At 38.9% G+C, this 72,089-nt stretch overlaps 1 pseudogene; it reads left to right on the forward strand.

Moving 5' to 3' along the window:
- The first annotated feature begins 35,228 nt into the window (after positions 1-35,228).
- LOC100983633 (small ribosomal subunit protein eS4, X isoform-like) lies at positions 35,229-35,955 on the forward strand (annotated as a pseudogene).
- The last annotated feature ends 36,134 nt before the right edge of the window (positions 35,956-72,089 follow it).

Raw genomic sequence — 72,089 nt, forward strand, 5'->3', positions numbered from 1 at the left:
CCAAGTGAGTGTGATGACCCAGAGGTCAAGTAAAGAAAGGGCTTTAGAGGGAACAGATTGATCAAGTAGAGCAACTGTTCAGAGAATTCAACTAAGATGAGGCCTGAGACTGACCTCTGGATTTATCAATGGAGGACACTGGTGACCCTGACAATCCTAGTGCTCTTGATCACTCAGTATAATATTTCAAGCAAGAAAAGAAAAGTAAGTTGCCTAGAATTCCATTTCTAGAAATTAGGAAATACAGTCATTGTCAAAAGGTTGCCATCTGTTAGGTAAGTCCTCTCAACAGTCATGGTGTGACGTTGGCCCCGTCTCACCTCCTGGCTGAACCACTGCTCATGAATTATAGTTCCAGTTTGTTAGTGAGTTCAGGGAAAGAGTCCATGATGTAACCTTCATCATGTAACCTTGAACCAGTGCCCAAAATGACTTAGATTTCTCACTATGAAAATAAATATAATGGTCACCACTAAACTAAAATATCAAAACTTGATAAATGCTGGCCCGAGAGAACAATGCTGGCACTGGATTTGCTGAAAAGGAAAGCCACATTCCACAACTACCTTTAAGTCTGTGGAAATGGAAATTTTTTAAATACAGAAAAAGAAAAACTACCGACCCACATGCAAAGCGTGGATTAGGTGGTTTCCACATAGTTAGTGAGGTTCTGTTACCTTAGCGAAGTTCTGGTAAGAATGGGCATTCCTCACCAGCATAATCACTTGCCACTCTTTGGAATTCAGGAAGTGTTTCACAGCAAATGGATAAATGAAATGAGTCAGTGAACAGGATTCATTAGTTGCCTTTCCATAGCCTTCCCTGACTAATCTAACCGCATACTAATCATTGCTTCTTGTTTCTCTGACCCTACCAACTCAACTCTAAGTTCCTTGAGAACTATATAATGAGATTTATTTCTTTGTGTTCCTCACCACACTTAGTTTAGTATTATAGTTATTACTTAATATATACTTCTTGACTGAGCAAAAAATTTAAAAAAGAAATTGAACTGTTAAGCTAAGGATATAAATTTAATTTAAATCTTCAAGAAAAAGAGATAAGAGAAACAGTGCAAATAAGCCTTACAATGTGCTCAGATTATAATGGTCTGCAGGATTAAACCAACTGGAGCCAACATTCCTCTGATGTTTTGGTATCCAATGGTCTTATCAGTAGGTTTCCAACCATTAATCGTGAGCCATTATTTACTGTTGCCAGTCACTGCCTTCTGGTGTCCCTAGTGATACAACCTTAACCTTCCAAGGGCCCTGTGTCACTTTTGTGTGATGTTTTCATCACACAAAGGGAAGACAGCTGTTTTCTTGGTTGCACTACTTCGTGGTGTCCCAATGAGATGATGGGACTATATAGCTCTCTACACATGAACTGACTCCATATGCATTCCCACGGGGGATCTTAGCTTGCTTTCTCTCTTTCTTTTTCTTTCAACAAAAAAGGTTAAGTTTTTGTCATTGCTTACATCAGTAACAAAAAACAAATAGACAAACTTTGAAAGGATTGAGGATGGTCAACCCTAGTCAAAGACTGTCTAGCTCATGTTATTTATTCAACATTCATGATATGAGTTTATTATATCCATGTTCTTCAGTAATGGCATTGATAATAGGAAGGTTCATTTGGAAAAGCAAAATGTTAAACACTAACCTGAGAAATAATCTGTGATCTTTTCTTCTCTCCAAATTAGTAAAACAAACACTGTGAGCTTTAAAATAATAGAGGTGTGTACTTGGAAATAGTGGATTGCTCTTTTCCGTTTTCCCAGCTGCCATGCTATGGCTAACATGATACTCGAGGTTGTAGCAGAACTTCCAAAGTAAACTTGATCTTTAGAGTTTTACAACAATGATGGGTGAACTTCAGAAAGTTCAGAGATTTTTTTGTCCAAATGGAGAAATAACATTCTTGTGCCAATTTTCTGTATCTCTGAATTATTTAGTTGAAGTTTTCACAACAATGGCAATTTCTTGACCGTTTCATGCTGGTGACAGGAAATTACACAAGTAGAGTAAGTTTTCTCAACACCCATTCATCAGTTAGCAACAATTCATTGTAGTTTCTACTGTTTAGCCTGAGTCTAGATGCAAATGTTGAAAATGAGGGATATGGTGTTCAGGTTTTCAAAGTGAGATATGGAAGCCCACTCTTTATAGATCTGCCTTGTATCTTGATACAACTTCTTGGTCTCTGTCTTTGAGGGAAGCCATCCTTTAGACACACTCCTAGGTTGTCAGCTATGCCACCAATGAGAAGGGCAGATTATCTCAACCAGGGTTTATCAACAAATGAAGGACAATTTTCTATTCTTATCCTTTACAATTCTAGAAAAAGCAAAAAGCAAGACAAAACAAAAGATGTCACCCAAAGATGTTTTCAGTACAACGGAATCAAACTCTAAAATAAGATGTAAAAGGCCAAGCATAAAGTTGGACAGTGATGGTCTTCCAGATATTCAGTTACACTATCAGGCCCTCAGAGCAATGATCTCAATTTATTTTGTTGGACAATTTATCATTCACAGCACACTGGCCCATTTACACCAAAGGAGGAGAGATCAGGCATTGCACACCCACCACACAACCACCCAAGTTGCAAACTGCAGAGCCAGGGCTTGAATCATGATTTCGACTTCTAAATCCATATCGTTACACTGCCTATGGGGTGAAATCTTCAGTTATATAGATAATTTTTTTTTATTTTTCAAAAAATTTTTCAAGATATTGTTGAATTGTAAAAGCATCACTTGTGCCTAGGTTCAAATCCTGGCATAGCCACTTATATCAGTGGGCAAGTAGTGTGATCTCTTTAAACATCAGTGTCCTCAACTATAAAGAGACAGTAATAATTCTACCTTCTTAAGGTTGTTGTAAGAATTAAATAGAATAATTCATGCAAAGCATGGAACCTAGTAAGTGCTCGACAGAATGTGGCTTTAATTGTTGATAATAAAAATGATCTATGTTCATTGTAGAAAGTGTATCCAAGTATTAAGAAGAAAATATCTCTCATAAATCTACCATCCTGATACAATCCCTTAACCATTACAGCAGATTTTCAATTTTTCTAGGTAATGCTGCATAATGCATTTCTTTGTTATGAAGATTTTCAAACACACAAAAGTTAAAAGGCAAGTGCAATGACTACACATGTATTTTCCTCCTAGAGTCAATAATTATATATACTTTGCCATATTTGCTCTGTGTGTGTGTATGTGTTTAGATTTTGCTGTTTCGTGTCCTTATGCATTACCTGTGTTGGATCTTCCTCAGTACTACTTCCAATTAGAAAATCCAGGGAGTCGGTAAGCAGACATACATATATACATATGTGTTTTTTTGCTGAAATATTTGAAAGTAAACTGCAATTATCATAGCATTTCACTTATAAATATTTCAATATGCATCTCCTAAAAATAAGAACATCCTCCCACATAATCATAATATCATTATCGCAAGAGGATATTCACGATTATTGGCTAACGTCATTTAATATCCAGTTGATATTTAAATTTTTTAAATTGTCCCCCAATGACTTTTTGCTGTTTATTTTCAAACTATTTCATGCATTGTCTTTTGTTATGCCTCTTTTATCCTAGAACAGTCTTCTCACCAGTTTTACATTACTCTAAGTATACTTTTTAATGATGCATACATTCCAGTGTAGGCACAGTCGTGGCCAGTCCCTCAGCTTAGACATACAAATGGTTTCCTTCTTCCCTGTGATGAATCGTGCTAAGATGAATACCTTAGTGCATTGACTTCTTTCACCTTTTCTGGTTACTTCTGAATATTTACATTTTTTAAAAAGATAAGAAAATATTTAAAACCCTTCTTAGATATTAGCAGACTACTTTCCAGAAGGGTTTTATCCACTGCTATCCCCCCAAAGTATTTGAGCATGCCAGGATAGCTGGGGCTTTCAAAGCCTCCTTGTCCTGAGGAGTCCTGGTTTAAATGCCACATTCTCTAGGGGACATTTTCTGGTCTACACTGGGCGAGTTCCCTTGCCATACATTGTTTCTTGTGATTACTTAATTATCAGCTCCTCCCCTCTAAGAACAAGGAATCTTTACTTGAAGAGGCCAGTTTTTCTCTGAAATTGGGAGCTCAATGAAGCTGGTTGATTGCTTTTAGTATTATGCCAATATTAAAAAAAATTTAACATAAAACTTCTGGCTCTTTTAATTTTCACCAAAACAATACTTTATGATTAAATATTATTCTATGTACATTAAATATTGCCATAACTTTAAAACTGATGGGACTCTATTCCTAAGGGAACCTTTGGAAAATTCTTATTTTAAAATAAAATAACCCAAATAACCAATAATATGTGAGTGGTTAAGTAAGTGTTGCAAATCTACATGATAGTACAGTCTGTACACATTAAAATTTATATTCATAAAGGGTTTATCATAACATGAAGAAGTGCTTGTTAAATGATATGGGTGAAATAACTGTTAGAAATTTAGAATGCTAAATATGCCACGAAAAGGCTAACAAGATACAGCAACTGCTGTACTATGGGTGATCAAAATAGCTTTTCTCATGTATTTTTTTTCTTTCTGACCAAAGCACAGTAAGAAAGATGGAGCTTTGAAAAGCATTATTTAAGCATCCACAGCCCCTGTTTACAAAACTATAAAAGAGAAAAAAAATGTTTACTCATGGTAATTTCTTTCTTTTCTATCTGATTTTGTAGCATGAATTTAATGTTAATGCTACTTTAATATATAAAGAATCTGGCAAAAATCAACCAACTAGCCAGAAAACAAACAAATAAATAAATATTTCATAATCTTCCATTTCCTTCTGAAGATTTTCAGGTATATTCTATCACAAGAGCATTTATGATTATTCCATTTTTAAAATTTACAGTCCCCTTGACAAAATTTATCAACACCTCTATTTGATCTGATGATACACATCAGTTGCCAGGTACATAACAAACAGCAAGCTGTTTCACTGTCTTCATCTTGAGCTGTAATTAAAGAGTATTTACTAAGCATTACTTGAACCCAACATTATACCTGGTATTATAGCAGCTGGCACTGTGGACCCGGGCCCTGAGCTATACAGAACCTTACAGCTGATGACCTGTGATCAACATACTCATCTTTCCTCTAACCACATGACAAACCTCCTGGACCCAGAGCCAAAGGAATTTATGGTTTTCCAGGGAAACATGATATTTGCTTTGACAGTTTCACATAGCTTTATCCCAAAGGCAGACAAAGAGCTGAAGTTTCATCTTCACTCGCCTTTCCTGGGATCAAGCCCTTTGATGGAAGGAGATCACTGGGAATCCATCCCTAGGCCTGGAGGTGTCAGAGGCAGAAACCAGACATACATATCCTGCTCTTTGGTCCTCTGGGAAAATACCTAGCCATCACTGCCCTCATCCACCAGTCTCATGTTGCCCGCCTGTCTCCAGTGTTAGCATAAGTGCTGACTCCCCAGCACTGTGTGTGTCTGGGAGGGCAAGAGGAGTGGCAAACAGCCAGCTGGTGACGCCTGCCCAGAGCCCTGGCAGACCTCATTAGGCTCGGACTGGTCTCTGAAATGCTCCACCACTGCTCCTGCCTGGCACCCAAACCCCTACCATTTTAAAGTGAGCTTTTCACACTCCATTCTTCCCCCAAGTCCTGCAACGTAGGGCCTGCTTTTCTCACAGCTCCAACATCAACACTTCTTTTGAGCAAAACTTTTGCATGCAATAGATAGTGCTAGTGCCAATGCATCTTAGCCAGCTTCTACAGTCAAAGTGAAACAAAGAAAGGAAACATTACAAAAATCGGTGTTGTGGAATGGAACCAGACAAAATCAGTAATAGTCAGTGTGCCCCTTTGATGACCTAAATGTTTAGCACCTCAAAGGATTTCTAAAGGTGTCATGCACAGAGTTTTGAGAGGGAGCTGGCATTTTCAGCCAAAAGCTGAGGGATCCTCTGAAACAGATACCGTCAAATATGCAGACAGGTTGCCATGAGGCAAAATGGGAAGACGTATCTGGCTGTGCATACCAAATACCATCTCAGAGTGGGGTTGTGACTTGTAGGATAGACATGAATATGATGCACCCAGCATGGCCATGCGTGGGAGCTCCTCTGTCAGGAAACATGTGGTGTGTTAGATAAACGGGAAGAGATTCAGAGAGGCTGGAAATTGGGGGCAGGAGGGGGATGGTTAAGGAGGTAAAGGCTGTTTTTTAAAAGACAGGAAAAAAGGGTTAAGCAAGGAAACTCCATAAGGACCTCATAGGCCCTGTGGAAGAGTCAAAAGTCATTTAAGTGTTAAGCAGGCTTGTTGCATAATTGGATTCACGCTTTAGAAAAGTTACTCTTGCTGAAGCACGAAGAATGAATTGAAGGGGGGCAAAGCAGAGGTAGAAAGACCAGTTACAACATCTAAGTGAAGGATAACAGTCGACAATGAGACACATCAATGGATTTGGGAGGTGTTTAGGAGTAGAATTTGTAAGACTTAGTGATTGCCTAAGGGGATGTGGTGAGGGGAACAATGAAGGAAGAAGAAGAACCTCCAATGACTGCCAGAGTTTGGCTGAGGCTTTCAAGGGAATGGCAACACCACCCAATGCGGGAACAGGAGAGGCACAAGAGGGATGATACGCATCAATTCAGGTTTTGGTGGATTGGGTTAAAAATATCTTTGCAAGATCTTTACTAGGTAGCTGGAGAGATACCATTGAAGACCTGTTCTATGTATAAAATCTGGAGTGGCCAGCACAGACAGTAATGAAGCTGAAGGCATGTTGTGGGTGAAAGGGGTGTCTAATAAATAGGGACAGAAGGACACTTGAGTGTTTGAATACTCTGTTCATTTTTGGCAGCTTATTGCAAATTCATGTAACAATCCTTCCTAAGAGCAAGTTCTGGAGGAAGGAAGTATGAACCGCTGAGTTTAAGGATGGGGGGTGGGGGTGCAAAAATAATCAAAGTGGAGAAATAATTCTCAGAGTTACCTTCATTATTGAGTACTTACTATGTGCTAGGCCCTGTACCGAGTACTTAATATACATTGTTCTACTGTATTTCATTTAATTCTTACAACAAGCCTACATAAAGTAGATACTATTATCTCCACTTTATGTTAACAAGAGCTGAAGTTTGGAGATTCTATTACCCTCTATCCCTGTTGTTTAATCTGATAGCCGCTAGCTGCAAGTGGCTGTTAGGAATTTAAAATGTGCAACAAAGAAACTTAATTTTTTATTTAACTCCAAATTCTCATTTAATTCAAATTTTATTTTATTTCACATTAGTGTAAATTCACACTTAAGAACTAACACTGGATTCAGTTATTGAAAAATGCTTAAATATTTTTGGAACAACGTGAGTATGTGAATCAATTTTTTCAACTCTAAGTTTTATGAAATGTAACTACAGATCAAGTATTTCCAATGAAAAATTTGTGTCTGAATTGAGATGTGTTGTGAGTGTAATTTTTCGAAGATTTACTGTGAAAAAATATATGAAATATCTCATTTATAATTTTTATATTGATTACATATTGAAATAATGTTTTGAATATATCAGATTAAAAATATATTGTTAAAATTAATTTCACCTGTTTTACCTTTTCACTTTCTTTTATGTGACTACTGGACATTTTTCAATTCCCTAAGGGAATTGAGTTCCCCGGGGCTGACGGGGAGCACGGCCTGGGCAGCCCTTTCCCGGGGATGTCCCAGTGGAGACGGGCTCACACCGAGGTGTGCGCACGTGCGCGTCTGCGCGGTCCGCTGCGGGTGGACCGAATCTCACCCCGTGCCCACGACCGGCGGGCTTTCCTGTTTGCCTTTTTGAACTCTGTTTTCTTTGAGTCTTGGAGAGAGCCAGGGGCTGTGATGTCACTGTATAAACAGAGGGAAGGGTGGGGGCGAAAGTTGCATTGGAGCGAACCCGGCGGTGGAGGAGGGCTGGTGGGAGGATGGGGGTGGGGAGGGAGATTTTTTTTAAAGGTGGTTTGGTCTCGGGGGTGTAGGGGCAGCGGGGGACTCTGCAGAGTCCCGATAAAGAAACAGAATGGGACTGCCAGTCCCTAAGCTAGGGGCGGGGAGGGGGACGTGGCTGGAAGAGACAGGGGTTGGTGGGGGGAGGTTGGAAAAATATGGGACGCCTAGAGCTAATTCCTCTGATTAAAAATGCATTAGTTTGGAGGTGTCAGGGACACGCAGCTGTTTTCAAGGAAAGCCTGGCTCCAAGAGGTCCTCCCCGGCCGGGCCGCCTGGCGGCTCCATCCCGGGTGGGTGTCAGCGAGCGCGCAGCCCCCGACGCTTGTCCTCTCCCTGACAGGGCCCTGGCCAATGTCCTGCTGCTGCGGGTCGTGGTAATTTACATCCTCTCTGTGTACATTAACTTATCTGCAGCCGCGCTGGCTGCGCTCCTTCAGTCAGCCTGTCTCCTGCGCAGCCTGGGAGCCTTCCCCGACCCAGCGACCCACCGGACGGCCGGGGGCGACTGGGGAACCCTGGGAATCACAACAACCGCCCGGTTCCGACCCGGCCCGGACGCCCGCGGGGGCGGGGGACTCTGTGGGGCCAGGCGTGGAGGGCCGGCGAGCCCGGCTCGGGCAGGGCAGAGGCGGGCGGCCGGGGGCTGGCGGCGAACACTTAGTGGCTAATTCATGACTCATGACTCATGCGCAGGCTCCTCTTCAGTGACAGCCGGGACAGTTCCTGGTTATTTGTAGCCCCCCGGCTTTCATTTCGCTGTAATTAAGCAGTCATTTGAGGGTCATTTCACCCCCGTTATAGGTTTCTCTGTTTTAATCATGCTTTGAGTTCCAGTGGGGGCAGCAGGGAGTGGAAGGGGAGGTTGGGAAGGAGGCGTGGAGGGCAAGAGGGTAATCGTCTCTGAGAACGCGTGCACTTTTCATAACTCTTCCCGTGACAGGCCCTGGTGCAGGCTCCGCAGACGCCGACGCCCGGCGCTCCGCTCCGGGGCGCGGGCCAGATCCTCTTCCCTGACACCCGCGGTCTTCCCTGAGAAGAGGTCTGGCCCTTTTTGAGTCAGATGTTGGATTTTCTGCTTTCCCCTCTGGCACCACACTAATCATTCTCTTTAATCGCTGTAGCTTTTTAATGAGGCCAAGTAGGTATTTATGGAGCCGTCTACTCTCTAAACGCTAATGCTTGATAAGTCATTTATAACTTATCGGTGGGCTTTGCATAGGCCAAACCCAGAAGAAAGGAAGTGAGAATAAAATAGAGGCTGGATTTTACGAGGAACCTTCAGCGTATCTTCAGGTCCTAGATGGTACCAAGCCCTTGTGGGAAATGTTCAATCCATCAGACATAAGAATAAGAAACGGCCACAGCCTGTCCGAATTTTGTGAAAATTCTCTGGCTGTCATTCTTGATTTTTTTTTTTAATTCCCTCCACTTTCTCCTTTGGCTGGTTCATGTATTCTTTAGATATCATTTGAAGCTTCCATTCCAAGGCCAAGTCTAAGATGTTCTTTAAAGAAATCTCAAGCTATTGCATTTGGAGGGCACACAGATTGAAACTGAAAGGACTGGAAAGAAATAAAGGACAGAAACCAGATTTTCTGTCATTGCAAAGAGTAGGTGCCACAGGCTCCAAATCTCAGTAGATATTAAAGTTAAAGCAGGAGTCTGCGGTAACAGTAGGAGGGTGGTTGCTTTCAAAAGAGAAGGGAAGAGAGAAAACCTGTCCAAGAAAGGGCAGGAGAAAGAGTGAGAGAGAAACAACACAGACTAGAAAAACAAAATGAATGAATCAATCAACATATGAGTATTTAATGTGCATTAAGGAAACTTCAAAAATGTTTTCAGCCATAAAATGGAATAAAATACTGATACATGCTATAACCATGGATGAGCCTTGAAAACTTTAAACTAGGTGAGAGAAGCCACTTATAAAAGACCACATATTCTATAATTCCATTTAGATGAAATGTCCAGAACAGGCAACTCTATAGAGACGGGAAGTAGATTAGCTGTTACCTTGAACTGGGGGTGGGGGTAGGAGTAAGGGGACTGGGGGGAGCGACTGCTAGAATTAATTGTGATGGTGATTGTACAACTCTGAATATGCTAATAACCACAGACTTACATGCTTTAAGTGGGTGAATTGTATAGTATGTGAATTATATCTCAATAAATCTGTTACTGAAAACAGTTTCCATTAAGTTAAATAGAAGCAGGTCCCAAAACAGCACCACTAAAAAATTCTCTTGCTAAGTGCACTGCTCCTTCCTATATGACAATGTAAACAGCAGATACTGTTCCTAGGACGGGGTCTGGTTTTTCACTTGGTCCCCAGTGCCTAGAACAATGCTGCTTATGGAAGGTACACAACAAATATTTGCTGGAAGAGAACTTGCAAATAACCAGATGGCCAAATTCAGACTTATACCACGCTCACCCTGCCATCTCTTCGCTGCACCCTCTAGCTTTCCAATATTATCATTTTATATATATAAAATATACAAATATATATTATATATACAAATGTATAATATATTATTATATATAGTATCATTATTATTATTAATACAGCTAGTACTAATAACTAACAAACAACATTTTGTTTATATATTTTGTGCCAGGCACTGTACATATATTTGCTTCTAATCCTTATAAAACCCAGCAATGTAAACCCACTGAACCCAGGTCTGTCTGGCTCCCAAAGTTTTAGTCTATTATAAACACCGCCTGCTAAAAACACTAAACACAAAGGCAAGGAGAAACATCAACGAACATGCAAAAGAGAACCAGCCAAAGTCACCGACAGAGGAAACCAAAGAAAATCTGGTTTCTCTGTTTATTTTAGTTTTAATTTTTATTTTTTTGAGACAGAGTCTCGCTGTTACCCAGGCTGGAGTGCAGTGGTGTGATCATGATTTCTATGTTTAAGCTGAAAGAAGTATCAAGAAGCATCACTCAAACACATCACTCAAAGAACGATGGCTTGTCTTATTTAAAATTATATCACTCATAGAACTATGGCTTGTCTTATTTAAAATTAGGATAATTTTATACTAACCATGGATTATATATGCAACAGCTACGGAGGACTTACTATGTACATAGCTCACAGGAGCTTATGTTCGAGCCTGTTATAAAAGCTACTGTCTCTTAAAAAAAAACAAAAATGAGTACTCAGTATATTTGTCTAAGTAGTGAACAAAAGGTTTAACCGTACAGTAATGGAAACATTCTGGTTTCCCAAAACCTCTTCCTAAAGCTGAAACATTTTTGTGGAAAGTTAAGGAAAAGACCCAGAACTCTATGAAGGGCTGCCTAAATGACTACCCACAAAAGTAGCTGGGGAGAAATACAAATTAGAATACATCGAAACTATTCGAAAGCTACTGTGGTGTGTGCTTGGGCTTGAGCCTGCTGCCTAGGTGTTCATTAAGTGTTCATAATATTTCTTATGTCCATAATCCAAGATTCCAGACCCACATCCCAATCAAGACTCAGACCCGCCATCTTATCTCATGCATATTAGTTGGTATATATTGATACTACTTGTAATAATTATCCTAGAAAGACACAAAAACCTTCTAATAAAAGGTTCTATATTCCTCTATCTACTTTGCTATCAGAATTTTGCTCTAAGATTTATAATGAATAGCCCCCATTTTCAAGTTGGAAAAACCAAGTACCCCCTGAAAGTACTTACTGAAACTGTCCCAAAGATCCATAATAGTAATAGGAAAAAATCTCAGCATGTCCTTCTCCCAACTGTTAGAGATACTCACCTCCTATTTAATGTGATAGGAGGTGTTCCTTCTACTTACAAAAAATTCGTATATATATTTAATTTTTTCTTAACTAAGTCTGAAAAGGAGAGACAACCTAGGCCATAAGTATGGAAAAGATGTATAGTTTCTCTCTCTCCTTTTTATGGGCGACTCCAAAGTGAAAGTCCAACCACTTAGGCGGATGAGCTTCAAGAAACTCTTCTCAGGACTGTGGAATGTGCACTGTGTCTACAGTCATCCATCCCTAAGCATATGTGGTTGTCACCCTCTAGTGGATGATCTATGATAATAGTTGGCAGCCTCCTGTGGGGCACAAGCACGATATTATCCAAGACTCACCTATCTTTAAGACGTAAATGACAGATAAGACTGCACCACAACTCTTCAGTCTTGGACACATATTTCCTAGGAAAATGGGTGCGCATGTGCTGTTTATTGTCTGCCATTCCCTGCTTCTTTTGAGTCTGTGTTTGTGTTTCCTACTGGTGTCTGGCATTTTCAAGAACAATACACATTTCCTTGAGGCAGACTTCTCCTACCATTGAGATAGTCCTAGGCAATTGATTCCCAGATATTGTTTGTATCCAGACTGGTCTTGAAAGCTTTCTCTATCTGCAGGTCTACTGGGTGTACCCAACTATTTAGCTGGTAACCAGGCACTTGCCAGTAGAATGGCCAGTTCTGTGTTGAACAATTTGATCTACCTAGGAAAGTTGTGGACAATAAATATTGTTTCCATGTTTGCTGCTGTGTAAGGAGCCTAAACATAGATTCTTAGAGACTCTGATAGAATTTTTAGAGGTGGAAATGATAGGGTTTGCATTACCTTAAATTTTCAAGACTTAACACCAAGCATTAGATTGGAAAATAGAACTTTTTACAAAAGCCCTCTAAAATGAAGTCTGGCTTTGAATTCATTAGTATTACTAGATTCAAAATATAATCACATGATTTTCTTCTCTCCATTTTATTAGGTAACTGAAGATTTACATCTGTAAATCTGGATGGGAACTGAATTCCTACATCATAGACAGTTTCAAGGAGGGAAGGATTATGTGTTCAGGAAATACTCTGCATTCTCAAAACGCTACATTGTTGGTGCTTAGATTTGCTCTGTGAGAACCTCCTGAAATAAACCATTTCTCTGGAAGACAAGTACAGTTTCCCGAAGATCTGTTTATTTGCCAGCAGAGGAGTTGAATATTTGAAGCCAAGCCACCTTGGTTCTAAATCTGTGGTTAAATGGAAATCAGAGCACTGAGATATGCGGTGCCCCTCCCCACTCTTATTCATTTGAAAGATGAAGAAACTGAGGCTTGGCAAGGTTGAGCGGAGTTCACATAGCTAGCTAACCACAGAGCTGGCACCAAACAGGAGCCCAGCTCTCCAACTCCTAGGCCCTTGCCTCTCAGGTGGAATTTTCTTAGTGATTAGGAGAAAATCAGTTCCCTAGCCCTGTTCACAAGAGTTTATATTCTGTTTGGTTAAAAAGCATTTTTCTTGTTGTAAGAAATAAGTAACATAAAATTTACCATTTTAACTTTTTTTTTTTTTTCCCATAGAGTCTCGCTCTGTCACCCAGGCTGGAATGATGCAGTGGCGAGCTCTCAACTCACTGCAACTTCCACCTCCTGGGTTCCAGCAATTCTCCTGCCTCAGCCTCCCAAGTAGCTGGGACTACAGGTACGCGCCACAGCGCCCAACTAATTTTTGCATTTTGTAGTAGAGACGGGGTTTCACCATATTGGCCAGGCTGGTCTCGAACTCCTGACCTCGTGATCCGCCCACTTTTGCCTCCCAAAGTACTGGGATTACAGGCGTGAGCCACTGCGCCTGGCCCATTTTAAGTGTTTTAAGTGTACAATTTTGTGGCATTAAGTACATTCACATAATTGAGCAACTATCCCCAGCATCTATTTCCAGAACTTTAAAAAATCTTCCCAAACAAACTCTGTCTCCACTATCTAATAATTTCTCATTCTCCCCTACCCTCAGCCCCTGGCAACTACTATTCTACTTTTTGCCTTTACGAATTTGACCACTGTAGGTGCCTCATATAAGTGGAATCAAACACTATTTGCCCCTTTGTTACTGGCATGTTTCACTTAGCATATTTTCAAGGTTAATCCATGTTGCAGCATGTCAGAATTTCCTTAATTTTAAACGCTAAATAATATTCCTGTGTTTGTCTGTGTGTGTGTGTGTGTGTGTGTGTGTGTATTACACTTTGTTTTGTTTGTCCATTCATCCGTCAATAGATACTTGGGAAAACTATTTTTTAAATGCGCAATAAAAATAAATATAAATATGTAAGAAGTAAAAGCATCTCTGCAAGAGGCTTGAGGCTATATTTGTTTTAAAAAGACTGCTGGGAATTGCTGGAGTAATTAAAGAGTAATTTAATAATTTTACACAGAACTATTTTAAATTAAAACTATGAGCTTTGGTTTACTTACCTTTATATTCTCTACCACCTCCCATGGCGTCCTAGCATCAGCACAGGGTCACATGTGGTAGGTACTCAATAAATATATGCTAAATTTCCAAGTCATGCACCGGAAAAATCAAAGGCAATCTATATTATCATTGTTTTTCCTTTTTTGTTAATTTTATTTACTACACAGTGAACTGATTACTACAGTCAAGCTAATTAACATATCCATCTCTTCACTTAGTTACTGCGTATATACGTGTGGTCTGGGGGAGGGAGGGAGAGAACATTTGAAGATCTACTCCCTTTGCCAATTGCAAGTATGCAATACAGCATTATCAACCATAGTCACCAGGCTGTACATTAAATCTCTGGCAGTATTCATCCTGCATAACTGAAACTTTGTGTCCTTTGGGCAACATTTCTTCAGTTCCCCTCCACTTCTGCTCCCAGTAACTACCTTTCTGCTCTGCTTCCATGAATTCAACTTTTCTAGATTCCACATAGCAAGTTCATGTCATGATTTTTCTTAATCATTCCAGAGGAAGATGATATGCTTCTGTGATTATTCCAGAGGAAGATGCAAAAGTTCCTGGCAAAAATCTTATATATAGAAAGAACGTTCTCCTGGAAGAACAACGTATTAGCCAAGGTTCTTAATTTCAAATAATGGAACTAATTCTAATTCAAAAGACCAAGCCCAAAAAGAGGTGACTGAAAAAATATTGCATCTCTCATGGAATTGCTAAATGTCTGGAGAACCAGGCTTGAGGATTCCAGAAACAATGTCCAAAACCATGTCCAAAACTGATCCGAGGAGGAAAACACCAAAGGTTATGCCAATGCCAAGCAGTGGGGGCTCCTCTTTGCTCAGCTGCCAGGACATAACTGCACCAAACAACCATCCTGCCACTTCTACCCAGGAGCCCAACTTTCCAACCCTGGTGTCCTGGATGCCTAGAATACCACCTCAACAACCAAACTGATTCCATAGAGCCCCTCCCTCAAACAGTAACACAAGTCACATTTAAGTACAGTGATTGGTGGGGTGTGGGTCACATGCCTGTGTCCAGCTACAAGGTGGCTGGGAAGAAAGTTCCCTATTTTCTCCCTAAGAGATGTGGGGCACGTAAGGAAGATGATTTCTTGCATATAAAAAGGGTGTTCAAAAAGTACTGGGCAGCCACTACTGAAGGTAAAAGGACTATGTTTTCCCTAAGAATTATCAGGCAGAAGAACAGATAAAATCCTAGCTGGAATAATTCGAATAGTGATTATTTTTAAACACTATTAACACCTAAGTGGCAAAAGCAGAATAATATGGCAAGTGTTCCAGTTCAGCCCACATTGCCACTGTAAACTTACAAAGCACCACTGGAGAGCTTCTCCCTCTAGAAACAGATTTAGACTTGATAAGGAAAACCAGAGCTCAATTAGCAATAATTGATAGCAGCTGAAATGTTCAAGGAACGCTCTGTACCTTGTACTTAGATGTTTGAATTACTGTTTTTGCATCAATTCTTGTGCTTTTCTTCTACATTTTGATAGTGCAAGTTAAATACTATATATTGCAATTTTAAAGTATATATATATTGGCAAAGCAAAAGATATAGGTCATGTGTTAGAACCTTTATTTTCTGTTTTCACATTTTATTAATGGACATGTATATACTCAGCTTAACATCACCAGGCAAAACAGATCTATTCCTGGAAAGAAATCTCTACAGGGCTAGAGTTGCTGGCTCTGGCTTATTGGAGATGGCCAGCATGAAGGCAGTCACATGCATCATCTTAGAACAAAGCCTGGAATCAGATATCAGAGTCAGAAGAACCTAGCTTCATCTGAAAATGGTTTTTCTCCCAGAAAGACCTCAGATGGGCCAGTTTCTCAATTTCACAGGTTGTCATGATTACAAAGAAAAGAAAAGGAAAATAACCAAATTTTATGAAAACTCATTTCAGAGGACTATCAGGAAATTCCGTTTGTGATAGTTAAAAGTCAACAGCTTATCCCAGATCAAGCAAGTCTGCCTGTTGAGAGATGTGTGCAATTAACTAACATTTTTCCCCTTGTAGTAGACTTGATTTCTTCAACTACATATGTTTTAAAAAGAGGATTCATTAAAAACACTAAAGTTGATGGAGAAAAAAATTTGGTCTATATAGCAAACATTCCTTGTATAATGTTTCACAAAATTAACAGGTTTGGTTCATTAAAAAATGCTATTTGACACAACTTTTCTTCATTTAAGTGGCTAAAAGCACTATATACATTTTTCTTAAGATCCATAGATCTAATTTATTAGCTCTATAATCTAATAAATGCACTGTGAAGAAAGAAAAGAATGGTAAGTTTTATTGGCTCAATGTAGAAAATAAAAATCATAGGCTGGAATAGAATAATGTTGAGCCTGAAGTTAATCTTCCAGACAATCTAATCTAGGCTTGACAAATACATGGAGTCAGGATAGGCACTTTCCTAGTTACTGTTTAAGGCAGACATAACTAATCAATCTCCAGACATAACTAATCAATCTCAGCAATTTCTAATTGAACCCAGACATATACAGTCTCATAATTCTTCTTAAAACAGAGCTCTGGGTAGCCTCTACCATTCACTGAAGTTGGTGCATGTAAAGAAACTATTTGCTATAGCTGGTATTCTCACTCCTTTAATATATATGCATGTGGAGGATGAAAAGCATGCAGTGACCTACTTGATCATTGTCACCCAGCTAGTAAATGAAAGCATTAGCGTTATAACCCTGATTATCTTTGCATGACCCCAGTCAAACTCGTAAAGTTATGGCATGTGTGACATTCAGCTGATTGCAATTGAGTACCTGCAATTCCAAGTTTAGCAATTATGATGCTCCTGGAAAGAGTTTCTATTACCAACTTTATAATTTCCATTGAGAAAGAAGTGAAATAAGGAAAACATTCTTATGGCTTATGGTTATGTATGAGTTCCTTTATTGTTCATAAAGGAGATTATCTTTATTCATAATTTAAAGGAGAATGTTAAAACATTTACTGCATACAAAATTATTATTAGGCTATGGCTGCTATTTAAATGTAATGCCCTTAGAAACAGGGAATAAAATATACAGAGACTGAGGCAAAAGAGCTCTTTTGCATTAAATCTTCTTTGTTACAACAAAAATTCACAATATACCACAAGTGCAGTTTATAACTATTTACCTTCATATTAAAGTGATGATGACAGTAAGAGTCTTTGGATTTAATAATGTCTTACTCCACCTATTAAGACAGTGTAATTATCTAGTTTTAAGTTTGATATAATATCCATAGATATTATAGCGATGGATATATATCCATCACTCTGTTCAACTCATGAGTAAAAACAAAACACAGAAATTAGGTGCCTGCTAGTAAAAGTCTCCAAAAGAAAAAAAGTAGAAACCACTCTTGGTTGATAGTCATTTATTCACCTTATGTCAATGAAGACTTCTACTAACACATGATGTTTCTAGACTTTCTTCTTTCAAATATAGCTTTACTGCTCTTTCTTTAAAACAATTTTTGTCACTATAATTCACACACATTATTTAAAAATCAGATTGTGCTAAGAAGCTTTTAATAAAAAACAGCAGCTACTCCATTCTCCCTCCCCTTTACACACACTCGCGTGCACACACACACACACACAGAGACACTGTTTCTCTCTCTCTCTCTCTCTCTAAAACCCTGAAGGCAACCACTTTCAACTTTTTTAGCTGTTTATTTTGATATTTACTTCTGTATTTCTAATGAACATACTTATATTTCTTGATTTATCTATTTGGACATTATCTGTTATGGTGAACAACATTTCAGTTCTTCTACATACCCCTTTTCCTTTCCTTTCTACTACCTCAATTTTTTGTTCACTCCCTAATCAAGGTTCATTATTATGACTACGAACATGTTGTTTCCTATATTGCTGGGCTTTCCAGCAAAGTCGTGTTTTATGATTTAATTTTTCTTGCAAAGCTTTTTGTTTTTCTTGGAGTTAATAGTTGTCTCGTATTCTCATTCACTTAGGGGTCTGTTTTTTTTTTCACCCCTGCCAAATCTTTTCACACACCCCAACAGTTTTGTAAAGGGCCTCTCAATACAATTTTCCAGAGTCAAATCTAGAAATTGTTCTGTCAGTTTCATTTTGTTTTTCTGGAGTCATCCCTTATCCACCTGCTTCAGTTTGCCTAGCTGCTCTGTAGGTCTCCTGCACAGCTATTGTCCTGGTATTTCCCCTTGCACCTCCGCGGTATTAGATCCCTTCTTTCCAGGATTCCACATCTTCTCTTTTCTTGGCATACTCTCTTCTCTTTTCTTTGCATACTCCCTTATATTCCCTTGGTGTCGCATCCCTTGAGAGCTTCCTGAGAAAAAAATGCATGGGACATAACTTTTTCTGAGACTTTCCATATCTGAAAATATCTTTATTCAACCCTCAAAGTTGATTGATAGTTTCACTGGGTATCAAATTTAAGTTAAAATATTATTTTTATTGAGAACATGAAGTCATTGCTCATTGTCTTCCAGCTTTCAGTGGTGCAAATGGAAAGGTCACTGCCCTTTTTCCTGATGTTTTGCAGATGATGCTTTACTCTATCTTTGGAAATGTTTAGAATATTATTTTATTCCCTGTATTCCAAGTTTCAAAATGATGTGCCATAGCATGAGTCTTCTCTTAATTCACTGGTTTGACACTTGGAAGGCTCCGGTTGCTCAGTTATTAAAAAAATGTATATAGAGATAATTTGCACCTATTTTGTTTCTTTCCATAATGCTCATTAGTATGGTATTGAATTGATTCTTTAATTTTCTCATCTTTTCCCTTTTGTTTTTCATCTCTGTGTTTTTATTCTACTTTCTGGAAGAGTTCCTTCACTTTGTCTCTGACCTTTTAACGGAATATTTTATTTCTGCTATCATATTTTTAATTGACTACAACTCTTGTTCTTTTTATATCTCCCTCATCTGTTTCATGGATGCCATGTCTCTGAGAGTATTATAGTTTGCTTTTAAGAAGTTTTCTTCTCCTCTTGCAATGTCTGTCTCCTCCAAGCTCCTTTGCTTTCCTGTGTATTTTGGACACTGTCTTTCCTGGTGCAGGCTTCCCTCAATGCCATTTGTTGCTAGCTGTCCAATTCTATTTAAGAATGAGGCACTGAACACCTGACTGAGACCTCTGTGGGAAGCAGTGCCTCGCTGTGGAATGACTGGGCATCACTGCATTGTGGTCAGGTACTCCCATGCAACTGTACCTTCACATCCCTCCTGCAGGTGGTTCAAGGTACCCGAAGAAGGCTATTCCAAGGTCTTAGCTGTGGGTGAAGGCCTGGCCACGTTCTGAGATGGTGGGAAAGAGGACTGGGGTGGTGTGCTCTTCGTTCCTAGCTTTCCTTTCCCTCAGCCCATCTCTACCTGCTTTGTGCCAATTGGCCACAAATTCAGAGCTTTCTGATTCAATCTCTTCAGGGCCTAAACTCCTGTCTCCTGTTGAGGGTGGGGTGCGTGCATTCAGCTGACTGCATCAATTGATGGAAACAATTCTGGGGTCTATAGTTCTATATGAACTTTTAAGGGACCTCCCATTTTTAGCATCCATCCCTGAACTTTTGCCAGAACCTGGTGCCCTATTCCCCAGACCTTCCCTAGGTTCTGTGGAGTGAATTGCCTCATCTACTAAGTGTAGCCCTCTGCAGACAGTTTGTGCTCCTGTCTCTCTCTCTTCTTTGTTCTACGGCTCAGGACTACAGAGGTTCTGGGTACCATTAGAAATGGAGTGTATGCATGTTTCTTGCTGTGGTTGCTGTTGGTCGATAACTTTTGCATAAAGAATGAAAAAGTTGTTATTTGGCCATCTTGAAAGAGGAAGTCTTGAACACTTGTTGGTGTTGGCTAGAGGGATATTCAGTGGCAAGTTGTTGAGCATCCTGAATCAGTTTGCTGGGACTGCCTCAACAAAGTACCACACAACTGTGTGTTCCAAACAGAAATGTAATGGCTCATGGTTCTGGAGGACAGAAGTCTGAAACCAAGATATCCTCAGGTTACTTTCTTCTGAGAGCAGTGAGGGAGGATCTGTTCTCTCCTGGCTTCTAGTGGTTTGCTGGCAGTCTTTGGTGTTTCTTGGCTTCTGCTGCATCACTCTGATCTCTGCCTTCATCTTCACACAGCCTTCTCCCTGTGGGCATGTCTAAGTTTCCCTTTTTAATAAGGACACCAGTCATATTGGATTAGGGGTCCAACATACTTCAGTATTACCTCATCTTGACTGATTACATCTGCAACAACCCTATTTCCAAATCAGTTCACGTTCTGAGGTCCTGGCCATTAGGACTTCAACATATGAATTTTTGGATGACACAATCCAGTGTGTAACATATCCCATATATGACATCTTCTGATTAGGGTGACCCAGAATCCCACTCTGTTCAAAACAGCTTGGGTTTACACATCAATCCTGCTTAATTATTCTTAGTGATTTCCAGTCTCAATAATGTCCAAGTTTAAACAATAAATTATGGAGTCACACTACATATGATCCTTTCCACTTTCATGAAATTATGAAAATAAAGAATTTTACTGATATTCCCAGTAGACTGTAGACATAAATCTGGGAAATAGTATTTTTATGTTTTCCTGTTTTTATTTTATGGAGAAGTATATGTATGTAGATGTACATATACATGATTTTTATAAAATCTTATGAAAAAATACAACTATATTTTTATATGTATGTATGTATGTATGTGTAACAAGCCATACATATGGTTTTAAAACACACCAAACTTATTGTGATAGAATAGTGTGGTATATAAGCAGAACTTTCAGTCTTTAAAAAAATTTTTTTATTAATAAAATGAAAGAAACAAGAAACAAAACAGAGTTTTATATGGTCAACAATAAATAAACTTCCATCAGTTTAAGAAAATTAGAAACTCAGACCTCCCAGGGTTCACAAAGGTTCTGAATTTAGCCAAATCAACAGCTTCAAATCCATATTTGTTATGAGATTGGGGACAGCTCAGTTCTTTCCATGGCAACCAACTGTGCTGTCATAAACACTACAGGATGGTCTCTAAATGATCCAACAGTTGCTAGACTATGAGGGAGATAAGATCTTATTAAAAATACAAAAGTTGGAGCTTACATACAGGAATATGGAGATGTATTGACAAGGGGATTTGCATTACATGTAAACAGTACTTTCTCATTTGGCCTAATAAAGGAAAGGCCCCGTTTGATGAAAACTAATGTGGGTTAATGCTTATCTTCCTTAAATAGCTGTTACACAAATTACCTACCAACAGAAAAAGTCATAAGGACAGGGAAAAGCGAATATAGGCAGCCTTCACTGAAATGTGTTTTGTGACTTTGTCCAAAATTATCACCCCACTACTAAAGCCATTTCTTGGTAAGAACTATTTTTCTCTCAAAAAGACAAAATTTATATTCTTTTCTAAATATAAAATGCATTCTCATTTTATAAACTTTAGAAATACATAAAACATTGAAAATAAAAATCAACTGTAATTCCACCACCTTAAGAATTTTTAGACTGGAATCATGCTGAACATAGAATTTTATATATTCTTTTTTCATATAGCATTACATCATGAGCTTTATCACATGTCATTTAAAAATCCTTCACAAGCATGACATTTAATAAATGCCAATAGTCTCTCATATGGACAAACCATAGTTTATTTAACCATTTCCACATTGTGGTGGATGTTTTTAATGAACCTAATTTTTCAACATTATTAGTATTGTAGTAAAGAGCATCTTACAAATAAACCTTTATTTATGTTTCTTATTGTTTTATTAAAATACATTGCTAGAAATGGAATTATTAGGGAAAAGGTTCTGAACACTTTTAAGATTCTCCCACTTTAAACAGCTTTTTCAGAATTTTTCTCTATTCTTACTTGCTTACAACCCCAGATGCACTTCATTTAAAATTTTATTCTAGAAAACAATTCTTTAGAATTTTCATTGGGATTACATTAAAATCATAAATTTAAATGGAAAGAATTGACATTTTTATAATTTTTAGGAACTTGATATATATATCCATTTGTCCAAGTATTCTTTTATATCTCTCAATAAACTTTTATAGTTTTTTCATATTGTTCCTGCATATTCATTGTATTTTAAAATTTTTGTTGCTATATACAATCATCCTGTCATTGTATTGTTTAATCAGAGATTGCTGGAATATAAGAAAAATGGTTACTAATTTTAGAGATCTTTATCTTCTAATCAGCCAATTTGTTAAACTATCCTATTACTTACAACAAGCTTATAGCTGGTGGGGAGGTTTGAGTGCGTGTGTGTAAGGAGGGTATATAATCATACCAGCTAAAAATATTGTATTTTACCTTTTTCTTTCCAGTGATAAAACCTCCTTTCTTAGGGTTCTTGTCTCTTCTATTGCCCACAGCTTTCAAAAAGTTAACTAACTGGCCAGGTAAGGTGGTTCACGCCTGTAATCCCAGCACTTTGAGATGCAGAGGCAGGAGGATTGCTTGAGCTCAAGAGTTTGAGACCAGCCTGGGCAACATAGCGAGACCTTGTCTCTACTAAAAATTCAAGAAAAACTAGTCAAATGTGGTGGTGCGCCTGTAGTCTTAGCTATTTGGGGGAGCTAAGGCAGGAGGATTGCTTGAGCTCAGGAGGTGGAGACTGCAGTGAGCCCGGAAGTGCCATTGCACTCAGCCTGAACAAGAGTGTGATCCTGTCTCCAAAAACATGATTCTAACAAAAATAACAAAAAGTTACCTTGTAAAGGTCATAGATGGCACTTTTGACTTGTTCTCAAGAGGAATAAGAATAACCTCTTACATATTACACCAATAAACATAATGTTGGTTACTAAGTTTAATATTGGAATAGACATATATAAATACCTATGTCTCAGGGGGTTGCATAGATAACAGGAATAAATGAAGCAGGCCAGCTATAAGATAATAGAGCTTGGTGGAGTCTGACAAACTGGACAATGCTCCTTCTAATGTGAGCTGCACAGCAGATACTCAGCTTAAGCCTATTATATCATATGAAATGTTAGCTTACTGTTAACATCCTAACCCTCATCTTTTTTTTTGCATATAAGAGACAATATCTGATTTTATATGAAATCTCCCAATTATAAAATGTCTATAACAAATCATTTTCCCAATACTGTACAGGCCAAAACAAAAAAATTTAAAACAGTGGTTCTTATTCAGTTCATTTGCAAACACAGGTTTTGAATAAATATTCCTAACCGTGAGGAAGAATCAGTTTAATCCAAGTCTCTGAAGAGTTTTGCTTTTTTAGAAGTACATGTTGGCTGGGTGCGGTGGCTCACGCCTGTAATCCCAGCACTTTGGGAGGCCAAGGCAGGTGGATCACGAGGTCAGGAGATCGAGACCATCCTGGCTAACACGGTGAAACCCCGTCTCTACTAAAAATACAAAAAATTAGCCAGGCGTGGTGGTGGGCGCCTGTAGTCCCTGTTACTCAGGAGGCTGAGGCCGGAGAATGGCGTAAACCCGGGAGGCGGAACTTGCAGTGAGCCGAGATCGCGCCACTGCACTCCAGCCTGGGCGACAGAGCAAGACTCTGTCTCAAAAGAAAAAAAAAGAAGTACATGTTATATGTTATAACATCTTTTAAAATTTTTATTTCACTCATTGAATAAATAGACTTTCTAATATTAAAAATGCATTTCAAGGATATGATGAACAATACTAGAGTTTAATTTTGTTCATTAAAATTTTATTTGAGCTTTTTATTTATAATCAAATGTAATTCTTAAACTTTCAAATTTTTAATATTTGTTCTTGAGATACGTAAGTTTCATAAGATGAATTGAGGATCAGTAATATTCTGAAGTAGAATAGCATAGAAATTATCTGTTTCTTGAAAGTTTGAAGAAAGTTTACCTGGAAAATTATTTGGCATAAGGTCTTTTGAATTATTTTGATTTTTTTCCAAGGTTATTGGTCTATTTATTATTGTGTCAATTTTGGCCCCTTTTACTTTCCTTGAACAATGTATCTTTCCAATTTAACATCAAAGAATTTTCCATAATATTCTCATAATTTTATGACCTCCTCCGTATCTGCTATTACATATTTTTTCTTAATTCTAATGCCTTTTTTATGATGGTTAAATCAATTTGTCAGGTTCCTTTGTTTGTTTTTTCATAGTGCTATTTTCTTCACAGAACCATCTTCTACGTTTATCCTATGAGGTTTTTAAAATTTGTTTTTAAACTTAGTAATTCCTGATTTTGGCATCATTACTACATATTTCTTTCCCAAAGTGTATTTTGTTATTATATATCTAGCTTCTTGACTTCAATGATTAGTTCATTTATTTTCATTAATAATGACAACCCTTAAGGCTATGAGTTTTTTTCTCCAGTAGAGCATTGGCTTAATCCTGAAGATATGATATATAATATTGTTACTTTTTTTCTTTCTTTCTTTTTCTTTTTCTTTTTTTTTTGTTTGAGATGGAGTCTTGCTCTGTCACCCAGGCTGGAGGGCAGCGGCGTGATCTCAGCTCATTGCAACCTCTGACTCCCGGGTTTAAGCAATTCTCTGCGTCAGCCTCCCAAGTAGCTGGGGTTAAAGGCATCTGCCACCATGCCCAGCTAATTTTTGTATTTTTAGTAGAGACGGGGTTTCAACATCTTGGCCAGGCTGGTCTTGAACTCCTGACCTTGTGATCCACCCTCCTCAGCCTCCCAAAGTGCTGGGATTACAGGCATGAGCCACTGCACCTGGACTTGTTATTCTTTTTCTTAATAACAGACTTTTTCTTAAGTCTGTTATTGTGGACTTGACGTTTTCATTGACATATATGTTTAGAAATTTTGAAAAATATTTACAAGGATTAGAAGAATTACTATTTAAACTTTGTTAATTTTTCAATTCATTATATTACAGTCATAGAATATGACCAGTTCAATTTTACATTTTAGAATTTGTTGAGATTCTCTTTGTGATTGAGTATATAATAATTTTACTAAGTGTTTCATGGTAACTTGAAAAAGTACTTTAACTGAACAATATAAAGTTGAATATAAATCTAATCCAACCTCATACTATGATTCAAACTTCTTGTCCTTATGTTTTTCTATATGAGATTATAAAGACAGGAATCCACCATGACAATCGTGTTTCTGTTTCCCTTCTGCCAAGAACTTTTGTATATGTATAGATAAAACTCACCTGAAAGATAATGATTACTATATTTCTTTGTGGAATTTTTATTTATTAATAATTCTTCTTTCATTTAATCCTCTTTGGTTTTTCCTAAAATTAATATTGCCATCCTGTTGTTTTTCTAGAAAATATTGATGTTTTAAGTAAAAATACTAAAAACATCTCTAAAATATTCTGATTTATGAAAAACTCATAAGCAGTATACAGCTGTAACTTTTCTGATTATTTATACTTCATTTAATTTTATATATATATATATACATATATATTTTTTACATGAACCTGATTCAACTCTAGGTTGGATGGAGACTATTTTTAAGCAATTCCTTTAAGAAGGGCAGAGGGCTGGTACAGTTCTTGAATTATTAAATATCAATGTTTTTCTACAGTCATCATATGAGAATAAGAACATAGTAATATGCAATTTTTAGGTCATATCATTTCCATCTTAAACCTCAGTAGACACTTTTCCACTGTCTTTGGGCTGTTGGTTATACAATTAAAATCCGAGGGCTAGTGCTATTCTTAGACCTCAGTGGTAGATCCTTGCCCCAAACTCCGCCCCTCAGAGGGTCCCCACACTTTGCAGCGCCTTCCTTTAAATTTTGCAAGTCTTCATCTGGTGTCAGGGGCCAGCAGGGGCCCCCTAAATCCTGGCTGCAACCCATGTGGACCCTGATCCTTTTTCTTCCTTTTGAGACTCCAGATTATTTTGAATAACTCAAGCAGTTTATGTAGAAAGAGGCCCCATGAACAATATTTGTTCAGATTTCCGAAGGGTAGCTCTGCTGAGGCCAAGCTGATTTTTCTGTAACTTATTTCACAGATATAACAAATAGATACCATTTTATATATACGTTAAAGTGCACAGACCTTAAGCTTGACCAATTTTTTTTTATACTTTAAGTTCTGGGATACATGTGCAGAACGTGCATGTTTGTTAAAAAGGTGTATACTAAGTGCCATAGTGGTTTGCTGCACCCATCAACCTGTCATCTACATCAGGTATTTCTCCTAATGCTATCCCTCCCCTAGCCCCTCACCCCCTGACAGGCCCCAGTGTGTGATGTTCCCCTCCCTCTGTGCGTGTGTTCTCATCGTTCAACTCCCACTTATGAGTGAGAACATGCGGTGTTTGGTTTTCTGTTCCTGTGTTAGTTTGCTGAGAATGATGGTTTCCAGCTTCATCCATGTCCCTGCAAAGGACATGAACTCATTCTTTTTTATGCCTGCATAATATTCCATGGTGTATATGTGCCACATTTTCTTTATCCAGTCTATCATTGATGGGCACTTGGGTTGGTTCCAAGTCTTTGCTATTGTTAATAGTGCTGCAATAAACATACATGTGGATGTGAAGCTTGACCAATTTTTATAAAATGTTTATACCTATGTGACCACCATCCAGATTAGGATACAGATACATAATATTACCAGCATTCTGGAAGTCTCCTTTGTGCCCTCACCCAGTCACACTCCCAACATGCAAGCATTATTCTGACTTCTCTCACCATAGATTACATTTTTTTCCTGTTTTTGAACTTTATATATATGAAATCATACATTGTGTACTCCTTTGTGGCTGGCCATTTCACACAGCGTTATATCTGTGAGTTTATCCATATGATAGCATGTAGTAGTAGTTCATTTTCTTTTCATTGTTTGTAGTCTACCATAGTTATAAATCTTCCACAATGTTTCCATTCCACCACTGATGGACATGTGGGTTGATTCTAGCTTAGGGTTAGTGTTAATACCGTGGCACTGAACATTCTTGGACGTGTATTGCTGTAGCATGTATTCCACTAGGAGTAGAATTGCTGGGTCATTGGGTACACATTAGTAGATGCTGTCAAACAGCTTTCAAAAGAGGCTGTACCAGTGCACATTCCCACTACTAATGCATGAGAGTTTCTATTGCTTGACATCCTCAGCAAGCTTTTATAGTACCAGTGATTTGTTTTCAGTTAGCCCTTCAGGTAGATATATAGTGGTTTCTCACTGCGGTTCTAATTTGCATTTCACTGATGATTAATATTTCCCTGATGACAATACTGACCACTTTTTACATACTTGATTAGTCTAAATATCTTCTCTTGGAAAATGACAATTGGAAAATCTTACTCTTTTGTTATTGGATTGTTGGGTTATCTACTTTTTTCAAATTAATGTATAAAAATTCTCTGTATATTCTAAAACCAAGGTTTTGTTGCAGAAGTCTATAAATCTACTTGCTTTTCTGCACCTTTAATGATATTTTCTGATTAAAACAATCTAAATTTTAATAAAGTCTATTTAATCGATCTTTTTCTTTCTGGTTGGTACTTTTTAAGAAGCTTTGCCTACTCCCAGGTCCTAAATATATCTTCTTGCTTTACCCTTTTTATTTTGGTCTGTAATCCCCGTGGAATCGATTTTCTGTGAATGAAGTGAAGAGGGAGTCCAGTTTCATTTATTTATAGATGTACACACATTTGCTCTAGCAGCATTTGTTGGAAAGACCAATCTTTTCCCCAATGGCATTACTGCAACACATTTTTCCTTTTCTATTCTTTTTAATTTTTAACTTTTTTCACTGATATATAATAATTATACATATTTATAGGGTACATTTTATATTTTGATATATGCATACAGCGTGTAATGATTATATCAGGGTAATTAGGATAACCTGCAACACAACACATTTTTTTTTTTTGTAAATTTGATGACTGCAGTACCACGTTTAGACACAGGCAAGAGAACCCCTGCCCCAGGCCACATGCCTCAGGGAACCCCCACACCACCCTCCATTTGAAGTGCTTTCCTTCCATTTTCCTTAGGCTCCTGTGGCTGACAGTGTTGTCTGGGTGCCCTGAGCCAGGATGGGGACCTGTATGTGCTTTGTTCCCGTTCTCCCTTTTGAGGTATTCTTCGACCCTCTACCGCTATATAAGAATCCAATCACATGCCCTGAGGAGCACCTGGTCCACTGCTGACCTTAAATTGGTCTTAAGCTGCACCTGTGTGGGCCTGTGTCGGCTCACTCATCCATGATCGGACGGTGGTGCTGCTCCTGTGCAGCAGTGGAGGCAGTGGCAGGCATGTTTTACTCTGCTCCAGGCAGTGGTACCAGGGTGGTCATCTCACCCCTTCCCTTCCCTGCCACATGTCAGGTAGTCGCCATGGGGTGGTCTCAACTACCTCCTCCAAGGGCTTCCAGGACTACTGCTCCTCACTGGAAATGGGCACTTCCGATTGATTCATGCTCTTTTTTTTTTTTTTTTTTTTTTGCCTCTGATCAATGTGGTGATGTCATGTTCTCCCAGGTTGGTCTTAAGCCATCCCAGATAATAGACAGACATTCTTTACATGAATGAAGATTTTATTTTTGCTCTACCCATGGAACCCTCCTCCCTGCTGACAGGGTATGGAAGGCAAGGCTGTAATCAACATTGAAAGTGATTCCTAGACTAATCATTTTCAATGTTGATTACTACAGCTTATGGAGTTCAAGAGAAGACATGATTGGAAGATATTTTGTTCTGTATTTAAGCTATAAAATTCTGAATGGTAAATTTAACATGTTTAGACAACAAAATTTCCTCCATATTCTGCATAAGACTTGAATTTGTGGTAATCTTCAATGAAACATAGAAATAACCTTTGAGAGAGACGTTGGAAGTCCATAGTCATGAGCAGCATGATGGATGACTCAGCATCATGAATGATTCAGCATCATGAATGATGATGCAACCAACATTGAATAAACGGTAGTGGAGAACTGAAGAGGCAAGATCTATTGTGTCTCAATGAAGTTTCTGAAGACCCTGGTATTATGAATATTAAGAGTCACTATCAGCCAGACGCGGTGGCTCATGCCTGTAATCCCAGGGATTACAGGGAGGCCGAGGCGGGCGGATCACAAGGTCAAGAGATCGAGACCATCCTGGCTAACACGGTGAAACCCCATCTCTACTAAAAATACAAAAAATTAGCCAGGCGTGGTTGCGGGCGCCTGTAGCCCCAGCTACTCAGGAGGCTGAGGCAGGAGAATGGCGTGAACCCGGGAGGCGGAGCTTGCAGTGAGCCGAGATTGCACCACTGCACTCCAGCCTGGGCAACAGAGAGACTCTGTCCAAAAAAAAAAAAGAGTCACTATCTTTTCTTTGTGGTAGAAAATCTGAAATCAGCCAAGAATAGCACAGTTGAAAATAGTGATCGCAAAGAGATGACAATAATGATCACAAATGGATGGTTTCTGACCCTGAACAGGAAGAGACAGTGTCTGGACCTATGAAGAATCTTCACAGGCACTGATTGGATAATAAACAAACAGGGAAGTAGACCCACTCAACCCATTATTCTAACTCTTCATCAAAAATTCTTAAGTCTCATTTGGGCCCATACATTTTGTAATACATTTTAATCAAATTATTTATATAGTCAGGAGCCCTACAGAACATATTTTCCCAGGGTCCTACATACCCTACCAGTGGCCCTAGCTGACTAAATATGTGTGGATCTGTTTCTGGACTCTAGTCTATTCCACTGGCCCATATGTCTCTCCTCTCACCAACATTACATTGGCTTAATTATTATAGCTTTATAATAAGTCTTGACATCTACTTATGTAAAATCTTCAACTTCATTTCTTCTCTAACACAGTCTTGAATATTCTTGGATGTTTGCACTTCTGTATAAATTTTACACCAATTGTCCTCTCTCCTTCCACATACACAAACATGCACACACAAACATGCTGGGAAATTGATTGGGATTTTATTGAATCTAAAAATCAATTTGGGGGGAATTGCTATTTTTACCATATTGAATCTTCCAACCCATCAACATCATATATCTTTCCATTTATTCCAGTCTTCATTAAATGCCCTCAGCAACGTTTTATAGTTTTTGGTTTTCAGGAAAAAAATTAAATTAATTCCCAACTATAATAATGTCTAACACTTGGGTGTATTTTATTTTAAATTTCTTTTAAATTTTATTGTTAAATGTATAATATATGATTGATAAATACATACATATATACAAGATTTTGGGTTTTTTTAGTCTTCCATATATAATGTAAATATATGTACATATAAGTGTTATAAATAGTATCTTCTTATAAAATTAAGGTTACATTTTATGTAATGTTTCATTATGTACTTCTACTTCACATTAATCAACATTTTCTCACATAGCTAAATGTTTCTTAAAATGCTTTTTAAAAAATTTCTGCATAGTATTTCATCATATTAATGTACTATAAATTATTTTAGCCAATGTTCTATTTTGGGTTACTTAGATTAATCCAATTTGAAAATGTAAATATTTCAACAAAAAAACATCCATATATATAAATCTTTGTACACATCTCTAATTAGTTCTTTTGGATAAATTTCTAGAAGTGAAATGACTAGATCCAACGATATAAATTTTTCAAGATTTGGATATACATTGCCAAGTTGCCCTTCAGGTAGGTGCTGGGTTACATTCCCACCAGCAGACTAAAAGCTGATTGTTCATTCTCTTCCTCATTAATATTGGATATTAAATTATTCTGCCAATTTGGTGGAGAAAATGTTTTAATTTATATTTCTTTGATTACAAGTAAAGTTGAAATATGTATTTTTATATGTTTCTTGGGGTTTTTATATTTTTTCTTTTATAAATTACTTGCTTACGTCTTTTGCCAATTTTTCTATTTAGGTGTACGTCTTTCTGGTTAGCACTTTGTTTATGTTAACGATATGATATCCATTAGTCATATAAGTTTTAAACATTTATTTTCAGTTTATTTGTTTTTTAATTTCGCCACTGTTTATTTAATGTATAAATTTAAACTGTCATAAAGTCAAATATTTTTCAGTGTTCAGTTCTTTTTCATTTGTGCTTAGGAAAGCCTATCTTACTCCAATACCAAATTTAAAAATCAGCTGTGTGTTTTCTGCTTCTTTTAAGATTTCTTAGCTGGGCATGATGGCTCATGCCTGTAATCCCAGCACTCTGGGAGGCTGAGATAGGCGGATCACTTGAGGTCAGGAGTTCGAGACCAGCCTGGCCAACATGGCAAAGCTCTGTCTCTACTGAAAATACAAAAATTAGCCAGGCGTGATAGTATGCACCCGTAGTCCCAGCTACTTGGGAGGCTGAGGCAGGAGAATCACTCGAACCCGGAAGGCGGAAGTTGCAGTGAGCCGAGATCCCACCACTGCACTCCAGCCTGGGCGACAGAACAAGACTCCATCTCAAAAAAAAAAAAAAAAAAATTCTTTTTTTTCTCATTTAATATTGTAATCCAGCTGGATATGTGTGATGGGATGGAAGTAGGGTATAATTTTGTTTTGTTTTTATTTTTCTCCAGACATGTCACCAGTTGTCCCAGATCCTGCTACAAACACAGTAAGAAACATACAGGGCAGGATTAAGATACATGAATAAAAAGAAATGAAATGAAAAAGAAAAGTTTAAGACAATTGAAGGAAAATGATTTATATGGAAACAAGCGAAGGTGAGCCAATAAAGACTACAAAGGAGAGAACTAAAATAGTGAAACAAATTATTTTAAATTCGAATTTTCAAAAAATCACTTCAAGCTAAAAGAAGACTTTGTAGCTTGAAAAGGCATGCCATGTTCTAGGAAAAACAGACCCAGAACAGTCAACATCAAGTAAATTTCCTGGAGGAAATCACCTATGAGGGAAAGATAGGCTGGCCTCACAGTTCTGCACAGTAACATTCAGTGACAGCAGAAGTCAACAGCTCTATTTTCAGATTCTCAACGAAAGAAAGGCTGACCAAGAACTTTATACCCAGACAAATTGTCATTCATGTATAAAGACAACGGAAAAACAATTTTGAACATGCAAGAGCTCAAGCATCCTTTTTCTTTTTAACCTTTCGCAAACTTATTTATTTGAAAATACAAATATAAAATTATACTTCCCACATCTGTGATGTGAGACACCGCCATCTACATAGTAATTTTGTACAACAGGGCTTTAAGAAAGCCACACACACAGACCTGAAAGATGCTTGAGATAGATAGATAGATAGATAGATAGATAGATAGATAGATAGATAGATACACACATACATACATACATACGTATGTATGTATGTATATAGATAAATAGATGATAGATAGACATGTATGTATACATAGTAAAAAAAACTCACTACCAAAGTTCTCATCAGTTTCATACTAAAGTATAAAAGTAACGGTGAGGTCAGCCACAGTGCTAGGGAAAGTTTTATTTAGATACATTTATGTCCAGAGGAAACGCTTAGACTTGCATCCTATTACCTATGGAATTTGGAGTTTACAATACACCATGAACGGCAGATTGGCTAGCCCATGCTACTTAAAAAGACATTCACAGATTCCACACGGGATGGTACATTACGTACAGAATACAGCAGTAGAGAACCTTCGAGGGAGGCTCTGGAATTTTTGTTTTTCAGCCTCCAGCCCCCTGCCCCATCAGGCCCCTGCCTCCCAGAACTGAAATCCTGTCTGAGATAATACATTCTGATTATTTGATAGCTATGTGTTTGGTTTAAGGTTGCCCCCCACCCCCAAGAGGGGTGGATTTTATTTATATGTTTTTGTGTTTTAGTTTACTTACTTTTTTGGTGAAAAAAAAAGAAAGAAAAAGAAAACAAACATACTACAGTATTAAAATATTGCTTAACTTCCAGCATCTCCTTGTGTAGTGTCTGTGCCCAGGACGGGGCTGAGCTGACATCTGCCAGTTTTCTGCTTTGGGGTGAGGGTGGGGAAACCCGCCAGCATCTCTCTTCAGTGTGCTCTCAGTCCCTCTGCTCTACCCACTGCCTGCCTTCCTTGGAAGATAGCTTAGCTGCTGAAGTACATTTAAGAAAAAAATATATATATCTCCTCCCCCACCAACCCCCCACTCGCCCTCTGTCCCTGCGTGCCACTTGCAATCGATAAAGAGAAGTATGAGTCGGTGTTTCTTTTGTAAACAATTTCATATGCAATATAATACAGAAAGCATGACTGACCTTCAATTAAAAATGCAGTAAGCTATATTGCTTTATTCTTGCATATGCTGCAGTGAGCAAATGACAGAATGAAGCAATGTGGAAGTGGTGGCGGCTAAGTCCCTAGCCCTCATTTGCACTAAAGATCAAAATAGGTTTTGTTTTTCTATTTGGAACCAAAAATAAATTGTTTCCCCCAAAATCCTCAAAGAAAAAAGAGCAACAAGCAAAACCTGCCCCCAAGAAATCAAAAACAAAACCAAACCCAAACCAAAAACTGAACACCTTTCAGGTCATTAGAATCAACAATTACACAATGATTTTTAGACTAGTCTAGCAAGATGTGTGTAACATTCACTGGCTGTGATTGACCAAGCATCCTTTTTAAACTCCTGAACTTTGACCAACCAAGAGACAGACAGACACACACACACACACACACACACACACACACACTCACTCACGCAGAGCCAAAAGATTCGCAGTGAAACTTAACCCTATTTGTTTGTACAATCAAGATCAAAACAAATCTAGGAAGTATGGCAACAGAGAAGAGTGTAAATGTTAAAAATCCTAACAACTATACAAAATAGAAATTATGTAAATTTAAAATAATTTGGAGAGGAAAGAGAAGAGAATGTAAAAATATAAGTCTGCTCACTCTCTCATCATTTGCAGTTGGGAGGTTAAAATAACTAAATTAAAGCTAATGAAATAAAAAGGCATAAAATATTTAAAGGTAAGTACTAAGGAAGATAAAACAGTAAACTAGGAGTTGGCAGGGGAAGATCATTTTTCATAGTAGAGAATTACAAGTAAAGTTGAAATATGTATTTTCAGATACTCTGAAGAAACAGAAGTCTAAGGGTATTATGCAACATTTTGAGTGCAGATATATGCACTAGAACAAAATACAAACATTCCAATTTATCAGAAAAAAATCTACAAGAGTCAAGAAAATCATAGATGATAGACTAAGAAAAAGGCTAAAAATTAGAAAGCATTACATAAAATAATATGCCATTATATCTGTCATACTAGTAAATATAAATGGGTAAAACTAATATATGATTTTTTATGATGCACAAAGCAAAAATCAAAACAGATACCAAAAAGGCAAATGCATCAAACATAGACAAAAGATATTCTAAGCAATGTTAACAAAGAGAAAGTGGGATGTGGCAGAGACAGTTTGTCCTTTCCAAATATTTATTGACTTCCCTGTCTTTTCCAGCCTTCCCTGTGGAATAAGCAGACTTATGACTAATTCTAGCCAATAGACTATGCAGAGAATTGACTGGCATTTCCTCACTGAGACAGGTAAGAACCAGTGTGCCTCTCCACTTGACTCTTTCCCTGTCATGTTCTCCCAGTGGCATAGCCACCAGGTGGAACAAGGCAACCGAGATCACACTGGGTTTGGCATGAGCAGGAAATACTTTGTTCATTCACTGAAAATCGGGCTTTAATTTTTATTTCAATAGTAATAGCTGGGTTGTTTGTAATCTTAATATCAATGTTGAGTTCAGGTGAAGAAAAATAATAACAGCAGGGCACTTTTTTAAATGATAAAAGAGGGGACTGTTCACAATGAATATATCACATTTATGAATGCCTATGCACCAAATAACTTAGAATCAACATTCATAAAGTAAAAGTGTCAGAAAACAGGAGAAAGAGGACCACTTTCTTTGAAATGATATATTGGCCACAATTTCTCTGTGCACTGGAAGATGGTGATCCTCTTTCCCTGCCCAGTGCAGCCACAGCTCTTGGTGCCAAGAAGCATCTGAAGTGGGTAGGAGCCCCAAAGCATTGGATGCCGAATACATTGACCGGTGTGTTTGCTTGCCACCCATACACCAGTCTCCACAGGCTGAGAGTCTCCCCGTCATCATTTTCCTAAGGAACAGACTTAGGTATGCACTGACAGGAGATGAAGCAAAGAAGATCCGCATGCAGCAGTTCATTAAGATCGATGACAAGGTCTTGACTGATATAACCTATGCCACTGGTTCCTTAGATGTCAGCATTAACAAGACCAGAGAGAATTTCCATCTGATCTGTGACACCAGGGGTCACCTATTACACCCGAGGAGGCCAAGTTATTCAAAGTGAGAAGAAACTTTGTAAGCACAAAAGAAATCCCTGATCTGGCAGCTCATGATGCTGGCACCATCTGCTGCCCTGGTCCTCATCAAGGTGAATGACATCGTTCAGATTGACTTGGAGACTGGCAAGATTACTGATTTCATCAGGTTCAACACTGGTAACCTGTGTATGGTGACTGGAGGGGCTAACCTGGGAAGGATTGGTGCAATCACCAACAGAGAAAAACATCCTGGATTTTTCGATGTGGTTCATGTAAAAGATGCCAACAGCAACAGCTTTGCTACCTGACTCTCCAACATTTTTGTTATTGGCACAAGCAACAAATCATGGATTTGTCTTGCCTGAGGACAAGGTATCTGCCTCACCATTGCTGAAGAGAAAGAGAGAAGAGACTCGTGGCGGAAGAGAGCAGTGGGTGAAATGGTCTCTAGGTAAACATGTTAGAAAGGTCTTTATACTTAATTAAAAATCATACATCATGAAACAAATTAATGAATGACATTTTGATTTTTTTCTCTCAGTCCATGAGAAAGCAGGTGAATAGAACATTTGTAAAAAAGTAGAAAACCTAAATTACAAAATTAATAAATTAAATTGTAACACATTAAACTCCATACCTTGAAAACAGGAAAATACATTTTTTTCTCAAGCCTTCATGGAACCCTCACAAAAACTAACCATATATTAAATCACAAAGGAAATTATGGTAAATTTTTAAAAATAGGAATTATACCGATAACAATTGTTATTGCAAAGCAATAAAACTAGAAAATAATATGAAAACAAAAATTATATTACCTAGAAATCCTTTAACTATCTCATAAACAACTTTTGGGTCAAAAAGAAAATCAAATCTGAATTTACCAGAAATATGGAAAATGACAATAACAAAAACACTACATGTCTGAATCACTGGGTTACATCTAAGATAGTGCTTATAGGAAAAAACCTGAAATAGTTATATTAGCAAACATTAAGCATTCCATTCAAGAAGTTAGAAAGCAACAATAACCAAGAAAAAGAAATGGAAAAGCGTGTTTTCATTTATAAGTGGGAGCTGAACAATATGAACACATAAACACAGGGAGGGAAACAACACACACTGGGGTCTGTGTGGGGAGGGGGTTAGGGGAGAGAGAGCATCAAGAAGAACAGCTAATGCATGCTGGGCTTAATACCTAAGTGATGGGTTGATAGGTGCAGCAAACCACCATGGCACATGTTTATCTATGTAACAAACTTGCACATCCTGCACATATACCCTAGAACTTAAAAAAGAAAAAAAAGAATTCTAAGTTAAAGAATTAGAAAACATAGAAAAAAATAAAGCTTATAATTAAATGTAACTGCTAATTCTTTGCAACATAAATACAATGAATAACCTGTTAGCTAATCTATTCAAGATACGTGGAAGAAAGGACAAATAACAATTTAAATATCATAAAAGTGAAACAAACCACAAATACCAAGTAAACTAAAAGAATCCAAAGAAACCACATTGCCCATGACTAAAAAACACATTTGAAAAACAAAAGGAAATGAAATGTTTTCATAAAGAAATGTAGTTTACAAAAACTGACACCAGAAGAGATGAAAGATCTAAGCAGACCAATTACCATAAAGGAAATATAGCAAGTTGCAAAAGAACTTTACCTTCATCCAATTCCCTAATCCCCCAATATCTCACCCAAGAAAGCACCAGGTCTAGACAGTTTCAGAGGAAAATTTTTCCAAGACTTTCAGAAATAGATTACTTCAATGCTATTTAAATGGTTTCAGAACTTAGAAGGAGCACTTCCAAATTATTTTCATAAATCTAGCATAAAATCAGTATCAAAAACTAACAAAAATAACACACAACCAAAAACTACAGATAAATCTCAGATATGAGTATAAATGGAAATATTCTAAATAAAACATTAGTGAATAAAATCTAGCCACTTAACAGAGAAACACAACATAAACTAAGTAGACGTATTCCAGGAATGTAAAGATGTTTCAACATCAGCAAGTTTATCAGTTTAATTAGCAGCATTCATAGATCAAAAGAGGAAAATTGTATAACCATCTTCATAGGTACTGACAAGGTATTTAAGATTACTGTAAAAACAGCTGGAACTTTTATACAACTGGTGGTAGTAAAAATCTGCACAGCCACTTTGGGAAACGGACAGTATCTACAAAACTGAACATATACATACCCTATTATCTCTTAGGGTTATGCCACAATAAATACATACATATGTTCAGTAAAAGACTTGTACCAGAATGATCATAACAACTGAAAGCTGAAAACAACCAAACATCCATCAACAGTGGAAGGGAGAAAGAAGTTATGGTATATTTCTACAATACCCTACAAACACTATTAAAGTGAGCAAACTTTGGCTACATACAGCATGGATCCATCTCTTTGACATGATGTTGAGCAAAAGAATATATACTGCATAATTCCATCTATACAGAATGCAAAACAAGACAAAACTAATATATAGTTTTAGGAGTCAGGATAATGCTTACTTTTGGGGAGGCTATTACCTGGGAGGGGCTGTGTGGGGCTGTGTAGGAGCTTCTGGGATACTGATGATGCTCTCTTTTCTCACCTGGTTGTTGGTTACACAGGTTCTCCACCTTATGAATCACAATACCAATGACTTGTGCACTTTTCTACATGCATTTCTACACTTTAAGATAAAGTTTACTTTAAAAAAAACAAAAAACAAAGGTACTTTTGAACCCCTCGTGCTCCAGATAAGACCACCCTTTCCTTCTTCTCCTTGTTCCTGCTCACCATAGACAGGAATCAAAAGAAGGCCCAAGGCTTTGCCTGTTTGTGGCCATGCTTCCCACTCCATCCCCACCCTCCCTACAACTCTCAGAGCCTCACCGCCAGTATAGGCTGAAAGACCATCAGAAACAATTTCATTACACCTTTATGTGTTCACATCCATCGCCACAAGAAGCCCAGGACCCACAAGCTATCTCTCATCCCCTGTACTCTAACTTTCTTTCTGACCCTGTGTCTCATCCCTCTCCAACTGCTGAAACCTTTACACTGTTCCCTCTATGGCTCTTGGACAGTCTCCAGCAAAATCCTCAAACCCTCAGCTTCTTCTCTGAAAGTCCCCTTCAGTTTTTGCTCTAAAAGGACCTGAGGACCCTGCAGCCCTCTCCTGGTGGGACACTTTCTCCCCACATCCTTCTACCATGAGGCATACGGTGAGCTAGGGGTTCTCCTAGCTCTGTGTTGTCATTTCTTTTTTTTTCTTTTCTTTTTTTTTTTTTTGAGATGGAGTTTTGCTCTGTCGCCCAGGCTGGAGTGCAGTGGCGCGATCTCGGCTCACTGCAACCTCCGCCTCCCGGGTTCAAGCAATTCTCCTGCCTCAACCTCCTGAGTAGCTGGGATTACTGGTGCCCGCCACCATGACCAGCTAATTTTTGTATTTTTAGTAGAGACGGGGTTTCACCATGTTGGTCAGGCTGGTCTCGAACCCCTGACCTCGTGATCCACCCGCCTCAGCCTCCCAAAGTGCTGGGATTACAGGCGTGAGCCACCGCGCCTGGCCTGTGTTGTCATTTCTTCTTCTGTCTTCTGTCTTCCCTGAAACTCCCAGCCTAGAATGTCTTGTTTTCAGGCTTTAACACCCTTCTCATTGTTGCATTTGCCTACCACTCCTGGTCACAAATATCCTGATGTTTTTCCTTTTCCCTTGCTGTCACTTCTTTAATATGCCCATCATAATTATTGATGTTTCAAGAGCCACAAAGATGATCCTTTCAACATCTTGGCCATTCTGTTCCTCCACCTCCCCTCATCCAGTGATCTTCTCCCTCTGTCCTCAGACACTCACCCTCATGGTAACACCCTAGACTTTCTAAACACCTTAACAGCACCTCCTCCAGCACCACAGTTTTAAGGATGGCCACTCTCTGACCACTACTTCTAGTCTTTCTGGCTTCACTCTCTCTATTATTTTTACTTTACCACTTTTTTATCTCCTTCACTGAGACCTACAAAACAGGGAGAAAGATGCATGTATTGAACAAAATACCGGTGGGTTTGAATAATGAACAGAATACCTGTAGCTCCATGTCTATAACCAGGACAGACTTAAATATATTCAGGCATTAATAAATCTAGGAAGGAAGGACAATTTCAAATGGTGGCTTTTTTCCTAGATTCAAGAATATGTTGTTTTTTAACTGACTGTATATTTAGTGAGAAATTTAGTAGTATGATATCATAGTGGTTCAAATTTTGAATCTCTTTTTGAGAGAAAAGGGGGCGGGAAAGAACCAGAAAACATGGCATTAAGTAACTCAAAGAGGAGAAGTGGTTTCTCTTATTCTTTCCAAGGATCCTGTGGTAAAAGTAAGAAGGAAGTGAAGTATATGCCAAGAGGAGAGCCCAAGGTAGTAAGGGTAGATGGGTAGTTATAACTACCTGTTGTTTCTTTCCCTTTTGGATGGCAGGGGCATGATTTACATGTTCATGAATTTCTAATCTAGAAGGCATTCATGCAAAACAAAGACCATAAGCTTATGTTACAACATAGTCTCTGCAAGGAAGGGACATGTCTGGTCAAGCTGTCAGAAATCACCAGAAGTCTCTCAGCATGTGCCCCTTTGCTGTTCTGGAAGCTGTGTCAGTTCTTTGAAGCAAACCATATTTTTTTGGGCAACACACCAAACAGTGATGTAAACCTCAAAGCCTGATAAGTTGCATCTCAGTTCTAGCTTTTTCTCAGAAAACTTTGCTTTGTCTGCTACAACTTTTAGAAGATACAGAGGGAGAGAATTCATTGACTGGGGCAATAGTCAACAACATTAGGATGTTAGAGAAAGTCCAAGTTGAGGAGAACTGGATGTCTGAAACTCTTTGATTATAATACTTTTCCTTAATATTTTTTATGACTCTGCATCCTCAATATCTAGGATTAGATCCTGCAGGACTGAAGTGCAAACAGTTCTTGACAAAACAGATTTTATGGAAAAATCTGTTGATGTTTTCAACTATGTCTGTACATTTAGATGTAGGTGTTTTTTAAGAGCCTACTCTGCTTTTGGCACTGTTAAGGAGGTTATAAAAAGGAATAACGCAAGACCCCAATCACAAAGAACATATAATCTAGCAAAAGATATATGATCAAGCAGCATGACAAGATGGTATAAAATAAGAAAGCATGAATGGTCTAAACAGAAGTAGATTACCACAGTATGTACACTTGTGCATCATTTGAAGCAAAAAGTAAAGAGAACAGTCACCATTATCTGATTCCATTCAACAGTCTATCTTGTACCAGTGGAAGCTGGGGAGACAGGATTAGTTCTTGTTGCTTGCCTTTGATGTTGGGACCAAGATATATTATAGCAGATATATTTCTATAGCTCTTCCAGAAAAATTCTTTTAATAATGGAAGATAGATATCTCGGAATACTGTAAATTAAGCAGATAAGCCCTACATTGTGAAGAATACGAACATTAAAACTAACAAATCAGTAATTGTTTCTTTTCATATTATTAAATTTGCATAAAGCGCAAAAATAAAACAAACTAAAACTTTGAAGATTAAAGACAGAATGATGGCCAGAGCACCTCCTTCCTCCGTCCTAAAAGTGTAATAATTCAGATCACATTTAGCACTTTCACTTAGCAGATAAACTAGAAGGCAAAGCAAACACTCCTGGACTGTGCCTGTGAAGAAGTGAGCAAAAATGTGAAGTCTTGCTTGCATTATCTTGTAAATTTGGCAATGAATTTTCCATGAGGAAAAAACTGTAATTTCAATTCCTAAAAGACGTGAATCAAGTTGGACAGTTTTGGAACCTGGATTTATATACTGATTTGGTTTATACAGTCTTAGCAACTATCCCCTATGCTGGGGTATCAAAGCTGTAGGAATTATCAGTTTCTCAGTTGCAATTCAACTTCAGTGTTGGGGGGTTAGGCAAGTGGGTAAATATAACAAGTTGTCTCCTCAGAAAATATTTATTCTGAAGTACTATTTGAAATGTTGCCAGAAAAGAATGTTTTAAATTTTAGAGTTTTACATTTTTGAGTTTTAAGTTTTGGAGTCCATGTTCTTTTGGTTAGTTATTTTTAAAGTAATCCGATGCAATAAAATAAATAGATGAAATAATCTTATAGAAAATATTCAATTATACTATTAATAAAGAAGGGTAATTATAAATGAAATAATATTTTGTTGCTGAACAAATTAGCAAAGATTGTTTTTGATGAGGATAACCCATGCCGTGAAAGTGTATGGTTTAATTGATACTTCCATACATTCCTGGAGTAAGGGTTCATTGGATCATTGTTTTCTAATGAAATGTAATAATATATATCACGAGCCATTAAAGTTTCTAAGACATTTCACTCACTATTGCTAATTCTGGGAATCCATCTTATCTAAAACATAAAAAGCTTCTAGAAATTTTATGACCAAAGATCCATTAACAATAAAAATCCTTCCCTTTAATCCAAATGAACCAATTTACGTCATGTACTTATCACTGGGCCAGAGGAAATGCCCAGTGCATAGGTAGACAAGGTAAGCCTGAAATTCTAAGTCAGCCATTGGAAAGAAAATGGGAACACCAAAACTGGCTTAGACTAATCCCTAATGACCTCCAGAGCTAGAGTCAATTTCTGAAACTACATCCCTGCTACACAATGGGAGAGGAACTGGATGCATAAGAGGAACTGATCTCTATAGCCACCCCACCTGGTTCTCTAATTTTCCTCACCTCAATGTGGGGAATAACCTGCATCTGTCAGGTTACATGATATGATTTGGATGTTTGGCTCCACCAAATATCATGTGCAAATTTAATCTCCAGTGTTGAGAGGTAGGGCCTAGTGGGAGGTGTTTGGTTCATGGGGGTAGATTGCTCAGAAATAGACTACTGCCCTCCCTTCAAGGTGAGTGAGTTCTGACTCTATTAGTTCTGGAGAGAGCTGGTTGTTAAAAAGAGTCTGGCACCTCCCCCGCTCTCTCTTGCTTCTCTCTCACCACGTGATCCCCTTCACCTTCCGCCATGAATGGACAGACTGAGGCCCTCACCAGATGCAGATGTCAATACCATACTTTTTGCATAGCCTGCAAAACTATGAGCTAAATAAACCTATGTTCTTTATAAATTGTCTAGCCTTAGGCATCCCTTATAGCAACACAAAACAGACTAAGACATTACTTAAGACAAAAAAGTGGAATCATCCCTCAGTCCCCTTTTCCATAGTCCTCATATCCAGTGCAAAACTAAGCCCTATTATTAGGCAGAATCATGTGAAATTGTCAATATGTGACCTCTTTAACCTACAAAAATGACAGTATCATAAAATTCAACCTGCAAAATATTTCTCAAACCCATTCATTTCTCTTCCACCAGCACCCTAGTTGAAGCCACTCCATTCTTCCCCTAGACAACTGCAGTGGCCTCCTGATCACCAGCCTCCTTTCCACTCTTACCTCCATTCTAGCCAGAGCAATGTTTCCTGAACATAAATCGAGTATGATGCTGCATTTTAAAGCCCATCGTGGTTCCCTATTGCTCTTAGAATACATTGCAAACTTCTTTGCCTGGCTACGAAATCCCCACCTCATCAGATTCTTACCTTCAACTCCAGTCTCCTCCCACTTTGTGCTCCAGGCCTCAGGGACCTCCTGTTGCTCTTCCTCTTCCCTCCTGCCCTGCTGACTGCCCAGAACACTCCTCTCCTCACCTGTCAACTGGCCAATGCTTCACATCCTGCATCTTTACACTTCAGTTACCTTCCCTGAACCAGCCTCTCCAGACTCCCCAGTCTATTTTATTTTCCCTAGTGAATCCCTCATAGTACCCTACTTGTTTCCTTTTTGGAAGCAATTTGTAAATACATATTTATTTTGTTGTTGTTGTTTATTTTTTAATCTCTCTCTTCCTACTAGTCTGGATACTTAAGGGCAGAAATTGTGTCTTTTCTTGTTTTCATCAATACTGGGTACACAGCAAACCTTCAATAAATCTTTGTGGAATAGATTATTGTATAAATGAACAAATAAATGAATTAATGTGCCAGGTTAAAATGTTGATGGAAAAAAATAGGCTATAAAACTGTGTGGACATTATGATTACAACTATTTTGTAAGACCAAGCACTAAAGAAAGAGAGGCTTAGAAGGAAATAAAACAAAATGTTTCATTTGGGTGATGGGATTATGAGTAATCTGATTTTTTTCTCTTTGCTTTTCTGTATTTTCAAATTTTCTTTAATAAGTATAACTTCAAATATATATTTTAAATTTTTGAGAAAAATATTTACTTCCCCTATAATCTCCTCCTTTCAAAATTAAAATTAAAATTTGATCTCACAATATTTATTATAAAATGTTTTCCTCTATATTTTCCAGCATATGTAGTCAATTTCTCTTTCTGGCATACAGGAGTTGAGGAGTGCATAAGGAGATTCTAAATGGAATTCTTGGATGGGAGAAGACAGTCACTAATTCCTGGTTCCAGAATGTGGAGAAAATTAACTAGATTACATAAATATCTACATGCCATTGTTTATTATAGATGTGGATAATTATGCATTTTCCATGTAAGTTGGTATTACCTGACATTTTCAAGCAATTTCATCGCCAGATGGGCTTCTAAAACTTTACCACTGGGTCCTCAATGTAATCATCAGTAAAGATAACTCCCTATTTTCTGAATAAATTACCTGTTTATCCTCATCGAATATTCCTCATTGAAACCTTTTTTCCACTCTGACTTTCCTTCATTTTAAAAAAATATCAGACATGGGCCAGGCATGGTGACTCATGCCTGTAATCCCAGCACTTTGAGAGGCCAACGCAGGCAGATTGCTTGAGCCCAGGAGTTCCAGACCAGCCTGGGCAACATGGCAAGACCCCGTCTCTACAAAAAAAATTAAAAATTAGCCTGGTATGGGCTGGGTGCAGTGGTTCATGCTCAGGCAGGAGAATCGCTTGAGGCCGGGAGGCGGAGGTTGAAGCAACTGGAGATCATGCCACTGCACTCCAGCCTGGGTGACAAAGCAAGACTCAGTCTCAAAAAAAAAAAAAAAAAAAAAAAAAAGAGCCTGGTATGATGCCCCTATAGTCCCAGCTACTTGAGAGGCTGAGGTGGGAGAATCACCTGAGCTGGGGAAGTCAAGGCTGCAAGTCAAAGCCCTGATTGCACCACTGCACTACAGCCTGGATGACAGAGTGACTGACACACAGTCTCAAAAAAAAAATTAATAATAATAAAATAAAATAAATCAAATGTGTTTATACAGATGAAAAGGAAATAAAGTGCAAGATTCTTTCTGTTTCAAATCCACCCACTTCTTGCTGCTTCTTGCCACATCCCCTCTGCCACCACTCCAATCCAGGCTACTGTCATTTCCAACATGGTCCTTCCATTCATTTAAAAGAACATTAGGAGATAGTTTATATAAAATAAAATGCACCCCCCTAGTTGCACATTTCAGTGAGTTTTGACACATTTATACCTCAGTGCAAGCACCATCAAAGAGATGTAGGACATTTCCAAAATCTCCCCCATGCCCTATCCCAGTAAATCCATTGTATGGAAAGACCACAACTTGTTTTATCTATTCCCTTCCTGATGGACACTAGAGTTGTTTCAAGTTTTTGGCTACTGTGAATAAATATTCTACCTGCATTCATGTATGAGTCTATGCAAACATGTGTTTTCATTTTCCTTGGGTAAATACCTAGGAGTGGGATTGCTGAATTATATGCTACATGTATATTTAACTTCATAAGAAACTGACAAACTGTCTCAACAATGTTTTTCAAAAAATCAGAAGTTCTTAATTTTAAATAAGTTTATCACATTTTTCTTTTATGATTAATGCCTTTTATGTCCTTTTTTTGCCTACCCTAGGTTGTGAAATTTTTATTTTCTATATTTTTTCTAGAAGTTCTACAGGTTTGACTTTTCCATAGAAATTTTTAGAATCAGGTTGGCAATTTTTACCAAAAAAAAAATCCTGGTAGACTTTAAATTAGAAATATGCTAAATAGATCACATTCAGAAAATGAACATTGTAAAAATATTGTTTTCCAATTCATGAACATGGTAAATCTCTTAACTTATTTATATCTTCTTTAATTTCTCCCAGAAATGTTGTATGGTTTTCAGTGTAAAGGGTCTGTACTTACTTTGTTAAATTTATCCCTAAGTATTTCATATTTTGGGTGCTATTGTAAATAGTATTTTAAATTTTCAATTTACAATTGTTCATTCTATACAATGCAAATATAAAAGAATTGTCCATATATAAAAATTAATTTCTGTATACCGACCTTGTATTCTGCAACCTTGTTAAACTCATGTATTAATTCCAATAGCTTTTTGTAGATTTCTTAATATTTTCTTCAGACATAATCACATTATTGCAAATAAAAACATACGATTTCCTTTCTTTCCAATATGTATTCCTTTTATTTCTTTTTCTGGACTTTTTTCAGTGACTAAAATTTTGAGTATAATGTTGAGTATAAATGGTGCGAGTGGGCATCCTTGCCTTGTTCACAGTCTTAGTTAGAAATCATTCAGTTTTTTCAGAATGAATCTTGATGTTAACTGTAGGTTTTTTGTAGATAATGTATCAGGTTTTTATTCTGGTTTGCTGAGAAGTTTTAAATCAAATGGGCATAATATAATTTTATGTAAAGAATTCTATTTGCTAAAGTATTGTAAAGATTTTTACATTCATGTCTATGTGTTATATTGGTCTTTAGATTTCTCTTTTTTGTAATAAGCATTGTCTGATTTTGGTAGAAGAGCAAACCTGATCCCAAAGATTGTAAAATGTTTTCTTCTCCTCTCTTTTTTGAATGAGTTTGTGGAAAATTGGTATTATGTCTTTCTTAAATTTGAATAGACTACCACCAGTAAAGTCACCTGGGTTGAAGTTGTATGTTCATATGTCTGTCTGTGTGTGTGTGTGTGTGTGTGTGTGTGCATGTGTTTGAAAGTTTTCACTTATTAACTCAATTTTCTTAATACATACAGGGCTCTTCAGATTTTCTATCTCTTCTTGAGTCAATTTTGATAAACAATGTCTTTCAAAGAATTTTTTCACTTCATCTAGGTTTTAAAATTTATTAACATGTTACTCAAAATATTTTATTATTTTAAAAAATATCTATAAGATCTGTAGTGAAGTACCTCCTTCATCATTGTCAATCTAGCTAGCATGTTAATAATGTTATTGATTTTTCCAAATATCAGATTTTGGTTTTATTCTTTTTCTCAATTGTTTTTCTACTTTCAATTTTATTGCTTCCTATTTTTTTCTACTTACTTCAGGTTTCAATTGCTTCTTGTTTTTCTAGTTTCTTAAGATAAAAGCATATGCTTTGATATGATTTTCTTTTTAATAACTTCCATTTATTTCCTCATTATGTCTTATGTTTTCCTTTACACTCTGGAAAATATATAATAATTATTTTAATATCATTATGTGTTAATTCCATTATCTGCTGCTGTATCTTTTTCTGTTTCTTGTTTCTATTTACTCACTTTTTCTTTGTTATGGGTCACATTGTCCTGCGTCTTTTAGGTCTAGTAATTGTTTATTGATTGCTGGTCATTTTGATTTGTATGTTGTTTACTAGATTATGTATAGTTTTTAGGAGTGTTGGACTTTTTATGGCAGAAAGTTATTTATAGATTGGTTTACTCTTTTGGGGCATATTTTTAAGTTCTTTTAGGGTAGGTGTAAAGTAGCCTGTAGTCTAGAGATAATTTAGCCCCATTTCTGAGACACACTCTTCTGGGGTCTCTGTTAATTGCCAGGAGTATTTAGTGAGGTCTCTTCTCTGGCTGAGGGAATTAGGACAATTCCCAGCTCTGTTTGAGCTATGGGAATTACTTGTATCACAACTCTCCACTAATAGTGCTTTCCTTAAGAATTATTTTTGGTTGGCTTCATAAGTTTTCACCCTGTGCATGTGTGTATTGGTATTCAGCCAAAGACTCAAGGGAACTTTTATGCAGATTTCTGGAACTTTTTCTGCAAATAACTCCTCCTGGGTACCCTGCCCCAAAATTCTAAATGCCTCAATGTCCCAGAACTTTGATGTCCTTCTCCTCAACTAAGAAAGATTGTTGCATTGTATTTGAGTTCCTGTTTCCTACACCTAAAACTGTAAATTACCTCTGGACATAAAGCTTTAATGATGGTAGGGCTTACATCATCTGTTTCCGTTTTTTCGGAGATTACGATCTTTTACTACATGTTGTGTAATAGCTGAAAATAGTTGTTTCTTATAATTTTCCAGTTTTTTCATTATTTGCAGTGGAAGGATAATTCCAGATCCTATTTATTTCCTATGGCTAGAAGCGTAAGTCTCTTCCCTTTCTGTTCATTTTTGACATCTGCCATCCATTCTCCCCGCTGTAGCCAGAGTGATTCTTTCAACACAAATCTGATCATCTCAGTCCCATGCTGCAATGAGGGCTGCAGATCCCACCTGGTCTTATCCCACCTACTTCCCCAGCATCAGTTTGCACCATTTCCCAATTTCTACTTCACGCGGCAGCACACTAAACTACTTTCAACGTTCTTCAAATATGCTGTGCTCTGTCTCATAACTGAACAATTGCAAATATTCTTCTCTCTACTTAGAAAAGATGCCTTGCGCCCCACGTAGCCACTATTTCTGCCTAAAATCTACTTGTTCTTCATAACTAATTTATGTTTCTTCCTCAGAGAGGTCTCCCACAAAACCAAGAGTTGGTTTTACACCTGCCCAACACTCTCATAATGCCTTGTATTTGCTCTGTGTGATAACCCTCATCATTTTATTATACTTATTGTTTAATATCTGTATTCTGTATTGGACTGTTAAATACAAGTGAAAGTTCAGCATCTCTCTCACTAAATCTGCCAAATCCCCAAGTGCCTCACATAGCAGCTTGCAGAATAGCTCTCAATAAATATTTGTGAATAAATTAATAAAAACACAAGGTAATTAACTAAAGAACTGATAGTGGGGGTAGGGGGAGTAGGGAGAGAAAAGGCAAAAAACCAAAACCGCCAACAAAACCTAATATGTTTAAAAAAAAACAAAAACAAAACAGAAGGGATCTTAAGGACAGCAAGTTTCCATTTTGCTGACTCTATGAGTCAAATTTCCCAGATGTCACTTAGCTCCTCACCAGTTTGCCTGTCGACAGAGGCACTAAGGTAAGAATGGTGCATTTGATACCTTTCTCTCTGCAAACCAGGAAGACTCAGAGTAAATGCTTTTCTATAATGGAGTTTTTAGAAGTAATCATGATGAACAAAGTCTCACAATAATTGAATGTAGTCCCCAATGGTTCTATTACTCTGTCTTGGATAATTCCACAGAAGAAGCAGGTCCATTATGCCTTAACCTGTTCTTTGTCACCACTGTTGATTTAGTGTCATGGTAAACAAATGTCCACAGTCCTGTAATGACATTCATCATCCTAATCAAGTCATCAGAACAAAGTTAGATTGTAGCAATCAAAGATCTGGGAAACAATATCGAAAGATTGTATGTTTTATACAAGCGAAACATGCAGAGGTTGTAACATTTTAATTCAAAAGTTGTGGCTCTATTGTCTAAAATGTAGAAGTGGCCGGAATGTTTGTAGTCATTCAGTCTTTATCATTTATCACTTTATCAAAAAATAAAATGAAATCAAACTTTTTCCCCTAAAGGGGTATGCTTTAGTGTCATGTTTAGAAGACCCAACAAAAGGAGGCATTTCCAAACTAAAGCTGATTCCCTTATGAAACTTTTTGGCGGCAAGGAAGTCATTTATTCACTATTCAGTGACATCATAAAATATTAGATAGAACTAAAAGTGTCTGTACAGTATTTGGTCCAATCTCCTGTTTTAGAATCACAAAGTGGTTTTTCAACAGGATCCACTGTTTCCTTGAGTATCATTTCTCCCTCTGATGTTTGACCTCATTTGACCTCTGGTCCATTAATGCTTCTCTTCTTTTCTCTTTCCATCAGCCCCTTTGCATCTCACTTCCCCCATTTCCAGCCTTGCCTCCACAGCAGGTGGTGGGGGCATTGCTCTAGCTAACCATCAAGAGCTTACCCTGCTGACCTGCCCTGTCTGACATTCCATGAGGCACTGAACCAGCCCCATGTCCTCAAAGTCCTCTTGGACATTTCTCTGGCAAGCGTCTCCTCTTCAGCTAACATCTGCACTCTAATTCCATCAATGGATTCACAAGAGCAAATCACTAAACTGGAGAATTGATCCACTTCAGAGCCAAGCTCTCTAACCTCCCCAGGCTGCTGGTTGGTTCTTTAATTCATCTCATACTGATGTTCACCCTCACAGAATTGAACTCCACCCTCACAGAATCTTTAAATCATTAAATCTTGTAAATACCTGGAATCCTGGAGACCAACAAATCCAAATCTTTTTTCTTATAAATAAAGAAATGGAAGAAAGCCCAAGATATTAGGTCACACAGTTAATGATAAAGGTCTGATTATAACCCAGAAAAGGGAAACTACAACTCCTTATTCCACCCTAGTTCACCTGTGCCCTCACCCTTCAAGTTGTGGGTTATCATTTCAACACCTATTTAACGAACAACAAATAAATCAGCCGGTAGAAACTCCCTCGATTTTCTGTCTCTACCCCAACATGACGGAATGAAAAATATATATAGGCTTTGGTTCCAGAAAGACCAAGTCTCAGCTCCACTATTTACCAAAAATGTGGCCTTGAGGAAGTGACTAAACCCATTTTGGCCTAAATGTCTTTCCCTGTAAAACAGCAACAGTAGACTGGTAATACATTCCAGAAAGGGCCATCAGCGCTCGCCAAGTCCCCACATTCGACCATCTTTTTTCGGTCCTCATCCATCGTCATCTCTCTGCAGCTGTTACCCATTCTTCCTGCTTTAAAACACTAGTTCTCTGCCTTGACCACAAATTGTCATCACTTAGAGAACTTTAAAACCTGCTGATTCTTGGGCCCCTTCCTCAGAGATTCTGATATAATTGGTATGGAGTGTAGCCTGGGAATAGGAATGTCTGGATCCCTCAGATGATTCTAGTGGGAGAAAAGTTTGAGAAGCGCTGTTTTTTTTTTTTTTTTGAGAGTTATGCTAATCTTGTTTGTTTGTTTGTTTGTTTGTAGGTGCAGGGGTACATGTGCAGTTTTGTTACATAGGTAAATTGTGTGTCACTGGGGTTTGGCATACAGTTTTGCCACCCAGGTGATAAGCATAGTACCCAATAGGTAGTTTTTCTATCCCCTTCTTTCTCCCGCCCTCCACCCTCAAGTCGGCCCCAGTGTCTATTGTTCTCGTCTTTGTGTCTGTGTGTACTCATGTTCCCACTCATCAATGAGAACATGCAGTGTTTGGTTTTCTGTTCCTACATTAGTTCACTTAAGATAATGATGGCCTCCAGCTCCATCCATGTTGCTGCAAAGGACATGATCTCATTCTTTTTCTTTGGCTGCATAGTATTCCAGGGTGTATATGTGCCACATTTCATTTACCCAGTCTACCATTGATAGGCATTTAGAATGATTTCATGTCTTTACAATTATGAATAGTGCTGCAATGAACATATTCATGCCTGTATCTTTATGGTAGAACAATTTATATTCCTTTGGGTATATACTCAATAATGGAATTGCTGGGTCAAGCGGTACTTCTATTTTAAGTTCTTTGAGGAATCACCACACGGCTTTCCACAACAGCTGAACTAATTTACATTCCCATCAACAGTGTATAAGCATTCCCTTTTCTCTGCAACCTCACCAGCATCTGTTATCTTTTGACTTTTCAGCAATAGCCATTCTGACTGCTGTGAGATGGTATCTCATTGTGGTTTTGGTTTGCATTTCTCTAGTGATTAGTGATGTTGAGTTTTTTTTTCACATACTTGTTGGCCACGTGTATGTCTTCTTTTGAAAAGTGTTTGTTCATGTCCTTTGCCCACTCTTTAATGGGATTGTTTATTTTTGCTTGTTAATTTGTTTAAGTTCCTTATAGACTCTGGATATTAAGCCTTTGCAAATATTTTCTCCCATTCTATAGGTTGTTTACTCTATCAATAGTTTCTTTTGTGATGCAGTAGCTCTTTAGTATAATTAGGTCCAATTTGTCCATTTTTGCTTTCATTGCAATTGCTTTTGGCATCTTTGTCATGAAATCTTTGCCAGGGCCTATGTCCAGAATGGTATTTCCTATCCTAGGTTATCTCCCAGGGCTTTTATAGTTTTAGGTTTTATATTTAAGTCTTTAATCCATCTTGAGTGGAATTTTGTATATAGTGTAAGGAAGGGGTTCAGCTTCAATCTTCTACATAAGGCTAGCCAGCTCTCCCAGCACCATTTATTGAATAGGGAGTCCTCTCCCCATTGATTGTTTTTTGTCACCTTTGTCAAAGATCAGATGGTTGTAGGTGTGTGGAGAAGCGCTGCTTTAAAATCATTGCTTGTTGTATTCCTGAGACAGACTGCTGTTCTGTGTTTTCTCCTACCTCTCAGTCACTTCTTTGTATCTGTCACTTGCTATTTTTCTAATACTCTGATGGTTTTATCCATAGCATCTACAAACATAGCTCATTTGCATCTGAACACTTGACATCTAACTCAAGTTCCCCATATCTGCCTCTCTTGACTTACATATTTGGGTTAAAAGTCCATTCATTTTCATAGTTGCCCTGGCTCAAAACTAGACATGTGGAAAAGTCTAGACACTTAAAGCTTGATTCCTCTTTCTGCTGTTGCTGCTCTGTCCAGCCAGGGCCAGGCTGTTCTTTTCTCTCTCCTTCATCGTCTGTCATGGCTACTGCAATATCCTCCAAAATGTCTCTGCCTACCACCTTTCTCCCCTGGTTCCGTTTCCACCCCTCGATTATTGAATGGGTTTCTTCTCCATAGCATCTATCAACATCCTAATGGAGTGGCGTTCTCAGGGGCCCACCATGGGAATGTTGCAATAAATTTTGTTACAAAATAATATCCCTCCCCCGACATGCCAAGTCACCTTCTCCGGTGCATTTCTTTTCTTCCTAGCACTGGTCACCTTCTAATTTCACATTATATGTTTGTTAGTTATGTTTATTGTTAGATATCTGTCTCCCATCATTACAGCATAAGTTACATTAGGGAAGACATTTTTCTTTTTGTGTTTTTTGGTTTGTTCCAAGATCCTAGAAGAGTGCCTGGCACTCAATCATCCTTTGTCAAATAAATTAATAAATTTCAGCCATAGTCAGCAATTAGTGAATTATTCACAAAGAGGTGAGTCCTGCTACCAGAGTTCAGAGTGCCCTGGTAGGATTGCCTCAAGCCCCTCTCCCTGAGACATCCTTGGGCTTCAGGAGGTGAAAAGGTGTAGAGTAGGTAAGGAGAAGAAGAGGTCAGCATGGTAGACCCATCAGATAAGACCATGTATTGATTTCTGCAGAACTTCTTTTGGTTGTTTCCTATTCCACTGTATTTATAAAATGTGGAAATCCCTTGTCACATCACTGTTCAGTCCTGACACAGCCCACAGAAAATTACAAGGGACATAGGCTATCTACTGGCTGAGCAGAGCTCAACAGGCACCAGTGATTTCTTCAGGGCTTCCCAGCACCAAAGATACAGCAAGTAATCTTTCTCTGAGATTAACCTGGCCTCCAGCCACCATAAACACTCAATCTCCCTTACAGGGAGGAAAGATTAAATATCTGATTAAAATTTTTGGCTGCTAATTTATTGAACTTGGATGGAGGAACTGTTTGCAAGTCACATGACTTTCCCTGTGTGTCTGCCGTCGTTGTCACACGCAACAGAGCGAGGTCACCGTGCAGCTGAAAAACAAGGAGCAGCCGAGTCCACGGGGGCGGGTGGCCGAGGGGTACAGTTTTGGGCCATCTTGGACAACTAGGGGGTCAGTTCTTCCCCAGTTGGTTCAGGAAAGTTCACATAGTCTGTGGCTGTTTCTGTTTCAGCCTCTCACTCTCTGTTCTTGATGCTTTGTAGATTTGGTTCATTTCATCCCACCCCCGCCTATTGTTCTGAGCCACCCAGTGCAATGATGTCATGGGCAGCTTAAAAGTATACAGGAAGTCTTCAAAGCTGAATGACTTCAATATACTTTATTCCATGCGCTCTTGCTGCTGGCTGTCTATGGAAACTGTACCTGGCAGAACTCAGGGAGGCAGCCATAGGGTTGGAGACTCTCCTCTCCTCCTCCCCCATTCCATGCTCCCCACCCCACCCCCGTGCCTACTGCTCCCATCCCTCATCTCCATCCCAGGGTTTGGACAGAGGCCAGACCAAAGGAGGGAGGGAAGCTAAGAGAAAGGAAAGCCAGGGGAATCGAAGGTCAAAGGGAGTTTCATCAGAAAAATAGGGGTGCAGGACTCCCAGGACAACCAAAGGTCACTTTTACTGGCCTTTGAGTGATAAAGTCAGTCTGTCTGGCAGAGCTGCCAGTCATGGTACTGCCCCTGGAGAGGAAAAAGTGACAAAAACCACAAGTGACTTGCCTCAACTTGCAAACTGCAGCAAGAGTGTGGCATGTGATGGCTGCCCAGGGATACATTTGGAGTAAAGTTAAACATGAGGTGGTTTGTAACAGGATAATAATAACAGATGTGAGGATGGGGCTTTACTGTTCGCACAGCACCCTTGTATACACATACTGTCCTCTGTGTCCCTCACAAATCCCAATGATGGAGGTAGGGAAAAGCATGAAGAAGGGAACGTTTTTACTTACCCAAAATCACTCAGCTGTCCAGGGTAGACTTGGGGCTCAAGTCCAGATCCCATGTTTTCCCAGCACTCCACTCTGTGCTCACATTGCAGTCCCGGCTTCCTCTCCTTATCCCTACTCTTGTTAGAAATTACCTCTGAGTTCATCCTTGTCCAACTATCATTTTTTCATATTGCCGCACCTTGTGGAACTAGAAGAATTCTTCTTTGCTCCCACAAAAATAACACAGAGTTTGTGCCTGGCCATGGTGCCTGTACCTGCTCAACCCTCCACAGCCTTGCAGGGAATGAATTTCATAGGTATACAGACTAGCCTTCGTCACATTGTTGCAATGGCATTGTGCATTGCCTAGTCATTATTACACACCCTGAGGCGACTATAGTTACATGGTACTGGTATTGAGCTAAGAAAACATACTCGGAACCAGGTGTGTGTTTTCCTGAAGTCATTCTGCACAAGCACAGAAGACAGGAGTTCTCAATCTGGGGTCTATAGATAGAATTTAGGGGGGTGCCTTGAAACAGTGTGGGAAAAAATACATCTTTCTTTTCATTACACTTTAATTTAAATTTAGCATTTTCTTATGAACGTAGACAGCACACCACATCAGTATGTCAGTATATCTGTGACTTCGTTACCACTAGAAACTACAGATTTTTCAAATCACATTTCAGTTGTAGCAGGTATCTTGAAATAACAGTTATGCTCATCACTACTTGGAATTATAGTGTCAGAATTGGAGAATTATGGTATTAGACCTGCTGCTTAATCTTGTTATGCATTGCATTGTACAGACGCACAGATATTTTCATATCACAAACCTAGTTTCTGAACATTTCGATAACGCATGCCCCCAGCTGCATGGAAGGAACCCTAACCTTTTTCAAGATCCTTTATTCCACCCCATCCTAATTATTTCTTGACGTTTCTGGGGATGTTTCAGACCATATTTCCACATAACTGGCTTCCTTTCTAATCCTAAATATATTATCTTATGCATTTAAAGTATTAGTCTGAGAAGGAGAATGCAGGCTTCATCATAGTGCCCAAAGGATCCATGGATCATGAACCAAAAAGTTAAGAGCCCCAGATTTTGCTGTAGTTCAGAGTGCTGGGGTGGGGTACAAGGGGCTTGGTAACCCGATCTGAGCCTTCCCACAGCCTGCTAGTACTCCACTCTGGGCAGGGAGAGCGACACAGGCCCAGGCCATGTCCGGTGAGGAGCTGGGGTGACCCTGGCTGCTGTGCTCACCGTCATCTCCTGGTGCTGCTGCCCCAGCCAGTTCACATCCTCACACTCATCCCAGGGACTGCACCTTCTGATGACTGCACTGGAGTGTTCCTTCTCACTAAGTCTCACAGCCAGGGCTTCAGAGCTGCTTCCCAGCAGGCCCAGCCATACCACTAGCACTCCGAAGCATTGCCTCTGGCTCTCTTCAGAAAAAGCGTGGTCAGGACAAGCTGTTCCACGTACAGTTATCAAGCCTGGTTTCCCAGCACATTTCAGTGGCAACTCTGCACAGCATAGCAACCAACTCCATCGCCTCTCTGTGGCCCTCAGTGTGGGGGAGTAGCCAAGCCAGGGACAGGGAGGAATCTAAGTTATTGGAGGTAGGATATGTGCACAGCCATTAGGGCTTTTTGCCCAGCCTATCGGGCTGAGGTGGTCTAATCCTACAAAAATTGAATACTATTTCCTACATACTAGCCTTGTTATTCTGGGTCGCGTAACTCCATTGCTCATGGAACTTAACTCTAGGCCTCCCCTGTCTATGCAGACATAGTAACACTGATTGTCAATTTCCATGGCGTAAGGCTCCCTACCTGCATAAAAGGAACTTGCTCCCTGCCGGAGCTTTTTATGCACTCAGCCCTAATTATTTCTTGCAGTCCCTGGTGATGTCTCAGACATTCTTGTGAATCTGTCTAGACCAAGTCGTGGCCACCACCACCCAGCCTTGACACAAGGATCCAGGCCCTTTCTTGCTGCCTTTGTTCGCCACCACTGTGGCCACAGCCATGGCACATTCCTGCTGATCTCTGCCTCCCCTGATATGTTAGCGAAGTCTTGGGTGCCGGTTTCAATCCTCCTGGCACTTGGGTACTCCAGGCAGTTGGTTACAAAGTGAGAAGAGTAGCTCCCTGCTCTCTGAGGTCCCGGCTGCTAGTAGGCACCACAGCAGGGCAGCATGGGCTGGAAGATGCTGAAGGCTGGCTTACTGAGTGGCACCTCCTATTGCACAGACAGCCGTTCCCACTCCAGGCTGCACAGAGCCCTGCAAAGTGGTGGGGTCAGGGCAGATGCAAGAAAATCTAAGGTCTACACCTTCTCTCAGCCCCACAACCTTGTTGGTAAGTTGGACTCACTGCCTGAATCCCCCTTCCTTAGGTCGATCCCTCTCTCAGGCATCTGGAGAATCTCCCCAGCAATTTGACCTCTGTCACCCTGCCCTGCTCTCCCCATTTTGTTCTCCAGATGAGCTGGTGTACATCAGGACCCCCTTTGAAGACCCAGTTCACCGTCTCTTACCGGGAAACTTCTTAGCCCCCAGAAAAATCCAAACACAAACAGCTGGCTGGAGGCTGGATGAGAAAGGAGTATCCTGACTCCACCCCCCAGACCCGTCCTGTCTCAGCCTGGCCCCAGCAGAGATGCTGTCTACAGTTGGTAGAATCCATCTCCTTCTTCAAATGCTTTTAAGGAAGCCACATTGTGGAAGGCAGTGAGAAGATCTCTTGCTCTCGCTTTCTGGACCTACAGTAGAGCCTTGGCATTATGTGAGGTGGAAGGAACTTGGACCCTGGGGTTTGAGTAAACAATACTCCAGCAACAACTTTGCCACCTGCTCACAGTGAGACCTGGGCAAGAGCTCTCTGAAGCTACTTTCTCACAGGGAGATGGGAAAGACTCGTCCTCGCCCTTGGGGTTGTTTTGAGGGTTAAATGGAAAACCTAAGATAAAGAACCTAATACAAGGCCTTGCACATAGTTGGCATCTGATAATTCTTAGTTCTTATTTTTAATATATTTTTTGACTTGTGCCAGAGTGTACCATGTGGATGTTAGAGGCATTGAAAGGAGGTTTCTGGAATTGCATAACAAGCTTATCAATTACAAAAATATTTCCTTGCTATTCATTAAGTCCTAAAAAAGAAATATAAGCAATATGAAATTGTTTACATTATGAAATAACAACAGATATAACTGAATAATTTGTAAAGCAAAATTAAAATTATCCTATTCAATGTGCAGAAAAGTGGGGGAAAGGTGGGGAAGAGAACTTACATTATTCAGGTACCTATTATGTGCTATTCATATTGGCACATAATAGGTACCTGAATATTTGGCAAGCAATATGCCAAGATTTTTGCTGTGTTCCTTAAAGGTCACATTATGGCAAGGACACTGAAGCTCTCTAGATTAGATCTCTAGAAAATAATAAACGTCATTCTTTCTTCTTCTGTCACCTTCCTGTGTGTGTCTAAGACTCAGGCTTAATTGTCTACTTCCTATATAAATTCAGTTCCATGCCATGTCCCATGCCCTGCTGGCTTTATCCCAGACATGAAGTGCCCTGGCTTACTCAGAAAGACGAGTGCAGGCCCCTCTTCCTTGGCTTCTACGTAAGGCCAGCAGAACTCCTGAGCCTGTGCTCTAGGGGAAGAGCAGGGCTGGGGTACACTGAAGGTATTCTGACACCTGCTTTACTTGTCACTGTTGCTTCCCTTCCAGTAATTTCCAAGGCAGCTTTCTTGGAAAAGAAACCTGCTTTAATTAAGAACCCCTGGAAATTCTGAGCAATATTCTACTTAAACCTAGCAAAACCCTACTTGCAACAGAGAACAGGGGAGAAAGGGTGGGTAGGAGGACTGATGGAAATGGCTCCACATGATTTGATTCTGTGACCTTCAAAGTCTGAAAAAGAAAATCAGGTTGATTCATAAACAACTAGGGACTAAAATACTTCTGGCTTCCTTTTATTGTACTTCTGGGAACCAACCGATTATGTTTAGAACTCTGGGTGACTGGAAGGGTTTTGTTGCTTTTTTTTAAAGCTGGTCCTGAAACCATAATCAGTTTTCTAGGCTGTTCATTTTGGCATGTGCAGGTTGAACTTTTGTCACTCAATCACAAAGGCATGGAAGATGTTCAGTTTCAAAGAAGGAAGCCAATCCGTGACCAAGGCCACCAAATCCAACACCAAAAACAAACACAAAGGGCTGCATTCCCACACGTCACCACTGGCCCATTTCCAGAGCAGATCCTGACAGATGAGAGGCAGCAGGGAGGAGATGCTGGCTTGCTGCAGGGTTTAGCAGTTAATCTCAGGTGGTTGAAGCATGCCTTGTGCTTCAACTGAAAGGACTGAGACACGGAGATATTAAACAAAGCCTGTGTAACCCTTAAATAAACAGAGAAGGGAGCCAAGAATTGCTGTAGTCATAATCCCTTATTCTACAGCATCCACGGTGTTCAAGGCATCTTCATCAACAGTATGTGTTTTGATTGATTCCTCATTATAATCCAAGCAGTTATTATTAATATTTAGCCCCATTTCTCAAAGCTTTGTGGCTGAAAGACTGCCAGGACCGACGTTCTTTCTAGAAAAAAAAATCAGTATTCTAAAAACAATTAGAGAAAACTTTAGATATCCCTCCCACAAAAGAGAAACTTTCCCCACCCATGCTGCAGGTCCAGAAATGTGCCCACTGCCATTATCCTTCTAAAACACATGCACACAAGTACTGAAGAGTAATTGTTTTTTATACTTTGTTTCTTAATCTAATGCTTTATACAAGGTCAAAACTTGAAAGATCATCTACAAGGTCTATTAAAAAACACTTTCTTCTCATTTTTGGGTTCTACTAAATTTGGAAATCCAATTTAAAGCCAACAGGTAAGGGAATAATATAGTTTCACACACTTATAATTTTATCTCATCTGCAAAGAAACTTCAAAACTAAATTCCATCCTGGAGTGGAATAACATATGCTTGCCAGTCAGCTATTTGCTAACTCTCTGTCTAATTTTCAAAAAAAGGGTGTTGTTCTGTTTCTAGATGTTTTATTCTGTAGTGTGTATAAGGTTGCAATGTATTTAAAAAATTTTTTGGAAATAGATGTGGTATAAATCTTACATAAATAATGACAATTAAGATCTCCAAGAATAATATTATTTTATAGCTAGAGGTTTGGATTAACAGGCAAGAAAACAAAAACAAGAGTTTTCTACCAATGCACAGGAATTTTGTGTTTTAATTTTCTCATCTACAAGAGGTGGTGCAACAGCGCTGTCCTGGGAGGCAAAGGGCCAGGAGTCCAGTCTTCCTATGCTTATACCACATGCAACTTCCAGCAATGCATTCAATCTCTGAATAGTGTCCATCAAATGGGGACTAAAGACACCTTATCTATTTAAAAACAAGGAGTTGGATCAATTTGCTTATAGTTCTTTTATTTCTTAAGATCTATGGCCCCTTCCTCAAAGCATTTAGCTCTAAAACAATCTCGTAGATTAGGTCAAATGCAAACCACAAAACCATGTCTAGTAACTTTTTAACAATCAAACCTCCACATGATTTTGCACTGATGCTAGAGAGAGTGAAGAAGATGACAGTCTTTCTGTCCAGTTCTCATAAACTATTGCTATTTCTAATAAAGTAACCTAAGCACCTGCTGTGGATAAGGCCCCAGGAAAGAAAAGTTTGCTGCTTCTAGACTAATAAAGAGAACTGGCCATTGATCTTAGAGAAATGTTAATTTCCAAGTGAGTATTTTTTAAAACTCCTCCTTTGATTTTATGTTTCCTAGGTCACCATAAATAGAACCTACACACTTTATTTGTACCATCTTAACGTCTTCGATTGAAGTACTGTGTCCTTATCCTAGATTCTTAGCTAGTCTCCTAGCTCCTGGAGGAAAGCATCTATTTCTCACTCACCTTTATATCCTACATGACGCTCAACTCAGTGCCCTGCCTGCAGCAGGGACATAGAAAAGGTTGAACTGATTGACCTGACTTCCTAATTACCCAGCTGACTCTTTAGCTTTTGCTAAATGTTTCTTAGTCCTAATTAAGAGCCAAAGCATTAGCTGGGTGCGGTGGCTCACACCTGCAATCCCAGCACTTTGGGAGGCCGAGGCAGGTGGATCATGAGGTCAGGAGATCGAGACGATCCTGGTCAACACGGCGAAACCTCATCTCTACTAAAAAAAATACAAAAAATTAGCCAAGCATGGTGGCGGGCGCCTGTAGTCCCAGCTACTCAGGAGGCTGAGGCAGGAGAATGGCGTGAACCCGGGAGGCAGAGCTTGCAGTGAGCCGAGATTGCGCCACTGCACTCCAGCCTGGGCGACAGAGCGAGACTCTGTCTCAAAAAAAGAAAGAAAAAAAAGAGCCAAAGCATTGAGAAAATTTGCTAACGACTAAAAATAGCAATACAAAATGCAGCAAGCCCTAGCCTAGCATGTATTATGTCTTTCTCAAGGACAGATGAGAAATATTAAAGTGTTCTTCAAAATACTATAAAAAGCTTCATTTCTTCATCTGTTCCTATCACAGATCAGGGATCCCATTTGGAGTTCATCTGCAATTTCAGATTTGCATGAGAAAGGCTTCATTGCAAAGCATCAGCTTCATTTGGCAAATTCAAAGTATCTAGGTAAATTGCTCATTCTTTTTGCATTTGTAAATTCTTTTTCCAAAATTGCTTTTAATAATTTAGTCTAACTCTTACTAAAGGTTTGACTTGGGAATTTTTATTTTTGTTTTTCCTTTTTTTTTTTTTTTTTTTTGAGAGAGGATCCTTCTCTGTCACCCAGGCTGGAATGCAGTGCTGCAATCATAGCTTACTGCAGCCTTGAACTCCTGGGCTCAAGTGATCCTCTGACTTGGGGGTTTTTAGTGCATTCTGAAGTAGAAGGTGTAGGAAAACAGAAAAAGAATATAATTATCCTTACAAATAAGTGATGCATATAGAAGATATACAGTTTGTTTAATATCTCCAGGGTGGTAGCCAGGAGGCTTAATTTCAGAATTTGGGAAACCTTATATTAACCATAGGGTTCTAGTAGCTGTTCCAGTAGTTTTTCCTGTGGTTTGATATGTCTTCAATAAAGGGATGCCTGCCAATCAGCCATAATATCTCTTTAAACTTTTACAGAATCGATATGACCATTTTGATCCATCAGAGGAAAGCTGTGTGGCTATTTGCAGAATCCACTCAAGTGTCCTCCTGCCGCTCACCCTCTGCTGGGGCCCAGCCTGAAGCCAGCAAACAACATAAAAACAAAAACAAAATAAAAGGAACCTCTTCTGGCTTCTTTTCATGTTTACACAATACTGTGGGAATGAGAAGGTAGCTACTCCGTTTGCCAAGCAGAGAAGAGCGATGAAGGATCAGTTATTGTGTAAGAGCGCAGTGTATATAAGCGGATTATTGCTTGCATTCTGTATAAAGTTTTCCTGTAATAACAATGACCGATTTAGTTCATTTCAAGCTATTCATATCCTTGGATTTATTTTTAAGGTGGGAAAGGAACAGCAGAAAGGGTGCCATGGGAAGGAGGGAGAAAAATATAAAACAATACAGCACCCAGACAGACTTCCCAGCGCCACGGCAGAAGCACGCCCAACACATGGCTCTGGGCTGCGATGGGCTGGCCAGATGATGAGCTTCAGGGTCATCAAAGGAGGGAGAAATGAGGGGTTGCCTGAATTTGTGTTGATTGGTGCACTGCACAGAGCAAGGACGAAATGTAAAGCTCAAAGGGAAAGGGTGGAGCCGAAGTGGAATGATATTGCCGCAGAAACTGTGCAGCTCTCGAGGTGTGCGGTGTCACTGGCAGGCAGCCCGTCACCTGGAAGAAAATGTGAAGCATGTTCCCTGCAGACAAGGGTGGCACACTGTAAACAGGCCCGTCGCTCGCTCGCTCGGGAGACAGGGGAGTTGGTATTTACCTTTCAGAGACCTTGGGTCACCCTGCCTCACCCTGAAAGAAGGAAATGTCTCTCACACTTTAAAATCTCGAGTGCATACCACAAAACTCAAATACAGCCCATGACGGGCAGAGCGCTCAATGAAAGTTGACAGATTTAGCAGAAGCATTTACGTGCTAATAGGTTCTGATGACTTCCAGAGGTTAATTTATGTCCTTTTCCCAGGAGTCAGACTTATTTCCCTATTTAAGAGGTAAATCGATTATTAGAATCAGACTCTTTTTAACCTTCAAAGCAAAAATGAAAATAGGTAATAACTTTCTACCCAGGCGGGCCACGTGCTCCCCAACTATATACAGACAACCTCGGGTGCTAAGAGTGTTTAAAGATGTTCATCAGATTCTCCTAAAGCAGTAACAGCCAGGCATGGGCTGAGACAGCATTTTGGAATGTGTTTGAAATGGTGTAATCTTCCATAGTGCCCTATCTTTATTGAGGGAGAAAGAGAGAGAAAACTAATTGAGAAGTAAGAAGTGAGTGGGCAGTTTGGTAGAAGCAGCCACCCATTTGATTTTGTAAGATTTTAAGGAAAGAAAGAAGATTTTAGATGAAAATGTATGACTGCCCCCTTCAATCTCCTTGGGTAGATCTATACCTAATCCAACTAAATATACTTTTGGCTGGGCACGGTGGCTCATGCCTGTAATCCCAGCACTTTGGGATACCAAGGTGGGCGGATCACCTGAGGTCAGGAGTTCAAGAACAGCCTGGCCAACATGGTGAAACCCCATCTCTACCAAAAATACAAAAAATTAGCCGGGCATGGTGGTGCTTACCTGTAGCACCAGCTACTTGGGAAGCTGAGGCAGGAGAATTGCTTGAACAAAGCAGGCAGAGGTTGCAGTGAGCCAAGATTACGCCACTGCACTCCAGCCTAGGTGACAGAGCAAGACTCTGTCTCAATAAACAAATAAATAAACAAACACACTTTTTTTCTTCACTAAAATACTTCACATGATTGGCCCATATTGGAGTTATTTATGTGCCTGTCTCTCCCCCTAAACTACAGGATCTTAGAAGACAGCACACCTTTTGTTTTAATTTTCTTTCACAGTGCCAAGCAAGTTACCTTTCACACAGTAGACATTGAATGAATATTTCCTGATTTAAAAACACGATTTTCAGAAAAAGAAAAAGGGTTTAAATGGGACACAAGAAAAGATAAAGCATCCAAAGAGTTAGATACTGTGCAAACAGACTTGATAAATACCGTTCCAGAAAACCAGCTTCCAAATCAAGGCCTGTTTAAGAAAGAGCATTTTTCGAGAAAAGAAACAGAAGAAATCTGGGTGAAAATGAAACAGCAGAAACAAAATATTATCTGTTGATATATCATAATATATCCCTTCATTTATGCACAAATAATTTTCCTTCCTACCAGCACCCTCCTCGACACACATACAGACTTATTTAGGATGCATCAGAACCACGCCTATGAGCAGAGGCAGCGGGTAAGCATTGAGAAGAACTTCAAGTCCACAGGGCCTGGTAAAGGAGGCAGCTGTGAGGCATGGGGGTGACAGTGATGGTCTCAGAGCACACTAGTGGTGAAGGCCACACCAGCAAACCATGAGAACAGGATATTGTCAGCAGATGCCTGAGTAGAGGGACATATCTTCAACGGATCAGTATGTATCAATGAATAAAATATAGTACTCAGTGCATAGCATTTTACCTTAAAGATAACTCAGCTGAAATACAAGTCTTCTCTGTCATAAGGGATACCTCTAGGACCAAAACCACCAACCAGAATGGTCAAGCCAGAATTTCCACTATTCAGGTGTTGATCTGATCTCTTGGACAAAGCTTGCTTAAGATCACAGGATTCAGGAGTTTCTCCAGGGAAAAGAGCCTCTGCATTTACCCACCTCACCACCAGGGCCAAGAACGAAGCCTCATATACCGGCATATCTCACTTTATTGCACTTGACTGATACTGTCTTTTTTTACAAATTGAAGGTCCATGGCAACCCTGCTTTGAGCAAGTCTATTAGTACCATCTTTTTTTTTTTTTTTCAACAACATGTGCTCATTTCGTGTCTCTGTGTCATATTTTAGTAATTCTCACAATACTTTTAAATTTTTCATTATTATTATGTCTTTTAATAGTATTCGGTGATCAGTGATCTTTGATGTTACTATTATAATTGTTTTGGGGCACCACAAACCACACCCATGTATGATGGAAAACTTAATCCATAAATGTTGTGTGTGTTCTGATGGCTCCACCAACCAGCAGCTGCTTCATCTCCCCCCATTCCTCTCTTTGGACCTCCCTATTCCCTCAGACAGAACACTATTGACATCAGATCAAATAATAACCTTAAAATGGCCTCTAAATGTTCAAGTGAAAGGAAAGGTTACATGTGTACCATTTTAAATCAAAAGCTAGAAATGATTAAGCTGAATGAGGAAGGCATGTCAAAAGCTGAGACAGGCCAAAAACTGGGCTTCTTGTACTCAACAGTCAGCGCAGTTGTGACTGCAAAGGAAAAGTTCTTGAAGGAAACTAAAAGTGAATACACAAATGAAAAGGAAGTGAAGCAGCCTCCTTGCTGATATGGAGAAAGTCTGAGTGGTCTGGGTAGGAGGTCAAAACAGCCACAACACCCTGTTAGCCAAAGCCGGGTTTGAGCAAGACCCCAACTCTCTTCAATTGTGAGGAAGCCACAGAAGAAAAGTGTGAAGCTAGCACAGGCTGGTTCATGAGGTTTAAGGAAAGAAGCCATCTCCACACCATAAAAGTGCAAGATGAAGCAGCAAGTGCTGATGGAGAAGCTGCAGCAAGTCGTCCAGGAGATCTAGCTAAGATCATGGATGATGGTGACTACTCTAAACCGCAGATTTTTAATATAGACAAAGCAGCCTTATATTGCAAGAAGATATCGTTTCATAGAGCAGAAGTCAATGCCTGGCTTCGAAGCTACAAAGGGCAGGCTGATTTTGTGGTTAGGAGCTACTGCAGCTGGTGACATTAAGTTGAAGTCAGTGCTCTTTTACCATTCCAAAAATCCTAAGGTCCTTAAGAATGATGCTAAATCTACTCTGCCTGTGCTCTAGAAATGGAAGAACAAAGCCCGAATGATAGCATTTCTGTTTACCGCATAGTTTTCTGAATATTTTAAGCCCACTGTTGAGCCTACTTCTCAGAAAAAAAATTCTTTTCAAAATATTACTGCTCATTAACAATGCATGTTGCCACCCAAGAGCTTTGATGGCAATGTACAAGGAGATGAATTTTGTTTTCAGGCCTGCTAACACAACATCCATTCTGCAGCCCATGGATCAAGGAGTAATTTTGTCTTTCAATTTTCATTATTTAAGAAGTACATCTTATGTCCCTTCCAAGATGGCTGAATAGAAACAGCTCTGGTCTGCAGCTCCTGGCATGATCGACGCAGAAGATGGGTGATTTCTGTATTTCCAACTGAGCCCCCGCTGGTGATACCCAGGCAAATAGGGTCTGGAGTGGACCTCCAGCAAACTCCAAGAGACCTGCAGTGAGGGACCTGACTGTTAGAAGAAAAACTAACAAACAGGAAAGAATAGCATCAACATCAACCAAAAGGACATCTAAACCAAAACCCCATCTGTAGGTCACCAACATCAAAGACCAAAGGTAGATAATACCATAAAGATGGGGAGAAACCAGAGTAGAAAAGCTGAAAATTCTAAAAACCAGAACGCCTGTTCTCCTCCAAAGGATCACAGCCCCTCGCCAGCAATGGAACAAAGCTGGAAGGACAATGACACTGACGAGTTGACAGAAGTAGGCTTCAGAAGGTTGGTAATAACAAACTTCTCCGAGTTAAAGGAGCATGTTTGAACCCATCACAAGGAAGCTAAAAACCTTGAAAAAAGGTTAGACAAATGGCAACTAGAATAAACAGTGTAGAGAAGATCTTAAATGACCTGATGGAGCTGAAAATGATGGCACAAGAACTTTGTGATGCATGCACAAGCTTCAGTAGCTGATTCGATCAAGCGGAAGAAAGGGTATCAGTGATTGACAATCAAATGAATGAAATAAAGAGAGAAGGCAAGTTTATAGAAAAAAGAGTAAAAAGAAATGAACAAAGCCTCCAAGAAATATGGGACTATGTGAAAATACCAAATATACATTTGATTGGTGTACCTGAATGTGATGGAGAGAATGGAACCAAGTTGGAAATCACTCTTCAGGATATTATCCAGGAGAACTTCCCCAACCTAGCAAGGCAGGCCAACATTCAAATTCAGGAAATACAGAGAATGCCACAAAGATACTCCTCGAGAAGAGCAACTCCAAGACACATACTTCTCAGATTCACCAAAATTGAAATGAAGGAAAAAATGTTAAGTGAAGCCAGAGAGAAAGGTCGGGTTACTCACAAAGGGAAGCCCATCAGACTAATAGCGGATCTCTCAGCAGAAACTCTACAACCCAGAAGAGAGTGGGGGCCAATATTCAACATTCTTAAAGAAAAGAATTTTCAACCCAGAATTTCATATCCAGCCAAACTAAGCTTCATAAGTGAAGGAGAAATAAAATCCTTTACAGACAAGCAAATGCTGAGAGATTTTGTCACCACCAGGCCTGCCTTACAAGAGCTCCTGAAGGAAGCACTAAACATGGAAAGAAACAACCAGTACCAGCCACTGCAAAAACATGCTAAATTGTAAAGACTATCAATGCTATAAATAAACTGCATCAATTAATGGGCAAAATAACCAGCGAACATCATAATGACAGGATCAAATTCACACATAACAATATTAACCTTAAATGTAAATGGGCTAAATGCCCCAATTAAAAGACACAGACTGGCAAATTGGATAGAGTCAAGACCCATCAGTGTGCTATATTCAGGAGACCCGTCTCATGTGCAGAGACACACATAGGCTCAAAATAAAAGGATGGAGGAAGATCTACCAAGCAAATGGAAAGCAAAAAAAAAAAAAAAAAAAAAGGCAGGGGTTGCAATCCTAGTCTCTGATAAAACAGACTTTAAACCAACAAAGATCAAAAGAGACAAAGAAGACCATTATATAACAGTTAAGGGATCAATTCAACAAGAAGAGCCAATTGTCCTAAATATATATGCACCCAATACAGGAGCACCCAGATTCATAAAACAAGTCCTTAGAGACATAAAAAGAGACTTAGACTCCCATACAATAATAATGGGAGACTTTAACACCCCACTGTCAATATTAGAGAGATCAATGAGACAGAAGGTTAATAAGGATATCCAGGACTTGAACTCAGCTCTACAGGAAGCAGACCTAATAGACATCTACAGAACTCTTCCCCCCAAATCAACAGAATAAACATTCTTCTCAGCACTACATTGCACTTATTCTAAAATTGACCACGTAATTGGAAGTAAAGCACTCCTCAGCAAATGTAAAAGAACAGAAATCACAACAAACTGTCTCTCAGACCACAGTGCAATCAAATTAGAACTCAGGATTAAGAAACTCACTCAAAACCGCACAACTACATGGAAACTGAACAACCTGCTCCTGAATGACTACTGGGTAAATAACAAAATGAAGGCAGAAATAAAAATGTTCTTTGAAACCAATGAGAACAAAGACACAATGTACCAGAATCTCTGGGACACATTCAAAGCAGTGTGTAGAGGGAAATTTAGAGCACTAAATGTTCACAAGAGAAAGCAGCAAAGATCTAAAATTGACACCCTAACATCACAATTAAAAGAACTAGAGAAGCAAGAGCAAACAAATTCAAAAGCTAGCAGAAGGCAAGAAATAACTAAGATCAGAGCAGAACTGAAGGAGATAGAGACACAAAAAACCCTTCAAATAATCAATGAATCCAGGAGCTGGACTTTTGAAAAGATCAACAAAATTGATAGACCACTAGCAAGATTAATAAAGAAGAAAAGAGAGAAGAATCAAATACATGCAATAAAAAATGATAAAGGGGATATCACCACTGATCTCACAGAAATACAAACTACCATCAGAGAATACTATAAACACCTCTATGCGAATAAACTAGAAAATCTAGAAGAAATCAATAAATTCCTGGACACATACACCCTCCCAAGACTAAACCAGGAAGAAGTTGAATCTCTAAATAGACCAATAACAGGCTCTGAAATTGAGGCAATAATTAATAGCCTACCAACCAAAAAAAATCCAGGACCAGACGGATTAACAGCCGAATTCTACCAGAGGTACAAAGACGAGCTGGTACCATTCCTTTGGAAACTATTCCAAACAATAGAAAAAGAGGGAATCCTCCCTAACTCATTTTATGAGGTCAGCATCATGCTGATACCAAAGCCTGGCAGAGACACAACAAAAAAAGAGAATTTTAGACCAATATCCCTGATGAACATCAATGTGAAAATTCTCAATAAAATACTGGCAAACCGAATCCAGCAGCACATCAAAAAGCTTATCCACCATGATCAAGTCGGTTTCATCCCTGGGATGCAAGGCTGGTTCAACATATGCAAATCAATAAACATAATCCATCACATAAACAGAACCAACAACAAAAACCACATGAATTATCTCAATAGATGCAGAAAAGGCCTTCAACAAAATTCAACAGCCCTTCATGCTAAAAACTCTCAATAAACTGGGTATTGATGGAACGTATCTCAAAATAATAAAGGCTATTTATGACAAACTCACAGCTAATATCATACTGAATGGGCAAAAACTGGAAGCATTCCCTTTGAAAACCGGCACAAGACAAGGGTGCCCTCTCTCACCACTCCTATTCAACATAGTGTTGGAAGTTCTGGCCAGGGCAATCAGGCAAGAGAAAGAAATAAAGGTATTCAATTAGGAAAAGAGGAAGTCAAATTGTCCCTGTTTGCAGATGACATGATTGTATATTCAGGAAACCCCATCGTCTCAGCCCAATATCTCCTTAAGCTGATAAGCAATTTCTGCAAAGTCTCAGGATACAAAATCAATGTGCAAAAATCACAAGCATTCTTATACACCAATAACAGACAGAGAGCCAAATCATGAGTGAACTCCCATTCACAGTTGATACAAAGAGAATAAAATACCTAGGAATCCAACTTACAAGGGATGTGAAGGACCTCTTCAAGGAGAACTACATACAACCACTGCTCAACGAAATAAAAGAGAACACAAACAAATGGAAGAACATTCTATGCTCATGGATAGGAAGAATCAATATTGTGAAAAATGGCCATATTGCCTAAGGTAATTTATAGATTCAGTGCCATCCCCATCAAGCTACCAATGACTTTCTTCACAGAATTGGAAAAAACTACTTTAAAGTTCATATAGAACCAAAAAAGAGCCTACATTGGCAAGACAATCCTAAGCAAAAAGAACAAAGCTGGAAGCATCATGCTACTTCACTTCAAACTATATTACAAGGCTACAGTAACCAAATCAGCATGGTACTGGTACCAAAACAGATACATAGACCAATGGAACAGAACAGAGGCCTCAGAAATAATACCACACATCTACAACTGTCAGATCTTTGACAAACCTGACAAAAACAAGAAATGGGGAAAGGATTCCCTATTTAATAAATGGTGCTGGGAAAACTGGCTAGCCATATGTAGAAAGCTGAAACTGGATCCCTTCCTTAAACCTTATACAAAAAAATTAATTCAAGATGGATTAAAGACTTAAATGTTAGACCTAAAACCATAAAATCCCTAGAGGAAAACCTAGGCAATACCATTCAGGACATAGGCATGGGCAAGGACTTCAGGACTAAAACACTAAAAGCAATGGCAACAAAAGCCAAAATTGACAAATGGGGTCTAATTAAACTAAAGTGCTTCTGCACAGCAAAAGAAACTACCATCAGAGTGAACAGGCAACCTACAGAATGGGAGAAAAGTTTTGCAATCTACCCAGCTGACAAAGGGCTAATATCCAGAATCTACAAAGGACTCAAACAAATTTACAAGAAAAAAACAACCCCATCAAAAAGTGGGCAAAGGATATGAACTGACACTTCTCAAAATAAGACATCTATGCAGCCAACAGACACATGAAAAAATACTCATCATTACTGATCATCAGAGAAAGGTAAATCAAAACCACAATGAGATACCGTCTCATGCCAGTTAGAATGGCAATCATTGGCAATCATTAAAAAGTCAGGAAACAACAGATGCTGGAGAGGATGTGGAGAAATAGGAATGCTTTTACACTGTAGGTGGGAGTGTAAATTAGTTCAACCATTGTGGAAGACAGTCTGGCGATTCCTCAAGGATCTAGAACCATTTGACCTAGCAATCCCATTACTGGGTATATACCCAAAGGATTATAAATCATCCTACTATAAAGCACACGTATGTTTACTGCAGCACTATTCCCAATAGCAAAGACTTGGAACCAACCCAAATGTCCATCAATGATAGACTGGATTAAGAAACTGTGGTATATATATACCATGGAATACTATGCAGCCATAAAAAAGGTTGAGCTCATGTCCTTTACAAGGACACGGATGAAGCTGGAAACCATCATTCTGAGCAAACTATCGCAAGGACAGAAAACCAAACACCACATATGTTCTCACTCATAGGTGGGAATTGAACAATGAGAACACTGGGACACAGTGCGGGGAACATCACACACTGGGGCCTGTTGTGGGGTGGGGGGCTGGGGGAGGGATAGCATTAGGATAAACACCTAATGTAAATGACGAGTTGATGGGTGCAGCAAACCAACATGACACATGTATACCTATGTATCAAACTTGCATGTAGTGCAGCAAACCAACATGACACATGTATACCTATGTATCAAACTTGCATGTTGTGCACATGTACCCCAGAACTTAAAGTATAAAAAAAAAAAAAAAGAAATACATCTTATAAGGTCATAGCTGCCATAGATAGTGATTCTTCAGCTGGATCTGAGCAAAGCAAATGGAAAACTTTCTGGAAAGGATTCACCATTCTAGATGCCATTAAAAATATTGGTGATTCATGGAAGGAGATCAAAATATCAACATTAAAAGGAGTTTGGAAAAAGTTGATTCCAACCCTGACATATGACGGTGAGGGGTTCAAGACTTCAGTGGAGGAAGTAGGGACAGATTTGATGGAGATAGCAAGATAACTAGAATTAGAAGTGGATCCTGAAGATGTGACTGAATTGCTGCTTTCTCATGATCAAACTAAGGGATGAGGAGTTGCTTTTTATGGGTGGGCAAATAAAGTGGTTTCTTGAGATGGAATCTACTCCCGGTGAAGATGCTATAAACAATGTTGAAATGACAGCAAAGGATTTAGAATATTACATAAATTTAGTTGGTAAAGCAGTGGCAGGATTTGAGAGGACTGACTTCAGTTTTGAAAGGAGTTCTCTTACGAGTAAGTGGCTATCAAATAGCATTGTATGTTACAGAAAAATCTTTCATGAAAGGTAGAATCAATTGATGTGGCAAACTTCATTGTTTTCCTATTTTAAGAAATTGCCACAGTCACCCCAGCCTTCAGCAACCACCACCCTGACCAGTCAGCAGCCATCAACATCAAGACTTAACCCTTCATCAGTAAAAAGATTACAACTCGCCGAAGGCACAGATGATCATTAGCATTTTTTTTTTAGCAATGAGATTTTTTTTTCTTCAACTTTTATTTTAAGCTCTGGGGTACATGTGCAGAATGTGTAGGTTTGTTACACAGGTAAACATGTGCCATGGTGCTTTGCTGCACAGATCAACCCATCACCTAGGTATTAAGCCCAGCATCCATTAGTTATTCTTCCTGATGCTCTCCTTCCCCCGGTGCCCCCAGTAGGCTCCAGTGTGTGTTGTTTCCCCTCCAGTTGTCCATGT

Source organism: Pan paniscus, chromosome 17 (genome assembly GCF_029289425.2).
Source record: "Pan paniscus chromosome 17, NHGRI_mPanPan1-v2.0_pri, whole genome shotgun sequence".
Taxonomy (NCBI): Eukaryota; Metazoa; Chordata; class Mammalia; order Primates; family Hominidae; genus Pan; species Pan paniscus.